This window comes from Amyelois transitella, chromosome W, assembly GCF_032362555.1.
Source record: "Amyelois transitella isolate CPQ chromosome W, ilAmyTran1.1, whole genome shotgun sequence".
Lineage (NCBI taxonomy): Eukaryota > Metazoa > Arthropoda > Insecta > Lepidoptera > Pyralidae > Amyelois > Amyelois transitella.
The window spans coordinates 1,680,824-1,752,912 of NC_083536.1; the positions used below are offsets into that span (position 1 = coordinate 1,680,824).

The window sequence follows — 72,089 nt, forward strand, 5'->3', positions numbered from 1 at the left end:
CACAGTCTACATGACCAACTCTCCTCCCTTTTTTCCATTTACCCTCGTAATCTCAATCTCGCACATATCAACGCCCAAAGTGTTCCTGGACATTATTCTGATCTCATCGCCTCTATTGATTGTGCTCATCTTGACGCCTTGTTGATTTCCGAATCCTTTCTTAAGCCTTCTCTCCCTTCTTCTCACTTCGTCATACCAGGTTTTATTCTGTTGCGCAATGATAGAGTGGGTAAGCAATGTGGCGGTGTTGCGATCTATCTACGTGATAATATTCCTTATCAACTGCTTAGCGCCTCTCCTGCTCACTCTGAATCTGCTGAACACCTTTTTATTGAAATAAATCTTCATCATACAAAAATACTTTTAGCAGTTTACTACAGTCCAAGCTTTCGCATTGATTATTTTGATTCCTTTGACAATCTCCTCAATGAATTTTGCCCTAATTATAAGCATGTAATTCTGACGGGTGACCTTAATACATGCCTCGTCAAAAATGACATGCATAACTGGAATAGCGAAAAACGAAGTTTATACCGAAGGAATATTTGTAGCTAATATACAGATTGATCAATACTTTACAGACATCAAGTTTCACGTGGTCAAGGATAATGATATACCAGTAAACATAATAATTGGAAACCCTATTTTACATGATTTTAAAGTCTGCTTTACCCCAGAAGGAATTTTCATGGAAAAGATAACCCACCTTACGCTTTTAACAGAAGAAAAACACACTGACCGGATTTACGACATAGAAGATTCTAAATATAAAGAAAAAGTTCATAAGATGTGCGATGAATATAGACCAAATGAAATGAAGATAGAAAGTAAAGTTGAATTAAAAATAATATAACAAATGAAGATCCAGTATATCAAAATCCTCGACGACTATCACCTTTGGAGATGACTGCTGATAACGCGCAAGTGAAAGAATGGCTAGATGGTGGCATAATCAAACCTAGCAAATCTGATTTTGCCATTCCCGTGGTTTTGGCTGATAAGAAAGATGGTTCTCGACGAATGTGTATTGATTACCAAAGATTAAATAAGAAAGTGATTAAAGAACGATTTTCACTACCAATAATAGAAGATCAGATTGATAAGTTAAAGGAAGCAAAGGTTTTCACTTCCCTCGACCTCAAAAACGGCTTCCTACACGTAAAGGACTTACCTCCGAGAGTTGCTCGCTGGGCGCTCCTCTTAGAAGAATATGACTACAAGATTGAACACCGACCAGGAACAAGGATGAAACATGCAGATGCCCTAAGCAGAAATTCTGTTTGCCTTATACTCACTGAAACTACAGCCCGTATTAGAAAAGCTCAGAATGAAGATGCCCACATAAGACTAATAAAAAATATCTTAGAGACACAGAATTACGAAGACTATATTTTACAAAACGAAATTTTATATAAGATTAAAGATGGAAACAGACTGATTGTTGTGCCAAAGAAAATGCAATATGAAATAATAAGGAAGAATCATGAAAGAGGACACTTTGGAACTGTAAAAACAGAAGAATTGATTAAAAGAGAATATTTTATAGATAACTTAACAGAAAAGGTTAAAAAGACAATAAAAAATTGCGTTGAATGCATTATTCTATCACATAAAGCTGGTAAAAAGGAAGGGTATTTACATCCGATCGACAAAGGATTCCCATTGTCGACGTATCACGTAGATCATTTGGGGCCAATGACATCCACTTCCAAAAATTATAAATACATCCTAACTGTCGTAGATGCGTATACGAAGTTCACGTGGATCTATCCTGTCAAGACGCTGACTACTGAAGAGACTCTAGAGAAACTAAGGCTGCAACAACAAACGTTTGGTGCTCCTGAAAGAATTATTACGAATCGAAACGCTGCTTTTACATCAAAAGATTTCCAAGAATATTGCAGAAGGGAGAATATTGCACTTTATACGATTACTACTGGACAACCCAGAGGAAACGGTCAAGTTGAGCGCATACACCAAATCATAATAGCGGTATTAAGCAAACTAAGTGTTGATGATCCTAATAAATGGTATCGCCATGTCTCCAATGTTCAAAGATGTCTAAATGGAACATATAAGGATAAAGATATAGAACTGCAAAAATTAATAGATGAAGAAGATATAGAAATATTTAACGAGAAAAGACAAGAGCTCAGACAGAAGGCAAAAGAATCCATTGGAAAAACGCAGGAAGAAAATGTGAAATCATTTAATAAGAAGCGAAAGAAAGCCAATACCTATAAACCAGGCGATTTGGTCGCGATTAAGAGGACCCAATTCGCACAATAGAGCAAGAGCCCGTGAACGCCAGACATACCTTATTTTGTAAAAGCTGAAAGTTTCTGTAAATATGCCTCTAGTACAGGTAGGAACGATCCCCACCTATGGTACTCAGGCAGTGGTTGCTTTGGCAGGTAGCAGGTAATAAAGGTATACTTTTTTCAACCTGAAATTCGTTAATTTGTAAAGCTCAATTTTTTGATATTTTATCCGTAATAATACACAAACTCGCGTTACTCATTGCCAGACACGTACTATGGTTGCAACCCCTTGCCAGACACCCCTAAACTATAATATTATGTAACTCTACTTACGTCATTTTGTAAAATCTGAATTTAATACATATTTTTTGGGGAATTATTCAAACAAAGTTTCTGAAGTAGCCAGACATTTTTGAAGGTTCTAGTATCCTGCCAGACGCATTGGAGTGAGCAAAAGATGCAAGAGTGCGGAGTATATGTAGTAACTGGAGCGAGTGGGACAGTTTACTATGCGTATATAACCGTCCGTTGAACAATACAAAATAAACTAGGGATGGCGATCTAAGATCGATTAATCGAAAAATCGATTATTTGGAGCGAAAAAATCGATCTTTTTAATCGATCGTATACATTGAATCGATCTCGTGAATCGATCTCAGACATTCTAAAATCGAGATACGATTTTTTCTGTTTTGGTTTAAACCATACAATTAATTGAAGGCCCGTATTACAAGAGTGCTGCCGGTTGATTACTCAAAACCTCGCAAGATGGCTGTATGTGTAGTCTCCTTTGCCTCACTTCTCATCAATAAACTTGTTACGTTTATAAATTATAATCATATTCTTTAACCTACATATATGCGCCACCACTGTAATCTGCTGTGGCGCACATGTGGGCCGACCGTCCGAGACAACTTAAAACTCGATTTTAAGCTTAACACACATATCGTTATGGTTTAAAATTGTTTAATTTACATCCCAAACATACTTAGCAACCACAGACAACAGAAATTAATCTATTACTTTGAATAAAGGAATATGGGATTTCCACAAGTTGCTTGTCAAAAAGCAACTTTCTATGTATAATGCACTTGCACAGGAAACTTAGGGTTTAAATGACGAACTTAAACATTATTTATCGCAGGCAGTCGTGGACCTGAAATATGATCCTATACATTACTGGCAAGAGCTAAAAAACCATCAATAGCCATGACGTATATGACTATTGTGGCATCATCCGTTCCTTGTGAGCGCCTGTTTTCAGTTGCTGGAAACATAGCAAATGATGAGCGGAACCGCTTGGATCCCGGTAGACTTGACAGATTGTTGTTTTTAAAAAGGTAAGGTATTAATCATTGGGAACTTTAAGTCAAATTATCTTATTGTTTTTGATTAAAAAAGATTTGAAAATAAATGTTTTGTTTTCTACCTGATCTGATACATTGATGATAATAGTAATAAAAATAATTGTTAAAAGAATTTGATAAAAAGATCGTTAATTCTCACATTTGTCTTGTTTTTTATGAATTTGATTTATACTTACAGTGAAAAAAACATTTTGGAAAAATATCGAATTTTTGAGGATTGATCACAGGTCACATCCCTAAAATAAACGACAGCTGATGCGCAATGAAACGTCGCAAGAAACCGAACACTCTGTCCCACTCGCTCCAGTTACTACATATACTCCGCACTCTTGCATCTTTTGCTCACTCCAATGCGTCTGGCAGGATAATAGAACCTTCAAAACTGTCTGGCTACTTCAGAAACTTTGTTTGAATAATTCCCCAAAAAATATGTATTAAATTCAGATTTTACAAAATGACATAAGTAGAGTTACAAAATATTATAGTTTAGGGGTGCCTGGCAAGGGGTTGCAACCATAGTACGTGTGGTGGCAATGAGTAACGCGAGTTTGTGTATTATTACGGATAAAATATCAAAAAATTGAGCTTTACAAATTAACGAATTTCAGGTTGAAAAAAGTATACCTTTATTACCTGCTACCTGCCAAAGCAACCACTGCCTGAGCACCATAGGTGGGGATCGTTCCTACCTGTACTAGAGGCATATTTACAGAAACTTTCAGCTTTTACAAAATAAGGTATGTCTGGCGTTCACGGGCTCTTGGGCTACAAAGAAGTAAACTATATCCAAAATACTTAGGACCGTATGAGATTGTTAAAAGCAATCAAAACGATCGCTATTCTGTGAGGAAGATTGGCAACAGTGAAGGTCCGTTTAATACAACTTCCTCAGCAGATTACATGAAGCCCTGGATCTCACTGGAAGATGATTCATCTGAGTCAGATGAATAACAGGATGACCGTGTGGGAATAATTATGATTTATTTTTGTTATTTTTTGTAGTAATTCTTAAGTAGTTTGTATAGCAACACTAAAGTTAATTGTCAATGTCGGACATGACTATGTCTATTGACATCTGACTAGATGTCAATGTCAAAAGAGGATCTAAAAAGAAAGATTTGTCGTTGTTGGTTTGTCAAGAAGAAAAAATAAAGATTGTGAGTGTTTGAAAAGTGTTTGCATCAAGTTGAGCCCCATTCCCACATATATATATTTTATGGATTGCCAATTTTAAAAATAATTATGTACAAAGTGTACTGAAATTTTGATTTAAGTTCAAATTAAACTACAAATAATTACGAGGTTCCTGTGCCAAGCTCGAGCTAGATGTTTTTATCATTAAGGTAATCATCAGTCCTATAATAAGCCTTCTCACAAAGTGCTTTCTTTACATACTCTTTGAATTTTCGGTTGGGCATATCAAGAACAGACTCCGGCAACCTATTATAAAATCGTATACAGTTCCCCATAAATGATTTACTGACTTTGCTAAGCCTATGAAACGGCATGACAAATTTATGTTTATTACGTAAATTTCTATCAGTTGTGGCACTAACTTTTTGAAAAAAAGAGGTATTTTTCCTAACATACATTATAAGATCAAAAATGTACTGGGACGCTACTGTAGGTATGTTTATTTTCTTAAAGAGTTGTCTTAACGAGTCTCTTGGTCCTAAGCCGTAAATTGCGCGAACGGCCCTTTTCTGAATTATAAAAATAGTTTGTATATCAGCCGCGCTACCCCATAAAAGTAAACCATAAGATAACAAGCTATGAAAATAGCTGAAATAAACAAGCCTAGCTGTAGCTACATCTGTCAATTGTCGGATCCTCCTAACAGCATAAGCGGCAGAGCTAAGTCTATTGGATAGTTTAGAAATATGAGCACCCCACTGTAGCTTTGCATCAATTATGATTCCTAAAAACTTTGTATTTTCAACAAATTCTAATTTCTGGCCTTTCAGTATTATGTCAGTATTGGCCTGCCTTACGTTTGGAAGGGTAAATTTAATGCATTGGGTCTTATTAGCATTTAAAAGAAGATTGTTGGTTGAGAACCAGATAGATATGGCCGACAGTATATTATTAACCGAACTTACATTTTCGCTATGGCGATCTAATTTAAATATTAAAGAAGTGTCATCGGCAAACAGCACTATACCCGCCTGTTTTTCCACCATAAAAGGCAGGTCATTGACATATACCAAGAAGAGGAATGGTCCTAAAATTGAGCCCTGAGGAACACCCATTGAGACGCTTGATCCGCTTGACTTTACTCCTGTGGTGAACAGTTAACGAAATAAAATTCAGTCATTCAACTTCACTCAGCTAACACGGTTGTTTTACTTACTACCTATAAATGACTCATAACTCGATAGCCACCTAAACACTTACATTGGTGACCCCGACGTGATTGGAAGCAACCTTCTCCATCATCATTAACTCCAATCCTCAGCATCACTCCTCACTCTGCAAGCAGTCTCACAGCAAGCCAGCAACTGGGTATCGCAGCAGGTCCATCGCAGCCAATTCAACGAGCTTCCTGGTCCTGTCTCCACCCGCACTCACTCTCATCGACTTCAGCGACCGACGCATCTACCGCAGCCCACGCCTGGATCTTTTCGACGGCCGCTCTTCTCTCCAGCGTGGCAGCTCTGCACGACTTCTACCGGCGCCAACAAGTCGACTTCGCTCTCTACTGTCTCGACTCACCGCAGACTACGAGCAACGCAACGGCTCACTCCTGACTCACTAGGACTTCGAGCAACTTCCGACTCACTGGAAGACAACTGGCACTTGCAAGCTACTGAAGCACAGTTTGCACAGCAAGATCAAGACTTCAGACCTCCGGTCTTGGGGGGGAGTACTGTGGCGCCATCTCTACGCCACTCGTCAACAACATCAAATCACACAACAACTGTCAATCATCTTGAAGAAATCGACGTGCTCAGCCAATAGCAGCGAAGAACCTAAATCGCGATTTCAGAGATTTCACGGATTGGAGCTATATATACAACCTCCGACACAACATCGTCGGAGCCGCGGTTCCCCAGGCATAACACCTAGCCTGGCGGAAGATCTTCCCTTTGATGGCGGTCGAGCCGAATCATCGCTCCCGCTACATTACCCGCTACAACCAAAACACAACGTTGTTCATCAAATTATTACCGATGGACACCCAGTTTACTCAAAATCCAGGCCATTACCAGCTGATAAATACTTAAGGGTGAAAAAAGAAATTGAGCAGATGTTAGAAACTGGTATATGTAGACCCTCCAAGAGCCCGTGGGCCAGCCCCTTACACGTCACTACGAAGAAAAACGGCGAGTTGCGGCTTTGTGGCGATTATAGGAAACTAAACGCAATCACGGTACCGGATAGATACCCTATCCCGAGAGTATTAGATTTCACGTACCTATTACCAGGAACCAGCATATATTCTAAAATAGATTTAAAAAGAGCCTACAATCAAATACCAGTTCAGGATGTCGAAAAAACCGCCGTAATCACGCCATTTGGCCTATTTGAGTTCCCTAGAATGCCATTTGGTTTACGCAACGCAGGACAAACCTTCGTCAGATTCCTGAATCAAGTTTTAGCGGGATTGGACTTCATTTTCATATATATCGACGATATACTTGTGGCTTCATCGTCGACTGAAAGTCATCGACAACACCTCCGCGAAGTATTCAGAAGGTTGGATGAACATGGCATTGCAATAAATCGAGACAAATGCGTGTTGGGTCAGTCGCAAGTAGAATTTTTGGGCTATTTGATTACGCAAGATGGTATCAAGCCGTTACCTGAGAAGGTCGAAGCAATAAATAAATATCCAACTCCGAGTACCGTGCAGGAATTACGTCGATTTTTAGGTATGATCAATTTCTACCGAAATAACATACCACAAGCAGCTAAATACCAAGCTCAACTAAACAAGTATCTGGTTCGGTCCAAGAAAAACGACAAGACACAAATCCAATGGACCCCGGAGGCACTAGAAGCATTCGATCAATGTAAAGCAAGTCTAAGCGACGCGGTTACATTGACGTCACCGACGACACACTCCCCGCTATCGCTCATGACAGATGCGTCACAAACGTGCGTCGGCGCTGTTCTCCAACAATATGAAAATGACATTTGGAAACCGCTATCATTTTTTTCAAAAGGTTTAAGCGAGACTCAATCAAAGTACAGTACATACGATCGCGAATTACTGGCAATTTACATGGCAATAACACATTTTCAACCTTATGTAGAAGGAAGAGAGCTAATAATATACACAGATCACAAGCCACTATGTTATGCCTTCACTACTAAACAAAACGGTGTAAATAAAAAGGAATCCCCAAGGCGATTACGTCATCTCGAGTTCATTGCACAGTTCACAACAGACATACGTCACCTCGCCGGTAACCTGAACCCGGTAGCCGATGCATTATCACGAGTCGAACAAATAGATTGTCCTTCACCTGTGGATTGGAGTGAGATAGCAGATACTCAAAACAATGATTACGAACTCAAACAGCTGTTGCATAAAAGCAATCTTAATTGGAAGAAAATACATTTATTCGGGAATAAATACTTGTATTGTGAAAATTCTAAAAATCAATTGAGACCATATGTGCCGAATTCACTTCGAAAACAAGTATTCGACACTATGCATAACATCACTCACCCCGGAGTGCGATTATCGAAGAAAATGGTATCACAACATTACTTTTGGCCACGAATGAATACACACATCGGAAATTGGGCGAGAGCTTGCGAATCATGCCAGAAAAGTAAAATATATAGACACAACTCATCGCCAATTGGAAGTTTTTCGGCAACAGCGCGTTTAGATCACGTGCACATAGACATCGTCGGACCATTGCCGGAATCGAACGGCAATAGATATATTGTTTCAATGATAGACAGGGCTACAAGATGGCCAGAAGCTGTACCGGTAGCAGAGATAACGGCGAAGACAGTAGCGGAAGTTTTTGTCAACACCTGGATAGCAAGGTTCGGATGTCCAAACGCAATAACATCAGATCAAGGACGACAATTCGAGTCAGATTTATTCAATGTTTTGACTAAACTACTCGGCATTAAAAAAATCAGGACTACTAGTTACCATCCACAATCAAACGGTTTGGTCGAGCGTTGGCATAGGTCGATGAAAACCGCATTAGTTGCGCGAGGAAACACGACAAACTGGTCAAAAGAACTACCTTTAGTACTTTTAGGATTACGAGCAGCCTTACGGTTGAAAGAAAATATTAGCCCGGCACAAATGCTATACGGAACTAACATACGACTTCCTGGAACATTCATGAACCCTAAAACTCAAATTTCATCGCCAGAAACGTTTACACAGTCCCTACAGGATTCGATGGCAAAGATAAGCCCTTTCAATGAAAATCACCACAACACCACCCACAGAACATTTGTTCACCCCGATATGAAAAACTGTGAATATGTCTACGTTAGAACGGATGCTGTGAGGAAACCGCTCACACCACCTTATGAAGGCCCATACAAAGTCATAGAGAAAAACGAAAAATATTTCATAATTCAATTACCGAAGAAAACTTCAACAGTATCTATAGACAGATTAAAACCTGCATATATTTTTGTCGAAGAAAAGGTGAATGAACCTTTAGAGCACTTAAAAAGTGACCAGAGGCACAACGAAACTGATAAATCAGCGGAAAATAGCGAAGACAAGGTAACCAGAACGAGGTCAGGCCGCATCATACGCCCAGTCATACGATTTGCTATAGATCACAGTCAGCAAAAACGAATGAGCAAATAAGTATTACATGATTAATTGTAGCGTCATAACGAAACAATTTTTTTCACGCATTTCACACACCATTCAAGTTATCGTCCCAAAAATTGCGATCTTCGGAAATATGGGCAATTGGGGTGGCAAGGAAGAAATCGTGGTGGCCCAAACAGCCGCCGGGTCAGGTGGAACCAACAGCGCAACAAACACCGACATCGCGATTGGCGGACTCTTCATCGTCGTCGCCGTCATTGTGTTGTGGTATCTATACAAGAGGTGCAGAGGGAGGTTCTACAACAAAGTGTTCAGGCACATCGATAACAGACAAGTCCAGACTCAAGCCCCGATACCAATGGTACCCAGACAGTGCTGTAACAATGGAACACACGGACCCCAGAACGTATAAGAATGACAGCGAAAAGTGAAAAACGCAAATAGTGAAAGTGTAATAAATAATAAAATGTGAAATTCGGACAATTTATATATATATATTTTTTGTTTCTTTTTGTTGTTGTCAGTATGTATTGCATTTGTATATATTTTTGTTTTAAAAAAAAAAAAAAGGGGGGACTATTGTGGTGAACAGTTAACGAAATAAAATTCAGTCATTCAACTTCACTCAGCTAACACGGTTGTTTTACTTACTACCTATAAATGACTCATAACTCGATAGCCACCTAAACACTTACACTCCATTAATATCTACAGTTTGAAGCCTATCAGTTAAATAGGATGCCATTAGTTTAGTTGATTTATGGTCAAACCCATATTGACGAAGTTTACGCAAAAGTGTCTGATGATCTACGCAATCAAATGCTTTAGAGAGATCGCAAAAGACTCCAACTGAATCCTGTGAACTCTCCCACGCGTCATAGATTTGAGTAACAAGTGCTACTCCCGCATCAGTGGTGGACTTCCCGGCAGTGAACCCATAATGTTGGGAATGGAAAATGTTATTGATTTTAAAATATTGTTGCATTTGATTAAGCATCATCTTCTCAAACACCTTGCTCAAAACTGGCAATATAGAAATAGGTCTATAATTGCCAAGGACTGTTTTCTCCCCTTTTTTGAATAGAGGTATTAATTTGCTACATTTCATTAAATTTGGAAAAATACCCTCATCAATACATTCATTAAATATAAAAGCTAGATCAGATGCAATAATATCTATGATTTGACTTATGATACTAACAGACATACCCCAATGGTCTTCAGACTTTTTCAAATTAAGTTGTTTGAACGCCTTTAATATATTATCAGAGTTAACATATTTAAATTTAAAGACAGATTTGATGGGAGTTGTGTTATTATTAAGTAGGGTTTCAGCGCGCAATGGACAAGAGTCAATGTCAGAAGTTAGCTCCACAGGGATTTTTGCAAAGAAATTATCAAAAGCATTTACTATGTCCTGAGTTTCAGAAATACTTTTGTTACCGGATGATATTTGTTTAATACTGTCTCTATATATTTTTTTTTTTAGTTTTCCCCTGGGTGTTACACCACACCCAGGGGAAAACTAAAAAAAAAATTTATTGGAGTTTATTGCCAGTATTTCTCTAACATGGTCAGAGCCATTATCAAACAGTTTTATATACATAATATATGACCAACTAAACTCTACTTGATACCACACATAAGTCTGCTTCTTTGATTAACAATATAAATGTTATTATTTAAGATTAACTACCGTAGTATTCCAGAGATTTTCTTATAGCTATTTTAGTGTTTTATTTTTTACAACTTTAGTTTCTGTGACTTTTCCTTTTAACATTTTAATTTCTTAATACAATCCAACAAGAACTCATCTTCAATACCTATTGGTCATAATTCTTAAAGCTATATCAGTTTACAATTTAGTTCTATTTACATTATTTTGTCATATTTTGTTTAATTCAGTACTGGTCAATATCATAAAAAATCACAATATGTTTACTTCCGTTTGAAAGCACTTATTCCTTTCATTACGCATGATTTGCTTATTACTAATCAATATTTATTTATTTGTGTCATTTCGTTATTATTTTAAAATCTGTATATTTATCTATACAGTTATCACAATTTTCTACTACGCTATTCTTATATTCTAGGTTATATGTTTAAAATTTTATATAAATACTTATTATTGTCGTCATTAATACTACATGCTGATCGCAACAACCAAGTTTTTCCACATTAATTAAAAACAATTATGCGTCACTTTATAGGTATAAGTATTTTCATCTGCTTTAAATATTATATTTATTTACATGTCATTTATTTTTACTTTTTTGATTTATACCTACATCTATTTATTTATTTATTTTTAGAGTGGACCCTGACGTTATCGTTGTTTCGATTGCATAACGAGTTTACATGTTTACGCCCCAACGAATAATAATAATTCCTTGGTACGGACACATGCATGCTTCTTCGTTAACGCCAGGCACCTGACTACCGCTCGCACACTCGTGTCGCGACTTGCCCTGGATTATTGCCTCATTTAATGTCTATCTATCCATCAATACGACAATGTAGGTCAGCCACGACACGCAGAGAACACGTAATCGATGCCTATGCGTATGCAATCCTGGATCTGGCGAGAGCCTCCCACCTTTGCCTGACCTGACACGCGGAGCTAAAAGCGTTGTGATTACTCACCTCGTTTCCATCCGCGCGGCAGTTCAGGCACGATGGGACGGCTCCCGCCATCCAGCCCTGGCACGCCTCCCTGTGGTGCTCACCACCGCAGTGGCTGCACCTTTCAGCCTTTTCTTTGCAGTGTCTTCTACCGTGGCCGTAGCCCAGGCACATCGAGCACTGGACCAACGGGGAGTAATCCTCCGCTTGGACCCTCTGCATATCGATGCGCACTGAGCCGGCCACGGTCACTGCTTTCCACACCTTGGGGGAAACGCACATCACCACATGCTCCAGTAGCGGGTTTCTAGACTTCTTCCGGAACTTAACCTCCATTGTTCTCTCCTCTTCCTTTATTTCCTTGAAGAGTTTATTATTTTGGTCCTTTAATTTAGCAATTATTTGTTCGTTTGAATTTTTCAATACATTTTTGAGGACGAGGAGCGGGTTTTTATTTTGTACCTCTCTGACTTGCAGATTTTTTATCTTGTCAATTTTGTGTTTTAACTTCTCCCTACCCTCTTTTGTCGTGCAGCTTATAATAACTTTTCTGTCTCGAGTCTTCCTTACCCTTTCTATTTTGACCCAGTCTCCGCCTTCTCCTGCTGCCTCCCGTATCCTTTCCATTACCACCTCACCCGTCTCCATTCCTGTTTTGTCCTCGACAATGACGGAATGTAGGGTGAGGGGCTTTTCCTTAGGAGCAGCTACGATCTGCGAGTATGTCGGAGCCTGGGTCGACGTGCTCTGCACTGGTTCCCTCCGAAGGTCCATCAGCTCCCGTGTATTCCGGGAGTTTTCTTCGAGCTTTTCCACGAGCGGCTGCAGGAACTTTTCAATGTCTGCCAATTTAGTCTCGTTCTGAGGGACCGGAGAAGTCTGCGTCCGCACACTGGGATGTTGACCTGGCGTGAAATTTTTCAGTTCTTGATAAATGGCGAGATCACATGCCAGGTCGTCGACCTCTCTTACCTTTTTCTTTATTGAGTCTTTCAACTCCCTCTTCAATCTCAAAGCTTTCTCCACCTCATCGGTGATCTCTTCAAGGAGATTTTTGATGCGACTACAGAGATCGTCCCTTTCGTCATCCGTCAGTATCTTCCTTCTATGATTTGGTTTTAGGATAGAAGTTTTGGGGAGATACTGCAAATACCTATCCTTCCGTCTGGTGTTTGGGGTAAACAGGTCATCAGCTGACGGTATTAGGATTAGGGAATCCACGGGGGAAGAGTCACATTGCTGTTGTTGAGAGGGCGATATGGAATTGTCATGGTAGGTCAAAGTCTTTTTAAAAGCCACAGATTTGGGTGTGCGAATCATTGTCTAGGGTTTAAAATATAAGTTTGTATAAGTTGTAAAAGTGGGTAAATAAAATAAAAGAGCAAAACTGTATAAGTTAAAAGAGGGTATATAGATAAAAGATAAAATGCAGGGGGTCATCTGATTAAAACTGTAAAGCGTTTATCACAATTTACTTTGCTATCTGACCTCCAATAATGGTGCTGTAGTATTTTCTTTGTTTCGGCACTTTCCCTGAAGAAAATGACCGAAATCTGGAATATCCGCTTAATCCTGGTCCAGCTTCAGAAGTTTGATGAAGTCCAGGTATCGTCGTTTTGTCCCCAACACAGGGAGTCACTTATTACTATTTTTTAAAATATTTTTAACACTGTTTTTACACTATTTTCTTAATTTTTTCCTGGAGCGCATCGGAGCACGTCTGCACTCTACGACCGCTCGAAGCAGACTCCGGCTGCTATTTCTAAGGTTTCTTGTGCGTTGTTGCTTGATTTGCAGGGTGATTGTGCCGAGGTGTACATTTTGTTTTGACGAATTTTCTTCTTGGTCAGTTGCTTGCTGTTCGTCGGGGTCACCAATTTGCCGTGAGTCCGGCAAGGAGATGTAGTGAAACACGTAATGGTTTTAAGTGTGTCTATTTTACATATATCGGTTGCTTATATACTAATAAAGGACGTGCGTTTTGCTATCTAACTTAATCTCTAAACTTTATCTTATAGTGTGCCTTATCTGGTTATGTGCTGATTGTATGTACGACGATGTCGCTACACTTTGAATAAAAATTCGTAAATAGCGAGATTAATAGATTTATTAGGCCTAAACCCATATTGATGTTCCGAAAATATATCATTTGACTCGAAGAAGTCATAGAATTGTTTGTTTATTACTTTTTCAATAATTTTGGTAAAAATGATCTTAAAGCTAGTGGTCTATAATTGCTGATTAGATTCTTGTCATTCTTTTTAAACAGAGGTCTTACGATGGACAGTTTTATTTTTTTGGGAAATTCACCTTTTTCTAAGACCATATTTATAATGTGGCTTAATACTGCACTGATAATGTGAGAAACATCTTTGATAGCCCTTGTACAAATCTGGTCAAAACCAGTACAATTAGTATTCTTTAGTGTCATAATTATTTCATAAATCCGTGGCGCGCGGGAAGATCTTGACAACTAGACCTACATGTTTTTTTTTTTTTTTTTGATCCAAACGCTTTCTAAGCCTATTATTCACCTTGTCAAAAAAAAACAGCCAGATTGGTAGAATAATTGCGGAGATATTGCATTTGGTAGTATGTGGATAACTCGATAATTAGGGTTTTTTCTTGACAAGACTATATATCAATTTTCGAATTCTCAGAATTTTTGCGAAAATTATTACAAGTTGTTTTATCAACTTACGATCCGAAAACAAATGAGGTTCCTAATTTGATATGTGAATTTGTTCCTTTACAAATTGTACCTCCTTCCCCGATGTAAACTGATAAAACGAATTAATCGGTTATACTCGATTTATATCATACGTACGTTACTTAATATTTTGATTAATACATTTAAAATTTATTTATTTTTTTACATAGTAAATTGATATATTCAGATAATTAGTTAATCTAACGCAAGTATAATTGTTTTCTAGTTTGGTAGGTACATAACTTTGATCAATCTCACAATATTTTTATATTTTAATAAATATTGACTTTCGTACTACCTGTTGTCCAAAGCTTCGCCTGCGTAAAAAGTAACTCACATCAGGCTCCATCGAATACAATAAAAAGGTTTTTACATTTGTAAGCATTTTTGTCACTAGCTTTTATTTTTAAGGAATATAAAAAAGGAAAGATTTGGTTAAGAAAGCTGTGATTAGAAAGAAAAAAGAGTATAAACAGGAATTTGATAAAAGGCTATCAGAAGACTTTCAGTCAAATCTGAAAGTATTCTGGAAATCCGTAAGGTCAGCCCGAGGAAAAACTATAACCAGAGAGCTGACTAGGATCCGATGCCAGGATGGTAGCGTTGTGAAAGTAGAAGAATGTGTGCTAAAGATATGGAAGGAATATTTTAAAAGTTTATTTGAAAAAAAAGGACATAATAACGATTTCTGCTATAGCGAAGAAAAAGAGAATGAGATGAAAGGCCAAATTGAAATTTTCGAAATTGTGGAAGCACTTAAGAGTATGAAAGCGGGCAAGGCTGCTGGGTATGATAGTGTTGGTCGAGATGCTAAAAGCAGGAAAAGGCGTAGTAGCTAGTCAGTTGTACTGCCTTTTCAATTTGTGTTGGAGAAGCGGCCGATTGGGAATTCTGGGACACTTTTGTGTCCCAGAATTCCCAATAAACAAAATTCGATTCATTCTAACCACAAAACATTAGTCGAATGCACTCACCTGACTCCATTATAAAATTGATAAGAATCACCCGCGAGCTCGTGGAAAGATCACACACTGAACACACTTTTTACACATAACTGTTCACCGGTTGGAAGCACCGTGGTTAGTAAGTTCCTGCGAGCCCTTGGTAAGATCACGCACCGATAACACTTCCTAATTCCTAACTGATGATCGGTTGAAAGCACCGTGGTAAGTAACTTTCTGCGAGCCCGTGGTAAGATCACGCACCGACCACACTTCCTAATTCCTAACTGATGATCGGTTGAAAGCACCATGGTAAGTAACTTTCTGCGAGCCCGTGGTAAGATCACGCACCGACCATACTTCCTAATTCCTAACTGATGATTGGCTGGAAGAAACCGTGGTAAGTAAACTTCCTGCGAGCCCATGGTAAGATCACGCACCAACCACACTTCCTAATTCCTAACTGATGATTGGCTGGAAGAAACCGTGGTAAGTAAACTTCTTGCGAGCCCGTGGTAAGATCACGCACCAACCACACTTCCTAATTCCTAACTGATGATTGGCTGGAAGAAACCTTGGTAAGTAAACTTCCTGCGAGCCCGTGGTAAGATTACGCACCAACCATTCTTCCTAAGTTCACTTTGTTTAACAATAATAGCAGAAACTTTAAATTATAAATAAACAGACCGACATTATAATCTTAATAAATTATCACACACAACACAACATCACAACTTAGTTCTTAGCAACAAAATGGTCTAATGTACGAACGAGTGAAATACGCAAAGTAAGCAGATACACAGTAATTAAGGGTGTTTACACACTTACTGAGTAAACACTTTTATATCAATTGTAATTTGTTTGAAAGACAAAACCACCTTCAGGTATGTACTCATAGGTATATGTACTAGAATTAGGGCTACATTCCAGCTTTCTTATGGTAACGTACTATTGCTATATCAAGCACCGTGTTAGTTAAGTCTACGTAATCAATATTATTATTAGAGAATAACATGAATCCCTATTGAAACTTGTAGATGTAATTGGACAACCGCTACCTACTTAAGGATTTCATAGGTATGTATGTAACACAGAATATCAATACCATACTTTGAGTTTGTAAGTAAATTAAGTGTGTAGTCGTCCTAATAACAATATGCAAATATGCAAATGCAATATAATAATAATTATGTTTAAGCATTAGCGGATGTGCTTTGTAGAATGACGATGATCGAATATCAAAGTAAGTTTTGTAACAAAATACATAATTTGTTTATACCGATGTCTCATCCGCCGTTTGGTTCCTGGCACCAATGAAAAATAGGACCTCTCCATCTCTTTCCCATGGATGTCGCAAGAGGCGAGTAAGAAATAGGCTTCAGCGTGGTCTGTCAGCCTTTCAAGGTTGTTGGCTCTGTCTACCCCGTCAGGGATGTAGACGTGATTATATGGATGGATGGACTATTTCTCATTAGAGCGTGTTCCTGGTTGCATCCTCAAGGGTATGGCTTGGGAGCCCGGGGTCCGCTACATTTTGTTTATACCAATATTAAATGTTTCTCAAAGCTTTCAAAGCATACATTTTACATTAAAACCTTATTCTTGAATTTCTTCATTTTAATCTAATTAATATTGATTTTGAACGGGGTATGGTAATGATTATAAATCCTATGTCTCCATCGTTCTCATAAATTATATAATCTATATTTTGAAAAAAATGTGGGCTCTGTCTACCCCAAAAGAGATATGGGTGTGATTATACATATTATTATGTATGTTTATCCTATATAAATCGGTTGAATAGTTTATGCGATAAAAATATTTTCTATTCATAACAAACAATATTATTTATGATGACTTGCTTTAGGAAAGAATTAGGCTAATAAAGTTAGAATTCTCTTTGTATATGATGGGCTATCAACTTGCCACTATTTGAATCTCAATTCTATCATAACTTTTACAGTTAAATGTGACCTACAGTCTTTTCAAAACTGTTAGCTCTGTCTACCCCTGATTAATGGTTACTAACATAGTTTATCCATTGTCAAAGACAACGACCAGGGTTGAAGACTTTTTTATATTCAACCCACAATGTCTATCCTAATGGATGTCGTAAAAGGCGACGAAGGGATAGGCTTACAAACTTGGGATTCTTTTTTAGGCGATGGGCTAGCAACCTGTCACTATTTGAATCTCAATTCTATCATTAAGCCAAATAGTTGAACGTGGCCATTCAGTCTTTTCAAAACTGTTGGCTCTGTCTGTCCCGCAAGGGATATAGACGTGACCATATGTATGTATGTGTATGTACCTACAATGTCTCATACAAGAAGAACAACATCCAATGACCTCCCCCTTAATCACCTCTTACAATGCCTGCAGGCAGATATTGGGTGGTGTTATTCTACTCTGTCAGCACCACACGATTCCTGATATAAAATATTATTCTTGTACAGTAAATTATGTAGTCATCATATTCGAATGCAATGATGACCCTCGTGACATAGTGGTTAACAAGTCTGACCATAACTTTTGGTCTCGGGTTCGATCACAACTGAATTAAGATATAATTTTTTTTTTCACATTTAAGTTTCTGGATTTGGAATTTATATATTCTGTTTACATTATGATTCGATTTTATCTTCAAACCAAATTTTTGAGATAAGTATTTTAAAAAATAGATTGATAGTTGACTCTGTTATCATCTTTACTTAGTACTTGAATTATAAAAATTAAAATATTATTCCATGTATCGGTTTGAACTACGTATTTTTATTTAATGTAAATCTAACTTTTTTATCAAGTATTTAAAAAAATATATACCTTCACCGTTAGTTGTTAAGGTTCACATTAGTCTAAGATATTGATTATCAATAATTAAATTCAGAATCAACCTACGCTTGACCAATTTTTTTGATGAGCAAGTGATATTTTCTGTTTAAATAGTCAGGCAATGAAGAAAATTAAATTATTATTTGTGAGCGAACGATTATGACACAAAACATTTTGTGAAAGCCAAAATCGCGCTGCGCATGCATTTTTGCTTGTAATATTAGTTGTGCAGCGCGCAAACTGTATGACATTTTGTACCATCTAGCGCAAAGTCTACACCACAGGATGTTGATTCCTATAAATATAATTATTTAAACAATGGTAAGCTGTTTTATATATTTAATTGTTTATTATAGATATAAGATTGATTTGATGTTATTCTAAACTTGTGTTTTTTTTACAGACGCCGCAATACGTAGATGATGTGACTGCGAATTCAAATAATGAAACATTTATTCCAGATTCTTTTGAACATGCTCAACGTCTATCAGATGGATTGTGTGAGAAATTATTTAAAATACAAGCTTTCGAAAAATCAAAATCAAAGCAAAGCATGAACAGAAGGTATCTGAAAATTTCTTTCTTTATTATTGATTTAAATAAGAAGGGATAAACCATACAGATTGAGCTAGCCCCATAGTAAGTGGTAAACTTGTGTCGCAGGATAAGTACTAACCAAACGATACTATAATTTTTAATAAATCCCACCCAGGTCAACCTGAAAAACACTATTTTTCCATGTTAGCCTGGTCGGGGATCAAACCCGTTTTATTAAAATTATTGTTATGTGTATTTTTATTTTTTGTTACAGACAACAGGATGCGATAGATCTTTCCAGATAGTGAAACATTAATACCAGAGTCATTTCAATGTCTTCGAGATTCGTTTGATATCTCCGAAGAACTTTTCAAGATACAGTCGTCCCACTGAACCATAAAAATTAAGTACTCATACACGGAAAATGAAGTTAGAGGTGGGTCGCAGTAAGGTAGATTTTTCCAAAAAGATTGTCACATCACATGTTCCCCGCCAATCGTTTGTGATAAAAAGTGCTCCCCACAAAGGTCTTAAGACTGATCAAGATTCAAGTGCTTGACTTAGAGTGTAATCAAGTAATAAGAGACGGTATTCAGGACGATAGGGTCTTATTGAGCTCTCAATATGTGGTAAAAGATGTTGGTGATGAAATTATGGACCAGACTGAAAAAAATATTAGAAATATTAAAAAAAATTGTATCTATAGTTATACTAATTGGTTTTAAAATTATATATTAAAATGTATGTACAATTAATGTAATTTCCTTTATCAGTTTTTATGTCATTGTGTTATTTTTTTACAGATTTGTGTTATTTGCCTAGTATCAATAAACGTAAAATTTAAAAGATATGTGCCTTTATTTTATAGTTTAATTAGGAACCATAACCTAAATAATAATAATAAGAACACAGTATATTTTTTTCAGTAAATATTTTTATTATTCTAAAAATGTTATTATAATTGAAATAAAGAATTAAACACAAAATTGTCTTGACACCACTTTTTTAAACAGAGTGCATTTCTCAAAGCACACGTTTTTTTATGATGAACACAATTTAACACCTGATTATTCTCCTCACAATAATCCTCATATAATTTAAGTAATTTAGGACAACCCTTTTCACCCAGTTCTATAATTTCACAATCGTTGCATAACTCTTGAATCCATACAATCTTCTCATTTCCTTTAACTAAGACATTTTTACTTTTTAAATATGGAATTATTACTCGCCGGAATTCTCGATAATCGATAAACCCTTCATACCAATGTAGTCCTCGATTATTTTCTAACCATCGAACTCGCTTTTTTTCTTCATCAGAAAGAGTTTTAAAAGAATAAGGTGCTTTAACCAAGAAAGTTTGTGTGTATTCCATAGTTGCAATCGAAAATTCCTTAACAATAAAATTATTTTTCAAATCCTTAAACCCTTGCAAATCTATGATTATTGTATTAGCATTCATGATAACTTCTTTACAATATTGCTCAATGGCTTGTATTCAAATATGCAATCGTTCAGTATCAGACAATATGCAGCCGTTTGATCGGGTATGTCTTGGTCAGATTCGAATTCAACTCTCACATCAATTGATCCCTTTAACATTTCATGCTGTCGTGAACAGTCTATAACAAATAACGGAGCTATGTCTCTAAATTCTTTTAATCCCATCAACGGCTCCGCTCGGCGACTATGATAAGACTGATGAAATCTTGCGTATTGTTCATATATTAATGAATATCTGTTGTCTGAGAAACTAATATTTAAACCTTCATACGGATAATATGAAGAATTTAGAAATACTCTTACGTCTCGAATATGACAATGGTCGAACTCTGCCATCGACATTGTTGCATTACTTTTACGGTTTGTTTGTAAAGCAATAATAACAAATCTTGGTTTCTCCAACTGTGATGAAGTTTTAATGGACCAAGTATGTTTCCTGGTTTTGGGTAACAATGGGTACTCATACAAATCCCAGTTACGAAACGCTAAGGTTATCGCTCGATCTTTTTCTAAATGTTTAAGTAAATTGATTCTTTCACGGTCCGACACTCGAACATGAGGAACTCGCCTATCTATTTTATTTATAATTATATCTTCGACAATTTCTCCAGAACTTAGTAATAAGGAATTGAGATTTGTATTACTTCTCAATAGTACTAATTCATGTTTACAGTTCATTATGATTTTTTCATAATCTTCTGCAAAACCTAATATTTTATTTAACGGTATATACACAGAAAATCCTCCATCGGTGGTAATGCCTGAAGGAGACCAACCCCAAACTTTTGCGCTTTTGGATTCATTTTCATTCAATGATAGATAAGATTTAATTGTTGTGGTAATACCTGCATTTTTAACCTTATCTATTTCTATCCCATTTAGTTCATATCTTATATCTTGAAATAGAAATAGTACAGGGTTGTTTACGAAATGCACACTCGGCACTTTTTCTTTGCTAGCGTTATTTTGTTTATACACATCGACTCTGCCCTCAATATACAAACAGCTGAGTGCAGGCAACACATACAAGTCTTGTTAACTAATCGGTATCCGTATTTCATCATTTTTGTTAAAACTTGATACATAAGGCTTGTACGAATGATATTCAAAACTTTCTATGCTATTGTCGTAAGACGCTGGTTGGCATATATTTAAAATGTTCATATTAACAAACCTAGTAGCCTTAAAAAGTCTTTATTTTTCTTTGTTAGTTTTTTTTTAATTCGCAGCGATGTTTCTTTGTGAGGTGATCCTTTAGGACTGAGTCTTTTTATAGGAGTGAAGGTGTTTTTATGAAAATTTAACATTTTGGTTTAAAGTGCAAATACAACTGTACTTCTTCACCGCGTAAGTTAATTTGCTTGTTTTCTGCGTCTAACAACCTTATATTGAGTGAATTTATTGAGCTCTGATTGACAGGAAAGTAAATTAAATTCTTAGGTATTTCAATAATTCTGTAACCAGGGGGTACGTTAGGCACAAATTCATAAATAATATGGCTCGCTTTTCCGTTTACAAATGATCCGCTGATAACATCACATTCGATGCGTACGATAGTTGTAGCTAAAATGCTGACAGGATGCTGAGATTCTGCACTTATATTAGCTTTGATTGATTCTCTATTAAATCCTAATATTTTTCCGATTGAATTATTTTTATTAAAGTGTACATCTTTGGAACAAACAATTCTTGTTTTTAACGTATTATTATTACAACTCAATTTCAACGCTGCATTCTTTATATTACTTTTCAGATAATCACAAATATCTTGAAACTCATACGATCCTTCAGGAATTTCAATAACTTCATCTTTTCCATAGTAAAATTTGTTATTTTTTGCGTCTATGTTAGGTATAGAATTAAATGTAGAAAAATACAAAAGCCCACATTCGTACTCTCCATTCAGTTGTAATGTAGGGGAATAGTTAGTTGTTAAAAATTCTCCTCTGCCTGTTATTGACACAGTGAAAGACATTATTATACTGATACAAATATATTTTTATTATATTATTTATACAAATGATGTTTCCAAAATTCTTTTAAAAACTTTAAACAAAGGTGTCCACAGTTTATAGTACCATAAGATTGATATTGCAAATAATTATAATTTATAGTTAATGGACTTAAATAATTTACTAGTTCCAATGGTGGTTTTAAATCACCAAAACTATCAAAATATTCACAGTAATTAATATATTTAACGTAGGCTACCCAATGTGTTCCAGGATTGTCAGAACTATCTAAATTTAATATAGCACACTCAATTTTTTTTGGTTTCCGAGGAAGAGTATCTCTCATATACACTCCGCGAAAGTAAGGAATATCAATAGCATGTTCCATTATATCTAAATTGGTTAGTGCTCGTCTGGGTAGCCGCTTTTTCAGTTTTTTGAAGGACTTAGATATAATCCTTCTCCCTTTTTATATGGTTTTATATACAAAGCCTTTCCTAAAGCAACAGATTCCATCATCTTGTTATGTCGTTTAGACTCTTCAAAGTTTTTCTGAGCTACTTTGTAATCATTAACAGCCTTTGCTATACCTGCCGCGCCACCAGCAAGAGAACCTAAAGCTGACAGACCGGCAAAGATGGGAATGAGCGGTAAAAAGCCTCTGCATTTAGGAATGGGTATACATCGTGGTAAACGTGTACGTGATCCGTTATTTTTAGAAAATAGTTTTTTTGCGGTTGCATATGCATAGTTTATAGTTGAACGCTTGTCCTTTGATTTAATATTTTTAAGCTTAGATTGTATATTTTTCACTACTTTCATAAATGAACGAACTCCAGCGCCAGCTTTGAGTTTTGCTTTCATTGCATTTTTTACAATCCATGAAGCCAATTTTTCTCCTTTTCCAGCACTCTTTGATTTTATTCTCTTCTTAGCCATATTCATAAGGTCTAAATCTGCTTTATGTCGAATGTTTAAATCCTTATTATTGTATGCAATATCGTGGTACATACAAGCTTCATCCAATTTATTTATACCTCGGTCACCTCTCAATAATCGTTTTTGAAGTTTAGTACCTGGTCCACAAAACTGATATCCAGGAATATGTAGTTCGAAAGGTAAATTATTGATGACGTTATTTAAAATACCTCTTCCCTTCTTCATAGATATTCTTAAAATGAAGACATTTATTATGACGCTCACTTTATATTACAATAGTAATGCATTCTTGTCCACCCAACTATTTTCTTTTTCACTTAAACCTAACCACTTTACATAAAGTTTATTACCTTTTCGTTTAATAACTTTTTCAATAAGATAAAGTTCTGGAAATTTCGTTTTTTGTAATTCATATTCATAAAAAGCTCCCAAAATTTTCTGTTTATGTTTGTCTTCTAATAGGTATGTTGGTGGATTCGTATCATTTACCTTGACAATAACGAATATTTCTGTCGACCAGTTGGGAGTGTATCCTTTATAAAAATCACCTTTGAATTTACTTATCCGAACACTATCACCAACGTGGAACTTAGGTTTGCGATATAAAACTCGTTTTTGTGCACGCAATATGTTACATCTAACATCTATCTGGTTTACTTTATTTACGTCGACAGGTTTAAATTTAGTAGTACGGTGAGTAGTATTGTTATATTTTTCTACAACGGAATTTAAATTTGGTCCTAACCATTTATAACAACCATACAAACTAAAAATTTTGTAAAGATTATATTTTATTGTACGAATAACTCTTTCCACAATAGAAGCTTTTTTAGTGGAGTAAGTGGAATAATGATTAATGTCATATTTCTTACACAATTTATTAAAAGCATCATTATAAAATTATTTGCCTAAATCAGTTTGTAAATTTATAGGTATTCGTTTTGAACGAGATAAAATTTCAAACATTGCTTTTGTCACACATTTTTTGTTTTTTGATTTTATAGGATATGTCCACACATATTTTGTAAAAGTATCTATTACAACTAAAACATATTTATATCCTTTGTTAAAATAAGAATATTTCTGAAAATCCATAAGATCAGCTTGCCATAAGTCGTCTATTCCTTTTATAATTGTAAATCGACGAGGAAAATTTCTTCTTGCTGCTTTATGAATTTCATCCACTATGTTTTTTTTGCTCATTGTGTTGGTTCAATTTAAGTTTAATCAAATTATCTATTTCTTGTTTTGTATAAAACGATTTTGACAAACGGTCTGATGTAGCTTTTTCCAATTTTTTTAAATATACTTGTATACGAGTATTATCATTAACCACTCTTATTTCTTTTCTTAACTCTTGTAGTATATTATCGACGTATGCTTTGTTCACTGCTTCATCGGCTTCATTTGGAGATGAAAGACCTTTTAATTTAGATGTTTTCAAATCATAGTGTCCAGCATCAGTTTTCACCAATGTATCGTTTAAAGTGTCGATAAATTCCAATAATCGCAAACGTTTATGGACGTGATGACCGAACTTATCTACATTCATTGCTGTCTAGATGATTAGAGATCTCGAATTATACTGGTCATTTTCTGTGGCGATAGCTGTTTATGTTCTATATTTATAATTCCAGCTTCTCGTAATTCTTCTATGACTGCAATAATTTCATTATCTACACCACTATTGCCAGCCGCTCGTGATCCTAACAACAATTTTAATCGTTCTACCAGTTCGTTGGGATCATCCCAATAAACATAATCAGTATATTTTTTTACTTTTTTCAGAAGTGGAATACCTTTTCCTTGAGGGAGACTTTCTACACTTGAAGTCATATTTTTTGAAAATTTAAATAAAGGCTTAATGACATTAATGTATTTAAAACCTTTGTTACTGTTTATAGGTTTAGATGACTTATAATTACGTCGATGTGCATTAGTATCAATTAGTAACAATTTATAATTTTGCAAGTCCTCCTCTCTGACTTTTTCTAGATCAGGTTTCCTTTTAAATAGTAACTCTCTTAAACCATCTGTCTTCTTTAAAATTCGAGTTCCTATTTTCAGAATGTTATCATTATCGAAAACACGAATATTGCCAAGCATTAGTTTTCCCCGCTCATGCCTAACTCCAAAAGGTATAGCATCCATTACTTCTGATGATGTAGACCACGACAAAGTTTGACGATTATCTGGAGAAGACGCAATAGATTTGAACGAACCTTCACTGACATTATGATCTTCAGAAGGTGTGGAAATTAAAGTTTTGTTGTAATTATTAGGAAAGTCGCTTTCAGAAACAGTGTCATTCGATTCTTCATTGGATGAATAAGACGATGTACTTTCATTTTTACATTTTTTCCCAACAGAGGTGATGTAATTATTTTCATTCTCAACCCACTTTTCATTATTTTTATTGGCTATCAAATTAAGGGGATCAACAATAGGTTTGAAAATTTTCTCCAGTGCCATATTATTTACGTTTTTTGTATCGTTAATCATTCCCACTTTTCTTTTAACAACTGCTGCTGACTTAACTATTTGTTTTTTAAATGTTTTTTTCCATTTTACTGCTTGATATTGTGTTCAGTCGCAGATCACACTTTAAAGTGACCCTACATTATCACTACATTGTATTAAGTATGTTAATCTAAAACTATAAAAGTGTCAAATGCTGACCTATAACATCCTTTGTTTTTATCACAATCCTTATTAATAACAAGATAACTAAAAGGCTTTTTCCAAACTTTTGAACACATTTCACGAAATTGATTCCATGACATATCAGACCCAACATGCTCATCATAAACATGTTTCAAATTAATGTCATCTTGTTTAAATAATACAATCAAATTGGAATTGTCTCTCACTAGTTGTTTAGGTATTTTTGTATATGTTTGATTAATATAAAAACAATCAATTTTCTTATGTCGACCCATAGCAAAATAATCTCTAATGCTGTTCTGATTTTCGCAAGCTACATCATCAAATATTATAATAGAATCAGGTAGCGCTTCGTGAGGACTCAAAATTTCACAATTGTGATTGTATTTATGAAAGGTTGTACCAGAAACCATGTTCATAACTTTCTCTAAAAATAAGTATTTTGCTTGATATAAAGATTTTGAATAAACATATAAGTTACAAAATCGCGGAATCGCATCTGTATGTAACAATAAACTTATTACTAAGTTGGTTTTTCCACAATTTGATGGACCACAAACGATACAACGTATTGTGTTCGGCAGAAGGTTTCCGTGTCGTTTTGGTTCTTGTGATGAAGCAGGACAAATACAATCTAATTTTAGTGAGTCTTTTTGTTTCATAAATTTCATTTCAAATTATTAGCATATGCTTAAACTCGTCTGCAGTACTCAACGAATTTGAGCGAAATGAATTTAGGTTTAACGAATAAACACGTTTTATAATTTAACATGTAAAATCTTGTTGGTAGAATAGGAATCAGGAAAGTACAACAAAATAATGTTTGATGGTTAGAATGAATCATGTGTAAAAAGTGTGTTCGGTGTGTGATCTTTCCACGAGCTCGCGGGTGGTGATTCTTATCAATTTTATAGTGGAGTCAGGTGAGTGCATTCGACGAATGTTTCGTGTTTAGAATGAATCGAATTTTGTTTATTGGGAATTCTGGGACACAGAAGTGTCCCAGAATTCCCAATAAACATCTACTGCCTGCTTAGCGTCGTCGGCAAATTGTATGCTAAGGTATGGATTAATAGAGTCAGGAATGAAACTGATGATAAAATATGGGATGCTCAAGCGGGATTTCGAACGGGAATGGGATGTACTGATCAGGTCTTTTTTTTTGCGGTGCATAGCCGAAAAGTTTTTGGCTAAGAGTCAAAAAGTCTATTGCACATTCGTAGATCTGGAAAAGTCCTATGACAGAGTTGTGAGGAATGAATTGTGGTCAGCACTTTCTATGCATGGGGTGAGCAGTCTCTCAATACGAGCACTGAAATTCTTATATGAGGATTCGAGTGCTTGTTTTAGGATAAACGGAGCGCACACTGAGTGGTTAAGATTGAGAAAGACGTTAGGCAAGGATGTGTTGCGTCACCGTGGCTGTTCCACCTATTTATGGATAGTTGTTTGACAGATTTGAAAGAGTCTGAAAGTGGATTAAGGATGAATTAGTTACTCGTCAAATGTCTGCTCTATGCCGACGATCAGGTTATACTGGCGTCATCAGCAGAAGAGTTAGTGCAGATGGTAAACTGTATGCATGAAGCTTTAAAAGAGAAAGGAATGAAAGTGAACGTAAGTAAAACTAAAACACTGGTTTTCGAAATGGAGAAAGAAATGACAGCATATAATATTTTGATTGGAGGAGAAAAAGTTGAGCAAGTGAAAGAGTTTGTATATCTAGGATCAAAGTTTACATCAGATGGCAAGTGTGATAGTGATATTGAAAGGAGAGTGAACACGGGGAACATGGTAAATGGAGCTTTGCATGCCTTTATGAGCAGTCAGAAACTATCCAAAAAGGTTCGACTGGCTTTGCATGGCGTGTTGGTCCCGACATTAATGTATGGGAGTGAAAGTTGGGTATGGCAAAAGAAGCACGAAAGCAGAATAAATGCAGTGGAAATGAGAGCGTTAAGGAGTATGATGGGTGTGAAATTGAGTGACCGGATAAGGAACAGCGTGATAAGGGAATGTTGTGATGTGAAAGATGTAGTTACAGGAATAGAAAAGGGTATGTTAAGATGGTTCGGTTATGTGGAGAGGATGAATTAAAGCAGGTTGACTAAGCAGATATACAAGGAGAGTGTGGAGGGATAGGTCGGAGTGGGAAGACCTAGACGAACGTATCTTGATCAAATTAAGGACGTCCTGGTAAAGGGCCAGGTCAAAAGTACCCGAAACCGCCGAGCTTGCATGAAGAGAGTTATGAATGTGGATGAAGCGATGGAAGTATGCGGAGATCGTGGCAAATGGAAAGAGGTAGTCTATGCCTACCCCTCCGGGAAAGAGGCGTGATTTTATGTATGTACATTATATAGTAATAGAAATATGATGATAGTAATAGAAAATAATGTTCTGGGGGTACATTTTTAATAACAGCGGCCCAGTTTTCGCAAGCAAGTCAAGGTCGCAATGTATGCAGATGAAGTTGCTACCCATCCACCAAGGATTTTAATAACAGTTTTGGTTTAAAATTGTTGTTTACTACATAAAAGACGAAATATAATAGGTGAAAAACTTGATAACTCAACTTTACATTCTGCAAAATATATTGATAAGTGGATAAGTCACTTGATAAGTCGTCGGTACGCATATTGACATGTCGATTATTTCAAAAACTAAGAAAAATTATGCAAATTACTGTACGTTATTCGAATCATCGTAAAAAGTTTACCTTAGATAAAGTATAAGTTATAAATGTAACAAACATATGCATTTTCCAGAGGAAGCCAAAGTTTAAAATGGCCGCCCTGTAAAATTGCTTTTTTCAACATGTCAAATTCTTCCCGCGGGGCACGGAAATATCAGTTGGAATTGTCGGAGTCAAAAAAATTGTATTCAAATTATTGTATTTTATACTTGAATTATTATTATTACCAATGTCATCATCTGCCTTTGTTATATTAATAAAGTAATCGTTGAATGCATTAGCTATCATTGTAGAATCTGTAATAATTTTGTTCTTTAAGTGTAATTTATCAATATTCTCCTTCGGAAAGTTAGTTTTGTTCTGATTTATAATATACCAAGTGGCTTTGCTCTTATTTTTTGATTGTTTTATGTAATAGTCATTTTGAGATTTTTGTGTCAACATAATTATACGTTTAAAACGCTTTGTGTAGGCTCGTAAAATGGTTGCATTCTTTTTTGTTGGATTATTTCTATATTTCCACAATAAACTTCGCTTACGTTTGCTACAAATCTTAATACCTTTACTTATCCACTTTGGTCGCTTTTGTGTAGAGTGTTTTACTTTAATCATTGGGAAACAAAGGTCGTATATTAATTGAAATAATTCATAAAATTCGTTGAACGCTATATTTGGGTCGTCTGATTCATATGTGCTGGAAAAGCTTAATTGACTAATATATTGTATGAAAATTGACCTATTATGTTTTGAAAAGTCACGCTTTACACTATACCAGTACTTAAAACAGCAACTTTTTTTGATAGAGAATTTTAATATCTGCGCTGTATGGTCTGATAATGCAAAATCACGTAACTCACTCTTAGAGCGATTTGTATTGTGTACAATATTATCCAGACACTTTCCACTAGATAAACGAGTAGCTTCTTCAAATTCGATTTTGAGATCATAAGAATATATTAAATTCCGAAAGGTATTTGTCTGTTTATTTCTTTGGAATATGTCTATGTTAAAGTCACCACATATAATGACCTTGCATTTTTGTTTGCGTTTTGTCAGAATTAAATTTAATTTGTTAAAATAAGTGTCTAGAATATGGTTTTTGTTATCTGGGCTTCTGTAGACACAGATTATGATTGTATTGAGATCTAACAATTCTATTGCGGAACACTCAAATACGTTTGGAATTGATAAATCTGTAAATTCTTTGATTTCGGAAAATTTTAACGAGCTCCTGACAAGTATACATGAACCACCATCTCGAGAATTTCTCATAAAACTTGATGCCAATTTAAAATCACTTAACGCTAGATTCTGTTCATCCCCTTTAATCATATTATGTTCAGTTATACATAGTATATCAATATATTTGCCTTCATTCGCTAACTCGTCTAAGCAAACTAATAATAAATCGGATTTACTAATTAATCCATTTAAATTTTGGTGCATAATATGTAAAAAATTAGTCACGAAATAAATTGTTATTATTGCAATTAGATTTATCATTAGAAGTTACATCATTTATTATATCATTACCATTAACATTATTATTATTTAAAATTATGTCATTATTGTCATTCTTATTAGTATTGGAATCTAAATTGTAATAAATGTCAATATTATTATCTAAGTCAGTCTGAGTCATTTGATCTTTATACAATTTCCTGTGGCAATTACAATTATTATTCTTTGAAGTATTATTCTTTTTATACATTTCCATGTTAGTCTTATAACCTATGCGTAAAATTTCTCTTAGTAAAGATCTAGCAAGATTTAATGTAAAATGCTTTTTACGAGGTAAAATCCTGCTATAGTCCATATCTATAAATGTTACATTTTTATCATTTTTACATATAAATTGCAAGGTATAGTTAATTTTCTTTTCGTTTAAATGGAAATTATAAGGAATTTCAGTTATTATTACATTAGTGTCAGACAAAGAATTTATTTTTGTCATTAATTCCGCCTGCAAGTATAACAACATCATTTTTTGTAAGTTGGCTCAGGTCGGCCTTTAAATAATTGTTCAAAATACTACCTATTGACGCTCCTGGCTTAGAATAACAAGATACTAAATATTCAGTCCCTAATAAATTTTGAAGTTTTTCTCGCAGGCCGCGCCCTTGCTCATCCGATAGAATGATGACTTTTTTTGTTTACTCTGTTCCATTTTGTTAAATTCTGTACAATATTCAGTAGGCGTATTATAGGGTTCCTTCTCGGTAGCATTTAAGTTAATTGTGGGTTGCTTTACATGTGCGCTTAAATTAATTTTGCTTGGGGAATCATTTTCAAATCTGACTGTTACGTCTTTATTTTTAATTCCTGGGTTATGCGTATTGGCCAAAATGCTTCTGTCCTTATGTAATGGTGATATTCTTGGCGTACGCATTTTAATATTTAAAATTTTCCTTCTGATTGGCGTAGACATAATTTTATTTTCAGTTATACTATTAGTTGTAAGCTTTTTTAGTAATTCCATTTTTTATCCTGTTCATGTATTTTTTGTTTCATTTTAATATTTTCTGTGTTTAAATTTTCTATTTCCAAATCAGCAATTATTAGCTTCTCTTTCACATTTTCTAATTCTGTTTTTAAGTCTTCAATATAAGATGTATCATTTGTAGTTACATTCTGCAGGCTATATATAGTAGTGTCCATAATAGTAGAATTTAAAATATTGTTATTACATTCCATCGTCAGTTTTGTTAAGTCCGTTTCTGATATAGATCTTTGTAATTTTTTTCTAATTGTTATGTTATCCATTTTAAAAGACAAAACTGTAATTATACTTATAAATTATTCTTTTTGTCAATTAAATTATATATTGCACTTGGCTGTATAATTTTATTCTGTCATCTATATCTATATATATAATATAATGTCAATTCTTATGTCAAACTTCTTATGTGAATTTCATCCAAATGTCAAAGTCACTTCACTTGTTTGACAGACAGAAAGCCGGTTGTGACGAAAATGTTGTGGGTTGTGGTTTCTACGCTTAATCTGCTCTAATTGGTTTATTTCCAATAAACAAAATGATTCAATTTTTAAAATAATTCCGTTTATTGCCTTCGCCGAAATTGTTCAAGTGTTTTTATTGCGATATTTACGTTGTGAGATGGTATATAATGTCGTACCTTGATCCAGTGATGTTGAGGTTACAATACAAGATCCTTCCGTATGTAAATATTTGGTAAGTCGACACGAAACTCAATTTAATCTTAGGAACACCAATAACAGCTCTTACTCATCCGAGAACCGGAAGTACCTAGTTTGCGTAATTTACATATACCAAGACTAACTTTGAGTGATGATGCTGTAGAAATTGAAATGCATTCATTCAGCGATGCCTCACAACATGCTTACGGTGCATGCGTGTATATGCGATCTATAAGCACCAGCGGTACAGTCACTGTAAGATTGTTGTGCGCAAAATCTAGAGTAGCCCCAGTGAAACCCACGACGATGCCGCGTCTCGAATTGTGTGCTGCTTTGTTGTCTGCGCGACTGTGTAAATCAGTAACAGATGCACTCAAATACTCACCGTCACGGATCGTTCACTGGTGTGACTCAAGCATCGTTCTAGCATGGATTCGTAATGATCCTAACAAATTAAAAACTTTCGTTGCTAATCGAATAATTGAAATAACGGAACTTACTATACCTTCGTCCTGGCGCTATGTTCCGACTGATCAAAATCCGGCTGACTTGATCTCCCGTGTCGTAAATGGGAATCAGCTAATGTCAATGAATTTATGGTGGCAAGGCCCAGAGTTTTTATCTAAACCTGAATCACAATGGCCTTTGTTAAAAGGTTACAAAAATTGTGAATTGCCAGACATTGAGGTCAGGTGTAATACAATTATTAATATTTCTGATCCAATAATCAAATTTGAGAATTTTTCTAAATTGAATAAATTAGTACGAACATTTGCATTCGTAAAACGTTTTATCAACAATGTCCAGCATCCCCAAAATAAATTTATTGGTAGCTTAAGTGTAGAAGAATTACTTAAATAATTCATTTTATATATTATGTGCCCTAGCACGTGAGTCATTTGAACATGAATATGATACATTGGTAAAAAATAAACCATTGCCCAATAAATGTAAGATTTTGTCACTATCGCCATTTCTTGACCATAATCACTGCATAATCCGCGTTGGTGGTAGACTGGATGCATCTGACTATTCTTATGAGAAAAAACACCCAGTTCTGCTCCACTCCTCTCATCATTTCACAAAATTATTCTTTGAACAGGAACATATTCGTAACATGCATGCTGGTCCACAGCTATTGTTGGCTGTGGTAAGAGAAAGAGTTTGGCCAATAAATGGTAGACGCTTAGCCAGACGAGTGGTTAATAATTGTGTGCGTTGTGAACGTATTGCAGGCAAAACTTTGAGTCCTAAAATGGGAAACCTTCCTATTCAAAGAATTACTCCAGATCATCCTTTCGTAAATTATATAATATAATTATAATTATCCTTTCGTAAATTGTATAATTATGTTCTTTCTTCTCTATGACTAGTCTGCTGGCGGGTGGCTCAAAATTGGTTATTGCTAATTTAGCAAATAACTATATATTATATTCAGCACTTTATCATTATTTTATTTTCATATATATAGGTATATATACAAATAATTTATTATGTGTAGTACAAATGATAGTATTAATTCTATCCCACTTCCACTTAACGAGACTATTGATGGGTATTTTTCTGATGTGCCTAAAAACTTTAACGTAATTCATATTAACGCACAAAGCATACCAGGTCATTATCCTGATCTGTTGACCTGTTTTGACAGCAAACATGTACATGCCATATTAGTTTCTGAATCTTGGTTTAAATCTTGTCATCCTTCCACCTCTTACTCCTTACCGGGATTCCAACTCATTCGCAATGATCGCCCTGATAAGGGTGGTGGTGGTGTTGCCATCTACTTAAGATCCTATATCCCTTTTAATATTATTCGTGCGTCTCAAGTTACTGACTCCTCTCTTGAAGCCGAGTATCTCTTTGTTGAAATCACTCTTTCACACACTCCTGTTCTTCTTGGTGTTTTCTATAGTTCTTCTTCAAATATTAATTATTTCTCAAGTCTTGAAACTACCTTAGAAGACATCATGCCCTCCTATATGCACACAATTATACTGGGTGACTTCAACACATGCTTAGTCAAAGGTGATAACCGTGCAAATTCCTTATCATCCATTACTGATGCTTGTAATTTGACCATTCTTCCACTCCTTCCTACGCATCATTTTCCCGGTCGCGTTCCTTCTCTTCTCGATCTCATTCTTGTGTCCTCTCCTGATCTTGTATCCAAACATGGTCAATGCAATGCGGATATTTTCTCCTACCATGACCTTTTATATCTTTCTATCAAAATTAAACCTCCGAAACCAAAATCCAAAATTCTTCTGCAGCGTAATTTTAATGCTATTGACCTTGATATGTTGCGTCATGATGCCATAGAAAGTAATTGGGATTCAGTGTTTGAAACTGACTCCGTCAATGATCAAGTCAATAAATTTAATGACCTAGTTATAGGCATTTACAACAAACATGCTCCTATTCGACCTGTTAGGGTCAAGCACTTTCCAGCTCCATGGTTGACAGATAGCATTAGGGCTTGTATTGCTAAAAAACACGCTGCTAAGACTAGGTTTAAGTCTGATCCAGTCAGATATCGTGACAAATATATAGAAGTTCGTAACGTTTGTAACAAGATGTGTAGGGAGGCCCAACGCCGTCACATTCACAAGTCTGTTCAAAATGGTGATCCAGGCAGAGTCTGGAGGTTTTTAAAATCTCTGGGAGTAGGAAAGAGAAACCACAGTGTTTCCAAATCTCTTAATATTAATGGCCTCAATAGGCATTTCTCTTCTTCTTGTGATTTTGGTGGCAATGATAAAAGTTCTATATTAAACCACCTCAATTCTTTTCCAGCTCCCGATTATCCTCCTTTTTCGTTTAACCTAATTACCGAATGTGATGTTCAAAAGTGCGTCCTTGCTGTAACCTCAAATGCTGTTGGGGCTTATGAGATGAGTCGTAAAATGGTTCTGCCCATACTTGACATTATCCTCCCCACTTTAACACAAATCTTCAATAACTCCCTTTCAACTGGTTGCTTTCCCTCTATTTGGAAAAATGCGTTTATTACTCCTTTACCCAAAAAACCTAACCCATCGTCCTTTTCCGATTACCGTCCTATATCTGTTCTACCATTTTTGTCAAAAATCCTTGAACGTTTAGTTCAGTCACAACTAAATTATTTTCTTAGACAAAATCACATCCTTAATCCCTCCCAATCAGGATTTCGTGCAGGGCACAGTACCACCTCTGCACTTATAACTATCGGTGATGACATACGACTTGCCATGGACAATTCGCAGTTGACCATCCTCACGTTGCTTGATTTTACAAATGCATTCAATACTGTCGATCATGATGTTCTACTCAGTTTGATGCGCACTGTGAACATATCTCCATCGGTAATTATTTGGTTCAGTTCGTACCTCAGCGGCCGTCAGCAGTGCATCCGTATTGATGATAATCTATCATCATGGTGTCACATCTCGGCTGGGGTACCTCAAGGCGGTGTGCTCTCTCCTTTGTTGTTCGCACTTTTTATTAACCGTATCACTGATAACCTTCTGTCTTCCTACCATCTTTATGCGGATGATCTGCAAATTTATTGTCACTCTCCTTTAGCTGATTTACCTTCCGCGATTTCCTCTATTAATGGTGATTTGATGCGAATATCTGACTGGAGCAGATCTTTTGGAATTAAGGTGAATCCGTCTAAAACGCAGGCAATCATAATCGGTAGCTCTTATTTTGTTTCTCGTATTGATTGGAGATTAGTGCCTCCTCTTAATTTTGATAATGTGGTAATTCCTTTTAGTGACAAGGTAAAAAATTTGGGTTTAATATTCGACAAAACTTTGTCATGGTCGCATCATATTAATGACGTGAGCAGGAAAATGTTCTTAGCATTCAGTTCGCTTAGAAGGTTACGTAATTTCCTACCTGTTGATACTAAAATTGCGCTGACACAATCTCTTCTTCTCCCTCTCCTTGATTACGCTGATACTGCTTATCTCGACGTCACTGAGGAACAGTTAAACAAACTCGAGCGTCTTCAAAATCTTTCTATTCGTTTCATATTTGGGCTTCGCAAATATGATCACGTTTCTTCTTTCCGTTCGCAGCTGAAGTGGCTTCCTATCCGACTCCGTCGCAATTTGCATATTGTGACAATGCTCTATTCGGTCTTATTTAATCCTTTTTCTCCATCTTATTTAAAGGAGCGCTTCAATTTTTATAGCGATGCCCAAGGCGTCACCCGCAGTCTGCGTAGCACGGTTACCCTACGACTAAGACTACCGACATCCAGCACCAATTTTTACTCCCACTCTTTTACTGTACAAGCTGTCCGTCTATGGAATGCTCTCCCTGTCGATATCAGGAAAGCCCAGACTATTAATAGTTTCAAAAATCTCGTTAAGTCTCATTATCTTTCTACTCTATCCTAAGTATATGTTATTATTATATGTATTTATCTGTATACTACTCTGTCAAGAAAGTAGCAGGAAAAGATCAATAATACACAAACTGTTTGTTATTCATCCAAATTTATTTTATCACCTTCAAAATATGCTCCTTTAGAAACGATACACTTACGCCAACGAATAATCCAATCATCAAAACATTTTTTAAACGCTGTTTCCGGAATTGAGGTCAGTTCTCGCCGCGAATTCTCTTTTATGTCTTCTACCGATTGAAAACGGGTGCCACGAAGTGGTAATTTGAGTTTAGGAAAAAGAAAAAAGTCGGCTGGAGCCATATCTGGTGAATATGGTGGTTGCTCGATGGTATTTGTTGAGTGTTTGGTTAAAAATTCGTTCACAATGATGGCCTTGTGCGAAGGTGCATTATCATGGTGCAAAATCCAAGAATTTTCTTTCCACAAATCTGGCCTTTTTCGTCGGATTTGCTCTCTTAAACGCCGCATAACACTCAAATAATATTCCTTATTTACCGTTTGACCTTCCGGCAAGAATTCCGAGTGCACAACACCGCGATAGTCAAAGAAAACAGTCAACATGACTTTGACTTTTGAACGACTTTGGCGTGGTTTTTTCGGTTTCGGTTCAGTTGGAAGGCGCCACTCCGAAGCTTGTTGACTAGTTTGCATGTCAAACTCGTAAACCCACGTCTCGTCACCAGTAACAATGCGTTTCATGAATGTTGGGTCGGAATTGACTCGTTCTAGCATGTCCTCAGCGACTCTCATGCGATTGAGTTTTTGAAAAAAATTCAGGTCTTTTGGGACTAGCCGAGCGGCAACATGTTTCATACCCAAATTATTAGTTAAAATGGTACGGGTCGACTCGTGAGATACAGAAAGTTCGGTGGCTATCTCTCTCAAAGTTGAATGAGGATTTTCAGTCACTATTTCCTTCACTTTTGCGATGTTAACTTCAGTTGCAGACGTTGATGGCCTACCAGAGCGAGGCAAATCTTCCATCACATCTCGACCGCTTTTGAACGCTTTGTACCACTCGTAAGCACGAGTTTTTGATAAAGTCGATTCTACGTAAGCCTTCTGTAACATTTTCAGTGACTCCGAACACGATATTCCATTGGCAATGCAAAATTTAAGACAAACTCTTTGTTCGATGTTTTTATCCATTATGAAATTAGCAATACACACTAGATATGATATAACTAAAAATAGCACTGTATTTAATGTAAACAACAGATGCAACTCAAACTCCGCGCCAAAATGGAAAACAGTTGTGCCAATCTAACAACAACAAAAAAAACAAAAATTTGAATTTGGAACCATAAATAAATAATCCATTCCCGATACTTTTCTGACTGAATGTACATACATACATACATAAACTCACGCCTCTTTCCCGGAAGGGTAGGCAGAGACTACCTCTTTCCACTTGCCACGATCCCTGCATACTTCCTTTGCTTCATCCACATTCATAACTCTCTTCATGCAAGCTCGGCGGTTTCGGGCACTTAATTTGATCAAGATATGTTCGTATAGTTCTATGTCTTCCCACCCCGACTTTTCCCTCCACACTCTCCTTGTATATCTGCTTAGTCAACCTGTTTTCATTCATCCTCTCCACATGACCGAACCATCTCAACATACCCTTTTCTATTCCTGTAACTACATCTTCTTTCACATCACAACATTCCCTTATCACGCTGTTCCTTATCCGGTCACTCAATTTCACACCCAACATACTCCTTAACGCTCTCATTTCCACTGCATTTATTCTGCTTTCGTGCTTCTTTTGCCATACCCAACTTTCACTCCCATACATTAATGTCGGGACCAACACGCCCCTGTGCACAGCCAGTCGAGCCTTTTTGGATAGTTTCTGACTGCTCATAAAGGCATGCAAAGCTCCATTCACCATGTTCCCCGCGTTCACTCTCCTTTCAATATCACTATCACACTTGCCATCTGATGTAAACTTTGATCCTAGATATACAAACTTTGATTGGAGGAGAAAAAGTTGAGCAAGTGAAAGACTTGCTCAACTTTTTCTCCTCCAATCAAAATATTACATGCTGTCATTTCTTTCTCCATTTCAAAAACCAGTGTTTTAGTTTTACTTACGTTCACTTTCATTCCTTTCTCTTTTAAAGCTTCATGCATACAGTTTACCATCTCCTGTTACTCCTCCGCTGATGACGCCAGTATAACCTGATCGTCGGCATAGAGCAGACATTTGACGAGTAATTCATTCATCCTTAATCCACTTTCAGACTCTTTCAAATCTGTCAAACAACTATCCATAAATAGGTTGAACAGCCACGGTGACGCAACACATCCCTGCCTAACACCTTTCTCAATCTTAAACCACTCAGTGTGCGCTCCGTTTATCCTGACACAAGCACTCGAATCCTCATATAAGGATTTCAGTGCTCGTATCAAGAGACTGCTCACCCCATGCATAGAAAGTGCTGACCACAATTCATTCCTCTCAACTCTGTCATAGGCCTTTTCCAAATCCACGAATGTGCAATAGACTTTTTGACTCTTGGCCAAAAACTTTTCGGCTATGCACCGCAAGGAAAAGACCTGATCAGTACATCCCATTCCCTTTCGAAATCCCGCTTGAGCATCCCATATTTTGTCATCAGTTTCATTCCTGACCTTCCTGACTGATTCCTGACTCTATTAATCAATACCTTAGCATACAATTTGCCGACGACGCTAAGCAGGCACCACGATAATTTTTGCAGTCCAGTTGTGACCCTTTTCCTTTGTAAAGTGGCACAATAACAGCCTTACACCAATCTTTTGGTACTCGGCCGCTTCTCCAACACAAATTGAAAAGGCAGTACAACTGTCTAGCTACGACGCCTTTTCCTGCTTTAAGCATCTCGACCGACACTCTATCATACCCGGCAGCCTTACCCGCTTTCATACTCTTAAGTGCTTCCACAATTTCAAACATTTCAATTTCGCCTTCCATCTCATTCTCTTTTTCTTCGATATAGCAGAACTCTTTCTTATTTTCTTCCTTTTTTTCAAATAAACTCTCAAAATAGTCCTTCCATATCTTTAGCACACATTCTTCTCCTTTCACAACGCTACCATCCTGGCATCTGATCCTAGTCAGCTCTCTGGTTATAGTTTTTCCTCGGGCTGACCTTACGGATTTCCAGAATACTTTCAGATTTGACTGAAAGTCTTCTGATAGCCTTTTATCAAAATCCTCTTTATACTCTTCTTTCTTTCTAATCACAGCTTTCTTAACCAAATCTTTCATTTTTTTATATTCCTTACGTGCTTCATTCACATCCTCATCTATAACCTCTTGCATTCTTAAGTTAGCTTTTGCTGCTAACAAATCCAGCCATGCTTTCTTCTTTAATCGCACAAGTTCTTGCACATCTTTACTCATCCACGCATTTTTGTGATTTTTCCCTTTCTTTCTTCTACTTACACCACACACTTCAACAGCTACTTTCACAATTCTTTCTTTAAATTCCTTCCATCCATCTTCAATATTGCTCCTCTCATCTAAATCTTCAATTTCATCCTTCAGTCTATTAATATACTTCTTACCTACATCCATATCTTGCAAATTTTCTACTTTCACTCTTTCCAAAGCGCTGGTTTGCTCCCTTACCCTGTGCCGCCAGCGATTGAAGATACCCCTTATCCGGGATATCACCAGTAAATGGTCCGAGTCAATGCCAGCACCGCGATATGCACGGGTATCCAGCACTTTGTTCTTCAATCTTTCATCTACAATCACAAAGTCTATCATACTTTTTAAAATACCTTCCACTCTTGTATAGGTGTGGATCTCTTTATGTTGAAACATTGAGTTCGACACAAAAAGATCCCACTCTAGACAAATTTCTAATACACTTCTTCCATTATCATTCACCTTTTCGTCACCAAACGCACCAAGCACCTTTTCATATCCATCACGCTTTACACCCACCCATCCATTAAAATCACCTAACATAATAATCTTCTCATTTGGCTTGGTAACTTTCAATACTACTCTTACACTATTCCAGAACTCCTCGTTTTCGCTTTTTGCTGATGTTGTACCCCTCGAACCCACTTCCCACGGTGCATAAACACCTAAAACGAAGATCCGAGTGATTCCAACTTTCAGCCTAATCCATAGAAGACGAGGGCTGACACACTCATACTCATTCTCACACTCAGCCATTCGTGCAGAAAGGATTAGACCGACCCCTTGACAGCCTCGGCTGGTACTGGAAATTCCAGACCAATACGCCGTGTAAGGGCCGTGCTGCGTCGCGTCGCATCCTTTCCGCTTCGTTTCATTCACGCACAACACATCCAACCGTCTTTCACCCATCATCTGACATACTTCCTCAATTTTATCCTTCATTCCTCCTCTTACATTCATCGTCGCAAAGCGGCTTTCAGCAGACCGCATACCGCTCCCGCCGGGAACGAGACGTGATGGGGTGCGGACACCATCGCCGCCATTTAGGTGCTCTTTCAAAAAATTTGCATCCATGCGATTCCCACGAGACGCAAGGGAACAATTTTGTCCGCCCCAGCAGAGCCCCGCATGCCAGGGTAAGGCTAGCCATTACCTGGGGGTCGCCCAACCCCATGGCGGAAGTGGCACGCTCGAGACTAGGCTCGCCCCTAGCCATGCATCCATCGGCGCGGCAGACCTTAGATTGGCATATATCTGTATTTATGCGTATTTGTATGTATTTATATGAATTATATATAGATATATATTCTGTTTGTATTTTATTATATTCAAACATTTATTTATCATGCTCTGCGCCAACGCCGATCTCCTGTTTGGTTTCCTTCCACCCAAAGGTTGACTGGAAGAGATTGCTTTAGCGATAAGTCCGCCTTTGTACCATCTATATCTGCTTTGTGTTGTTTTGTATGTTTTACTCTTATGGTGCAATAAAGAGTTTTATCTATCTATCTATCCTTTTTTATTTGTGGGCATTGATCTAGCTGGACCCTTCTTAATTTTAAATCGACGAGGTCACGGTAGTAAGCTCATTAAATGCTACCTTTGCCTATTTGTGTGCTTACGTGTCAGTGACTTATCGAAAGACGCCTTTCTAATGGCTTTTCGTAGATTCATAGCTCGTAGAGGAAGGCCGGTGGAAGTATTTTCCGATAACGGACGAAATTTCGTTGCTGCGGCCAAGGAAATCGGTCAATTTTTAAAGCGGAACCAATTGTTGAGTTTGCAAGTCAAGAAAATATTAAGTTCATTTTTAGTCCGCTTAGAGGCATACGCTCCTCACTTCGGTGGTATTTTTGAAGCCGGGATAAAATCCGCAAAACACCATATAAACGTATACTAGGTAACAGCCACCTAACATTTGAGGAGATAACAACATTGTTTGCGCGAGTTGAAGCCATACTAAATAGCCGTCCCTTGTATCCTCTATCATCCTCTCCTAACGATTTCCTCCCACTTTCTTCTGGACACTTTCTTATTGGAAGACCGTTGGTATCGCTGCCCTCTCCAAATTTGCTTGATTGCAAGGAGATCACATTAAGAAGTTATGAACGCTTAGAGAAACTCCGCCAGCACTTTTGGAACAAATGGCAACGGAAGTATATTTCTGAATTACAACAAAGAAGCAAGCGGAAAACTAACTGCGGTAAACTACTAATCGGTGACATGGTACTCATACAAGAAGACAACATACCACCTATGAACTGGAGACTTGGTAGAGTCTCCCGACTATTTCCTGGGAATGATGGAGTCTGCAGAGTAGCGGACATTGACACCACAAGAGGATCCGTACGAAGAGCATTAGTTCGGCTGTGCCCGCTGGTGGCACCTGAAGCAGATGACTAACTCTGTTTAAAGAACTCTTTCAACGGGCGGGAAGATGTTTAGGCCCAATGATGTCCAAAGACAAAAATGCATAACCACTTTATTGTAAAAAAAAATTTTTTTCGACTTTTGGTGGCTTCACCGGCATTACGCGCTCTTTCTAAAAACTTGTAAAACTAAATTTATCTGAATACACAAAATTGCAAGAAAATTGAGTTTTTATTGGCTCCAGTGTGTCAAGCGAAGACATGTAGTATGGTGCTCCCGAAAGGGTACCCCCTAAGCATAATGCTGGCTGTAAACAATATGCTACACAGTCAGCGCTGATCTTCCGGGGGTGCCCGGGTAGGCATCACGGACATACGTACAATGAAAACAAAAAAAAAGAAATATATATATGTACAATACACAAATAATACAAGAACAATATATATTTATATATTGCTCTTGTACTACTGTATTTATAATTATTCATATATACATATATATAAGGTTATTCAATAACACCGTCAATAAAACACAATTGAGTTTCTCTGAAATTAAAGAAGTTGTTTATTTTACATTGTAAATCTGTACATATTCACATTGAATATCATATTTAAATTATTCCTTACATACCTGAAATTAAAGAAACGACATTTAATGTTTATAACTGAACAAGTCAAAACATTCTGCTCATATTGCGGTTCTAAACACCTCGGTGACAGACCACTCCTTAATATTTTTAAAACTTTCCAAAGTTAATATAGTTAATACATGTGCAAAAACTAGAGTCGTAACTGACTTCAACAAAGCATTACAATTATTAATGGATAATAACCTTAATGATTTACTTTTTCTGGATGATCCAAATATTCTAGTGCAAAAGTTAACCAGGAAAATTCAAGACGCCTTAAAAGAGAACACATCCATACAAACTATACCTAAAAGGAATAGAACGATAAAACCATGGGTCACTCCGGGTATTCTCAAATGTATAAGACATCGCAATAAACTACAAAATAAATTAAAAAAAGACCCACATAATGAAATTTTGGTAATTAGTTATAAGAGATATCGAAATTATTGTACAAAACTACTTAAAAATCTAAAACGGAAGTATGAAAGGGAACTTTTGGCAGAATCTCTTACAAATAATAAATCTCTTTGGAATAACATCAAAAATATAACTCATACAAATGTAAGGAAAACTGAAAATGCAAAATTATTAGAAGTGAGGCCTACATCAACGGAATCAATAAATTATGTCAATGATTATTTCGTTCAAACGGGTAAATTGCTTGCGGAGGACATTTTATCTAAAAATAAACCAAATACCCCTTTACTTAATGCTTATAACACGCAGCTAAACTCCTTTGTTCTATTAGAGACAAGCTCAGAAGAGGTTCACGATATCCTAGTTAATTTAAAATCAAATAGTGCCCCTGGTTGGGATGAAATTCCAACCAAATTTCTTAAACTGGCTAAGCCTATAATTATTCCCGTCATTGTTCACTTAGTCAACGTCTGCTTTAGTAGTGGAACATTTCCGACACTTCTAAAAAAGTCTATTGTAACTCCAGTATACAAGAGTGGAGACAGAGGCTGTGTCGGCAATTACAGATTTAATTAATAACTTTAATGATTTACTTTTTCTGGATGATCCAAATATTCTAGTGCAAAAGTTAACCAGGAAAATTCAAGACGCCTTAAAAGAGAACACATCCATACAAACTATACCTAAAAGGAATAGAACTATAAAACCATGGGTCACTCCGGGTATTCTCAAATGTATAAGACATCGCAATAAACTACAAAATAAATTAAAAAAAGACCCACATAATGAAATTTTGGTAATTAGTTATAAGAGATATCGAAATTATTGTACAAAACTACTTAAAAATCTAAAACGGAAGTATGAAAGGGAACTTTTGGCAGAATCTCTTACAAATAATAAATCTCTTTGGAATAACATCAAAAATATAACTCATACAAATGTAAGGAAAACTGAAAATGCAAAATTATTAGAAGTGAGGCCTACATCAACGGAATCAATAAATTATGTCAATGATTATTTCGTTCAAACGGGTAAATTGCTTGCGGAGGACATTTTATCTAAAAATAAACCAAATACCCCTTTACTTAATGCTTATAACACGCAGCTAAACTCCTTTGTTCTATTAGAGACAAGCTCAGAAGAGGTTCACGATATCCTAGTTAATTTAAAATCAAATAGTGCCCCTGGTTGGGATGAAATTCCAACCAAATTTCTTAAACTGGCTAAGCCTATAATTATTCCCGTCATTGTTCACTTAGTCAACGTCTGCTTTAGTAGTGGAACATTTCCGACACTTCTAAAAAAGTCTATTGTAACTCCAGTATACAAGAGTGGAGACAGAGGCTGTGTCGGCAATTACAGGCCGATCTCGGTTCTCCCTGCTATATCAAAAATAATAGAAAAAATTCTAAACAAACGCTTAATAAATTACTTCAATAAATTTAATATACTATCGGACTCTCAATATGGTTTCAGATCAAATATTTCAACAGAAAATGCCGTAACTGATATAACAACTTATATAACAGAACAAATTGATAAAGGTAAAAAATGCTTAACAGTTTTTCTCGACCTGAAAAAGGCTTTTGACACAGTCTCTGTCCCCATTCTTATCCAGAAACTGGAACAAATTGGAATAAGAGGCACATCACTAGACCTTTTTAAGAGCTACCTTACTGATCGCTCCCAAAAAGTTAAAATCGGCCAGGAAACTAGTGACGAGTATGATGTAACCTTTGGCGTGCCTCAAGGTAGTGTGCTAGGGCCAACCCTATTTCTAATTTACATAAACGACCTTTGTAAGTTGGAAGGCGGGGGTGGTAAAATCTTCTGTTACGCAGATGATACTGCAGTTGTTTTTTCTGGACCTGATTGGGAAAATGTTCGCAAGTGTACCGAGATGGGAATGTATAGTATTAGGAACTGGTTAAATGCAAATCTACTTACCCTTAATACACTGAAAACAAACTATATTTGTTTCTCTCCAAGCAATAGAACCCAACCTGATACTTCCTTTAGTATTAAAATACACATTTGCACTAACGATAATGACTCAACTTGCGACTGTCCACTTATTGAAAAAGTATCCAAAACAAAGTTGGCCAAGTTACCTGTAGCACAGGTCCACCTGGACCTTTTTCAGGAACTTGGCTCTTCGCAGGACTTCAATGTCATTTAAAGATTAAACACATTATTGTTAACTAGTTAATAAGAACATTTTTGTGAAGAGCAAATAAACGTTATTATTATTAAAAAAAAAAAAAAAAAAAAGTACCTAGGAGTAATACTTGATCAACGCCTCTCGTGGCACGACCACATCGAACTAGTCAATAGTCGCATTAGAAAACTGATATGGATTTTCAAAGCACTCCGATATGTAGCTGATAAAGTCCTGCTAAAACAAATTTACATCGCACTAGCGCAATCAATTATAACTTATTGTATCCCTGTATGGGGAGGTGCAATAAAAACTAAGTTAATACAATTAGAAAGAACACAACGATCATTGATTAAGACTATGTATTTAAAAAAATTTAGATTCCCTACGAATTTATTATACCAGCAATGTGACCTTCTATCCATTAGGAAAATATATATACTAAACTCAATTTTAAAATTACATAAATCTTTAATATTTGACCCACATAACTTATCTAGAAGAAACAATCCCACATTCAAAAATAACATAGTAAAAACAGCTACTGCAAGACGACAATACAACTCACAAAGTACTTACCTTTATAATATTATTAATAAAAAAATTTCAATTTATTCTAAAACAACACACAATTGTAAATTATTAGTGAAAAATTGGCTAAAAACATTAACATATGATGAGGTTGAAAATCTATTCCATCGCTTAAAATAGAGTGATTTATATATGTTGGTATATACTCGTACCACATACACACTTTCACATACAAATACAGTTTGCATATATTTTTTTTATTTTTATTTTTGTATTCATTTTGTCTTATTTTAGTACTCAGTAATAGTTACGTAACGAGGGAGCGAGGTCCTCTGACACGAGTATTCTATACTTACTAGAGGGCCTCAACAACTGGCTTTGTAAAACTGTTTTACTGAATAAACGAATTTTGAATTTTGAATTTTGAATTGAATAATACGGTGTCAGTTTCTGTTTTTCCAAATTATTTAAAAGTGCAAAATATCGAGTCGGTTATGAATGTATTTTCTTCAAATAGACAACGAGATAACTTTGAGATGTGGCAGAAGTTTGACTCAGATTTCTTATAGTCAGTATCTATCTTGTAAATTGAGTCTGATATTTTTTCTATGATCTTGTAGGGTCCAATCTTCAATTCATCAAGTTTTTTCCTATTTAGTTTGTTACCATTTTCCACAAAAACAATATCACCAACTTTGAAGTCTTTATATCTTCGATTTTTGTCATAAATTCTCTTGTTGTAGTTATGTGATCGGATTGTATTTTCCAGAGCTTTATTCCTGTCTTGAATTAAATCACATTTAGTTTTCTTCTGTTTCAATTTATTTGGCAGAATTGTAACATCTGTGCCATGAAGTAGGTACTTAGGGGCATATCCAGTGACTGTGTGCTCTGTTTCATTGTATTTCTTTACACAGGTTTGTGCTATAGTTGACCATGCTACTTTCCTGTCTTGATCATTTATGTTACATCTGATTTTGTTTACCAATGTTTGGTTTAGCCTCTCGTTTAGGCCATTTGAAAAAGGCGAGTTTACTGCTGTAAATATTATTAGAATTTTCTTTTCTTTTAAAAAAATCTTTAAATTCCTTAGAATTGATTCCCGGGTATTGATCTGATAGTATCATTTCAATGTCATCAGCTTCTGAACATTTTTTTATGAGTTTGATGAAATCATTTGCATTTTGAGTACTGGATGTCAATATATATGCATATCTAGTAAATTGATCTGATAGTAGATGTAAGTATCTCTTTGTCGATCTGGATCCTCCGAAACCTCCACTGGTGTCAATGGAGCATATTTGAAAAGGTTTTGTTGCAGGACCTAAGTGAGACATCAATCCATATTTATTTTTTCCTCTCGATTTGTTCTTTAAGCATACTATATAATTTTCACATATGTTTTTTATATTATTTGTCATGTTTTCTCCTGTATATATGGAGCTAATCATTCTCTGCATTTGTTTAATTCCAATATGACCCAGTTCTATATGTACATTATGTATTAGTTGTATGCTGAATTTCTCTGATATTATTATTTTGTCTTTTTTCTTGACTGTCTTATAGTACACATTGTTTTTCGAGTTTTTTGTAACTTGACTTTTCTACACTGTATATATTCATTTTCCACTTGATCTTGTAGGATATCTTCTAGTGTTATTGTGTTTACTACTTTTAACTGTTCCTCTATATTGTCTTCTGGTTCAAGGACTGGATTCCTGCTTAGGCAATCGGCTTCAATGTTAAATTTACCTGGACAATATTTTACTTGGAAATCATATTGTGATAAGTAATGTGTAAGATCACCTAATTCTTCATCAGTTCTAGATTTTATGTTCATATTCTCCAGTGGCTTATGGTCTGAAAATACAATGGTTTTTTTACCTATTAACAAATGCTGCCAATACTGTATACATTCTTTGATTGCAAGACATTCCAAATATATTGCTTTCTTCCTTTTTTGTACTTCATTTAATTTTTTTGAGAAGTATGCCACTGGCTTTTCTTCATTGTTTTGTTGTGGTTGTTTCAAAACTGCTTCTTCTCCTAATATACTAGCATCTGTGTATATGTGGATAGGTAAATTTGGATCATAGATTGTTCATATTGGCTGAGAGCATAATATTTGTTTCATTTCTTCAAATGATTCTTGACATGCTTCAGTCCAGTTAAATATTTGCTCTTTTCTCAATAGGCTATGTAATGGTTCTAATTTTATTGCTATAGTATATTTGGCACATATTTATGATAAAAGTTTATTTTTCCCAAAAACTGTCTCGCATTTTTCTGAGTTTGAGGTGTGGGGAAATTTTTTTTGATATCAAGTTATCTTTCAGCGATCTGACTGAATTATTCTGTATTAAATGACTCAAATATTTGACTGAGTCTTTTGCAAATGTGCATTTAGAGAATTTGAGTTTCATGCCCTCACTTTTAATTGCTTGAAATAGTTGTCTCAGTTGTTCGATATGTTCTGTGAATGTTTTTGAATATAATAAAATACCATCGATGAAACAAACTGTGAACTCACTGAGCTTGTGCTTCCGTTTAATATTACACATTATCCTTTGGAATATGGCTGGAGATGTCTTCAAACCGCAAGTCAAACAAGTCCATTGGTAATGGTCTTCCTGAGTCACAAATGCAGTCTTGTATTTATCTGTAACACGTAAAGGTATAGACCAGAACGCTGAATTTAGATTTAGTGTTGAGAAAAACTTGCAATCTCTTGTTTTTAATATGAGATTTTCAATAAGGGGGAATGGCTGTGACTGAGGCACAACTATTCTATTCAAGTCTCTGAAATCTATGCATAACCTTGATTTTTTATTTTCATCTCTTTTATAAGCCAATGCAACTGGTGCTGCAAATGGGCTGTAAGATTCTTCTATTATATTTTTTTCTAGTAATTTCGCAACCTGGTTCTCAATTTCCTTCTTGTCTTCCATAGTGCAACGATATGGTCTTTTACTGCAATATTTTTCTATTTGAAGATCAATGTGTGTTTCATAGTCACTGACCTTTCCTATATCATATTTATCCTTTGCAAACACAGATTTGTTACATGATATTAAATTTTCAATCACTGCTTGTTTAGTATAATCTAGATGGTTAATGTAAATTGCAAATTTTTCTCCTCTGATATCTTCATTATAGTTTACAGAATTTTCAGATTTTGTTTCCTTATTATCAATATCTGTTTTTCTTGTTTCCTTAGAAACTATTTCACATTCTTGTTGAGGTATTTTTTGACAAATGTTTAACTTTTCATCTTGAACTAGGGAGAATTCTTTAATAAAGTCTAGTCCCACTAGGAAGTCGAAATCGAAATTTTCCTCATCTATTACAAAAACCTTCATTTTTTTTCCATATCACAAATAGCTATGTCTAGTTCTACCATTCCTTTTGCTTTTTTAACGCCATTAATTGTTTTTAAATTAGTATTATTGTAACATATGCCTTTCATTGTTTTTATCTTTAGCAATTTTGAATTGATCAATGATACATTAGACCCTGAGTCATAGATCCCAAATACTTCAACATTTTTATTAAGTACTAATTTAAGCTTAATCTTAAATAATAGTTAGACACTAAGCCAAATAAAGAAAAATGTACAATTTGCGAAAAATTTAATAAAGGTGCACGATATCATCCAGAAGATTTCTGTTGGTTAGTGTCTAACTAAGCCAAATAAAGAAAAATGTACAATTTGCGAAAAATTTAATAAAGGTGCACGATATCATCCAGAAGATTTCTGTTGGTTAAAGCAAAGAATAAATATTGAAAAAGCTAAGAGGCAAATAAAACTTGTCAACAATTCTGAACTAGAATGTGAATTGCAGTGTGAAGACCAAAAAAACGAATAGTGCCGCCATTGATTAAGCTTAAATTAGTACTTAATAAAAATGTTGAAGTATTTGGGATCTATGACTCAGGGTCTAATGTATCATTGATCAATTCAAAATTGCTAAAGATAAAAACAATGAAAGGCATATGTTACAATAATACTAATTTAAAAACAATTAATGGCGTTAAAAATGCAAAAGGAATGGTAGAACTAGACATAGCTATTTTTGATATGGAAAAAAAATGAAGGTTTTTGTAATAGATGAGGAAAATTTCGATTTCGACTTCCTAGTGGGACTAGACTTTATTAAAGAATTCTCCCTAGTTCAAGATGAAAAGTTAAACATTTGTCAAAAAATACCTCAACAAGAATGTGAAATAGTTTCTAAGGAAACAAGAAAAACAGATATTGATAATAAGGAAACAAAATCTGAAAATTCTGTAAACTATAATGAAGATATCAGAGGAGAAAAATTTGCAATTTACATTAACCATCTAGATTATACTAAACAAGCAGTGATTGAAAATTTAATATCATGTAACAAATCTGTGTTTGCAAAGGATAAATATGATATAGGAAAGGTCAGTGACTATGAAACACACATTGATCTTCAAATAGAAAAATATTGCAGTAAAAGACCATATCGTTGCACTATGGAAGACAAGAAGGAAATTGAGAACCAGGTTGCGAAATTACTAGAAAAAAATATAATAGAAGAATCTTACAGCCCATTTGCAGCACCAGTTGCATTGGCTTATAAAAGAGATGAAAATAAAAAATCAAGGTTATGCATAGATTTCAGAGACTTGAATAGAATAGTTGTGCCTCAGTCACAGCCATTCCCCCTTATTGAAAATCTCATATTAAAAACAAGAGATTGCAAGTTTTTCTCAACACTAAATCTAAATTCAGCGTTCTGGTCTATACCTTTACGTGTTACAGATAAATACAAGACTGCATTTGTGACTCAGGAAGACCATTACCAATGGACTTGTTTGACTTGCGGTTTGAAGACATCTCCAGCCATATTCCAGAGGATAATGTGTAATATTAAACGGAAGCACAAGCTCAGTGAGTTCACAGTTTGTTTCATCGATGGTATTTTATTATATTCAAAAACATTCACAGAACATATCGAACAACTGAGACAACTATTTCAAGCAATTAAAAGTGAGGGCATGAAACTCAAATTCTCTAAATGCACATTTGCAAAAGACTCAGTCAAATATTTGAGTCATTTAATACAGAATAATTCAGTCAGATCGCTGAAAGATAACTTGATATCAAAAAAAATTTCCCCACACCTCAAACTCAGAAAAATGCGAGACAGTTTTTGGGAAAAATAAACTTTTATCATAAATATGTGCCAAATATACTATAGCAATAAAATTAGAACCATTACATAGCCTATTGAGAAAAGAGCAAATATTTAACTGGACTGAAGCATGTCAAGAATCATTTGAAGAAATGAAACAAATATTATGCTCTCAGCCAATATGAACAATCTATGATCCAAATTTACCTATCCACATATACACAGATGCTAGTATATTAGGAGAAGAAGCAGTTTTGAAACAACCACAACAAAACAATGAAGAAAAGCCAGTGGCATACTTCTCAAAAAAATTAAATGAAGTACAAAAAAGGAAGAAAGCAATATATTTGGAATGTCTTGCAATCAAAGAATGTATACAGTATTGGCAGCATTTGTTAATAGGTAAAAAAACCATTGTATTTTCAGACCATAAGCCACTGGAGAATATGAACATAAAATCTAGAACTGATGAAGAATTAGGTGATCTTACACATTACTTATCACAATATGATTTCCAAGTAAAATATTGTCCAGGTAAATTTAACATTGAAGCCGATTGCCTAAGCAGGAATCCAGTCCTTGAACCAGAAGACAATATAGAGGAACAGTTAAAAGTAGTAAACACAATAACACTAGAAGATATCCTACAAGATCAAGTGGAAAATGAATATATACAGTGTAGAAAAGTCAAGTTACAAAAAACTCGAAAAACAATGTGTACTATAAGACAGTCAAGAAAAAAGACAAAATAATAATATCAGAGAAATTCAGCATACAACTAATACATAATGTACATATAGAACTGGGTCATATTGGAATTAATCAAATGCAGAGAATGATTAGCTCCATATATACAGGAGAAAACATTTTTTTTTTTTTTTTTTATTTTATTTATTAAAGACCAACAGCTTACAATATTAATAACAAGTTAACAGTTATACAAAACGAAAAGCCAATTTACAGGTCTTACTGTTAGAATTTGATTAGTTATTACAAAGGACGAACATATTTTATACACGCTATTTATAACTTAATTAATACAGTTGCAAGTGATAGTTATTATTAAGTAAGGTATGGTAGTTAGATAAGAGCATTTTACATACAAATTAATAAAGAGTATAAAAAACAGTGCATTTATTGGAGCATATGTTCATAAAGCAACCGCTTTGCAGACACTATGCTTGTAGTAAACAAGTCAATGTCGACTGTTCTGGAGATACTATTAAAGTTATTACCCACACGCAAGATAAACGAATTTTTGCGATATTTGGTAGATACCACGGGAACAAATATGAGGGGACTGGATCTGAATAACCTCGAGGGAGCAAAAAGTTGAACCTTTGCTAGAAGTTCAGATGAGTCGACGGTACCTGAAGCTATCTTAAGTAAATAGACTAAGTCAGCGACGTCTCGCCGAACCTTTAACGGGATCAGATGATGCCTTTTACACATGTCTAAATAGCTGTCAGAGTTAAAGATAACTTTTTGGCGGAAGCATAGATACCGAATAAACTTCCTCTGGATACTCTCAATGCGATCTATGTATTGATTGTATCTGGGATTCCAGACTTGAGAGGCATACTCCAGGTGAGGACGAACGTAGGTACAAAACAGTACTTTTATTGTTTTGAGGTCCTGAAATGACGATGCACATCTCAGAACGAAGCCAAGCGCTTTGTATGCTTTCAATACTATCTTGTCAATGTGTGTGTCAAATAACAATTTCGAATCGTGATGTACACCAAGATCACGTACAGTTGATGAACGCTGTAGGGGTTGTTGTTTGAGCATGTAATATGTGGATATTACGTTAAGTTTTCTAGTGAATGTTACTACGCAACACTTCGACGGATTTAGGTCAAGTCCATTGCGACAGCAATACTGTTCAAGCCGGGAGATATCAGCTTGAAGCGCATTGGCATCATCCTGAGATGATATGGTACAGAATATCTTCATATCATCGGCAAAACAAAGTAGTTGAGATGTGTGTAGGCATTTTTGAATATCGTTAACCATAATATTAAAGAGGAGGGGCCCAAGTAGAGAGCCCTGTGGAACACCGCTTGGAATGTCTACCCAACCAGAAATATAGTTTTTGACTACTACAGCCTGGGACCTATGGTCTATGTATGAAGAAAACCACCTAAGGAGATCCCCATTGATTCCCACCGAAGCAAGCCTCTCCATAAGCACCTTATGATCAATGCGGTCGAAACATTTAGAGTAGTCGGTATACACTACATCAACTTGTTTTCCAGCCTCCATAGCTTGTGTAAGATAATCGTTAAAAAGCACTAAATTGGATACGGTAGACCTTCCTCTAAGAAACCCATGCTGAAAGGAAGCAAAAGAACTTTTCAGTGCAGAGTATACTTGATTGTATATAATACGCTCAAAAACCTTAGCTATTATACAAAGCTTGGAGATCTGTCTATAATTAGATACATCAGTTTTTGGTCCCTTTTTATGAACTGGAGTTATAAATGCCGATTTCCACATACCTGGAACAACTCCCTCATTCAGCGACTTTCTAAATAGTAAGGTGATTGGGATTGAAATCGATTCAGCAGTGGCTTTGAGGAAATGCGCTGGTAAGTAGTCAGGTCCGGCTGATTTAGCTGTGTCGAGCTCTAATAAAATTTTCTTCACTTCATCCAATTCAATACTAATGGTCGAGATATACGAGACGGGGAGATCAGACAGCGAACTGGGATTAGTATTGCTATTTTGAGACGGTGGCGTTGCCTGAGTGAAGTTGGAAAGAAAGTAAGATGAAAACATGTTACATATTTCATTACCAGTCGATACTTGAACATCATTATACTTTAGACTGCTGGGAATGGTACTAGATTTGGAGTTGCTTTTTGATTTGATATATGTCCAGAAATACTTAGGGTTTTTTATAATTGATTTTTCGACGTTATTAAGATATGTTTGATGACATTCCCCCTCCATGCGCCTTACTCTGTCTCGTAGTAGCAAGAATGTCTCGAGATCGGCACGGTTGCCGTAAATGTTAAATTTACGTAGGAATTTGTTCTTTTCTCTTATTACTTTGATCAAAGCTTTAGAGTACCAGATAGGGTATGTTTTATTGGTGGACTTAACAGAAGGAATGTATTTATGGATAAGATTATTTATATAATTATAAAAGTATTGTAAAGAATATTCCATAGGTTTATTAGAGAACTCAGTGTACCAATCAACCCTCTGAATTTCCGAATTAATTGAATTATAGTCACCTTTATAAAATAGACTCTTCGTAGTGGTAGCCGGTTTTAAATAATCGATAGTGATAAAATCTACGTTAATTGATAAAGCACTATGGAGGGGGTCAATCTGCACTAGGGGGTCATGACACTCCACCACTTTTACTATGTCGTTCGAAATTACTAGGTCTAAAACTCGACCCTGGGTATTTAGTACACCATTATATTGAGAAAAGCCATGCATGTTCAATTCGTCAACAAGCAGACATTCGGTTAACGATTGGTAGTCAGATGGACTGTAACTCAAATCGTTATTTAAGTTCCAGTTAATTTTACTCATATTGAAATCGCCAACTATTAAATATTTGTCTAGAGGGTTCTGAAAAACAATGTCATTAAGCTTATCAAAGTAATTATATAATTGTTGAGAGAATGAGTTGCCTAAGTTTTGTGTGCACAAATAAAGGACACATACGTTTAATTTAATACAAGACTGTTTACCAGAATCAAATATTAATGTTAACCAGAGATCTTCGGCAGATGAGCTGTAGGTAGGTTGCGTGTCAACTCGTAAATCTTTACGAGTTGCAATAAGAACCCTGCCACCCTTTTTCTGCTTTGTGAAAGAATAATCGCGATCGCGACGCCAAACAACATAGCGGTCATCAAATATCTCGCTGTCGGCGATCCCGTCTAACAACCAAGTTTCTGTCAAAATTACAACGTCATAATTAGCCGAGCATATATTTCGTTTGAATATATCTGTTTTAGTTCGCAATCCCCTCACATTTTGATAATAAATATTCAACGATGAACTGTAATCCATAAATAAATGGACGAATAAATATAAGAAATAGAATAGTTACAAAATATATAAAGTGTACGGTAGCAAGGAAATAAATATAAGTTAGCCAAGTTAATAGCAAAAACTCGCCTGCGAATAGAGCGGATAGGTAAATAAAGATGATAATTAAAATGAACAAGTAGAAGTGAGACGGGTATATTATTGAATGTGTGTACTACAAGCATAGCAGCGCGATAAGCAATACAAAAGACGCTCGGGAGCGAACAAAAGAAGTCATTAGCTATGGAATGTGTGCCAGCGGTGCTAAACAGTTGAGTTAGAAAGATGATACAATAAAAATAAATGTGTGACATGCACTGTAAATAAAGTTTTGTGTATCTGAAATATTGCTCCAATAATAAAAAAATATTGGTTACAATGAAATATAATAGGAAACAGTCTAAGACAATCTTTTTAAATCATTTTCCGTTTGAATTATGTGGATTTTGGAGGTATCATTTTGCCGAACATGTATTTTACCGTATTTTACCCACACATATCGGTATCCTAGCTTGTCTTTGAGAGCGAGCTTAGTCTTCGTCAGCAAGTTTTTCATGTCCGACGTGAGATGATCATTCACGTAGACGCGCTGCGCACTGTCCCGAAAACCAATATCGCTGGCCGCCAGGTGCTTGATAGATCGCGCCGCAGCCACAAAATCTTCCTTCATGTATCTATTGGTGAAGTTAACCACAATGGATTTATCTTTGCTATTATGCAGTGGTACCCTAGCAACATAGTTTATAGATGTCTTGGGAATTGGACACTTGATGTGCTTCCCAACTGAGTCTACTATTTCGAATAGATTTTCGTCTTTTTTCAGGGGTACTCCCTTTATTTCCACATTGTTAAGTCGAGACCATTGCTCCTTAGCAGCGAGGGATTGCTTACATCTAGCAAGATCCTCTTGAGTGGACTTTAGTTCATTCCTAAGGAGATCCACATCTTGTAATTTTTCCTCAACAGCATCGACTCTGCCGTTGCATTCATCTAATTTGCTGCTGTTAAATTCACATGAGGCTCGAAGATCTTGGAGATCATTCTTAATAGTTTTTACATCATCCCTCAGCGTATCGAGACTTGAAAGGTGTTTCTTTAGATCCACGATCTCTTTGAAGATTTTGTCGAGAGACATCGGTTCTTCACAAGCACCACTACCACTGACAGTGCTCTTACAAGTAGTGCATTTCCAAACGGCTCTTCTGTCTGGCCCAAGTTTTCGGTACCCTGCTTCAGTGATTCCGGCACAAGCGAAGTCATAAAACTTTTTACATGAAGAGCATTGCACACCATCGTTGAACGATTCATTGCATCTCCTGCATGTATTCATGGCTATGGATTATAAAAACTACCTTTGATAACTTTGGAACTTGACTTGAAAAATGTTGACGACTACTGATTTTTAAGTTAACTCAAATAGCGTGTGGCTTTTACCAAGGTTCGACCGAGACTGACATGACAAATAATATAAAAAACATATGTGAAAATTATATAGTATGCTTAAAGAACAAATCGAGAGGAAAAAATAAATATGGATTGATGTCTCACTTAGGTCCTGCAACGAAGGAGCGAGGTCCTCTGACACGAGTATTCTATACTTACTAGAGGGCCTCAACAACTGGCTTTGTAAAACTGTTTTACTGAATAAACGAATTTTGAATTTTGAATTTTAGAGTATATACCAACATATATAAATCACTCTATTCTAAGCGATGGAATAGATTTTCAACCTCATCATATGTTAATGTTTTTAGCCAATTTTTCACTAATAATTTACAATTGTGTGTTGTTTTAGAATAAATTGAAATTTTTTTATTAATAATATTATAAAGGTAAGTACTTTGTGAGTTGTATTGTCGTCTTGCAGTAGCTGTTTTTACTATGTTATTTTTGAATGTGGGATTACATCTGATTTTGTTTACCAATGTTTGGTTTAGCCTCTCGTTTAGGCCATTTGAAAAAGGCGAGTTTACTGCTGTAAATATTATTAGAATTTTCTTTTCTTTTAAAAAAATCTTTAAATTCCTTAGAATTGATTCCCGGGTATTGATCTGATAGTATCATTTCAATGTCATCAGCTTCTGAACATTTTTTTATGAGTTTGATGAAATCATTTGCATTTTGAGTACTGGATGTCAATATATATGCATATCTAGTAAATTGATCTGATAGTAGATGTAAGTATCTCTTTGTCGATCTGGATCCTCCGAAACCTCCACTGGTGTCAATGGAGCATATTTGAAAAGGTTGTGGTGGCCAACATGATCTCGGAGTCAGACGCCGATGTGGAGGAGGTGCCGGTGCCGGCTCCGGCAAGCCGTACCACCGTATGGCGGAAGGCACCCCCCCTACCGACCCCTGAACCTAAGCCCAGAAAGGGCATAGGCAAACGGGGTAGGAAGGGAAAGGGCAAGAAAGGGAACTCTGCCCCTACGGCGCCTGAGCCGGTACCGTTGGCGACTCCACCACTGTCGTCACCGAGGTCGGCCAACTCTCCATCCTACGCAGCCGTAACGGCTGCGCCGGCGTCACGGCCACCCGCCCCGCCACCGGCTCCTGGGCCATCAGAAGTGCCCTGGAAGAAGGTGCCGGAGAAGGGCTCCAGGAGGAAGGCCGCCGCTGCCGCTGCCCCACCCCGGGGTAACCAGGCTGCAGCCAAAAAAGAGAAGGGTCCACAACCGCTCAAACCCTTCTCCGGCACCTTCTTCCAGGGCACTTCTGATGGCCCAGGAGCCGGTGGCGGGGCGGGTGGCCGTGACGCCGGCGCAGCCGTTACGGCTGCGTAGGATGGAGAGTTGGCCGACCTCGGTGACGACAGTGGTGGAGTCGCCAACGGTACCGGCTCAGGCGCCGTAGGGGCAGAGTTCCCTTTCTTGCCCTTTCCCTTCCTACCCCGTTTGCCTATGCCCTTTCTGGGCTTAGGTTCAGGGGTCGGTAGGGGGGGCGCCTTCCGCCATACGGTGGTACGGCTTGCCGGAGCCGGCACCGGCACCTCCTCCACATCGGCGTCTGACTCCGAGATCATGTCGGCCACCGAGGCAGCCAACCTCTCATCCGTCGTCTGGTTTGCCGGCGTACGGCGTTTATCGGCCGCCAGTGCGGGCCGCATACGTTTCTCCGGCAGGAGACGGTCCTGGAGGCCCTCAAAACGGGCGTCCAGCACAGGACCCATTGTGGTGAGAATGAGGCGCTGCAGCACCTCAGTCTTCTCCTGCCGGAATTCCGTCCGACGCTCCCTTTCTACGGTGGCTCTGAGCTCCGCCATTTCCTTCTCAAGTGAGGAGATCTTATTTTCCATGCGCTCGCAGATTTCGCGCAGGCGCTCAGTCTCCTCACCTGTCGACCCGGAGCTCAGAGCCGACATGACCTTCTCTAGGGACGCTGCAGCGTCCTTCAGGCCCTTTTGAAACGTACCCTTGAGGTTCCCTGAATGGGCCGCAATTTCCCGAATAATTTTTATATTCGTTGCGGCCTGGTCCCCAAGGGTGCCCTTGTCTGCGGGCGATGTCGCCTGCAGCGTCTCCGCCTTTTTGGCCATCTCGGCCACGACCTTTTCGGCCTCGTCGCGCTTTGCCGCCACTAACTCCCGACGGGCGTCAGCGGACAAAGTCGACTTCGGCCGACCACCTTTTTTGGCCGCTTTCACGGCCTTCATAGTTGGCGCCTTGGGCGCTTTCGGTGCCGGCATTTCTGCACTGGCACAATCATCCCCCTCACGGCCCCTTTTTGGAGCCCGCTGCCGGGGTTGCTCCTCGAACAGACTCTCTACGCTCACCCATTCCGCATCGGAAAGTGAGCCAGCCTCTGGCTGCGGCGTCAGAATTAAGGGACTTACGTCGGTCTTTATGTCGGTGTTGCACAAGAAAATATAAAATGATTGTAAATTTACTGAGCACAACTTTAATAAGTACTGATTTAAGTGTTATTAAAGATCAAGTCTATTTACTGGTTTTATTATTCTACCATATCTTGATGATCTAGGTGCTGTTGATGGTTGAGTGAGTGTTGACTCCAGCATGTGATTAGAACTACTTGGTGATGAACTTGTTGATGTCGGTTGAGACTCCAGGGCAGCAGGTGATTGTGGTGATTGTTCTGGAACCTGTTGTGTTGTTGGTTCTTCTGTATATTTAATATCAGGAACTACCACTCTGTTTCTGGTTATGTCTGCTTGAGTCTTGTGCAAATGACTGAAGTTTCTGCGTAGTATTTGTCCTTGATCAGTTTGGATGATAACGGATCTTGGTAAACCTTCAGGCCTTTCTAACACCCTTGCCCCCTCCCATTGACGGTGAGCAACTTTGTGTCTGACCTTCTCATTAATTTCAAAAGAATCTGGTTTTTTAGTGTACCTATTACCATATTTGGCTTGTACTTCTCTTAGTCGTTTAAGCTCAGTGGTCACTCCTGTTATTATTTTTGGTTTTAAGTTGTTGTCGTTTATAGGTAATGGAGATCTGGTAATTCTGCTGTATAGACGTTGATTGGGTGAACCTAAAATATCATTTCTTGGGGTATTTCTCCAGTTTAATAAAGCAAGTTGGACATCAGACTTGTCCATACTGCATTTTTTCAATATGTTCTTGACTACTTGAACTGCTTTTTCAGCAAGCCCATTGCCCTGAGGGTGATGTGGACTGGAGGTGACATGGTTAAATTTCCACTCTTTTTGAAAGGCCTTGAATTCTCTGGACATGTATTGTGGTCCATTGTCAGTTTGTAGCTCTTCTGGTACTCCATGCACGGCAAACCATTGTTTCAATTGTTCTATAACTTCATACGATGACTGACCTTTTAGCTGTTGAAAATCCACATATCCGGAGTAGCTGTCACAGATTACTATGTAAGTTTTACCTTTTAGTTCAAACAGATCAGATGCAACTATTTGCCATGGAAGTGTAGGAAATTTTTTAACTAGCACTATATCTTTTATGTTATCTCTTTGTGTTTGTTCACAGATGGAGCAGGTTTTGACTAGTTTTATAATGTCGTGGTACTGTCCTTTCCAATAGAAAAGTTGTCGTGCTCTTCTTAAACAGCTGTTTATACCTAGATGTCCTTGATGAATATTCTTTAGCATTTTGGGGATCTGTGATTTAGGTACCACAATTTTATTTCCTTTAAAAATTATACCGTTCAGATAGCTTAGTTCTTCTTTAAAATTAAAGTAGTGTTGTAGTTCTGTAGGAAGGTCCCTGACTTTGTCTGGAAATCCTTGTATTATTGTCTTAAGTAGTAACTGTAAATGTTGGTCTTCTTTTGTAGCTGTAATTAACTCTTGTTTAGCATTTACTGACATAGGTAATATAACTGCAACTTTCAGATTTTCTTCTTGTTCATATTTTAGATTAGAGGCATCACAGTCTCGACTAAGGAAGTCTGCCAGTGGTATCTCTGTACCTTTTTTAAATATAACTTTTGGTGAGTATGGTGTAAGATTAAATAATATCCGTTGCAATCTTGCTGGAGCAGATTGTATGTTTTTCTTGAAGATAGACTCAAGTGGCTTATGGTCCGATTCTACTGTCAGTTCTTTGCCGTAAACATATTCGTGAAATTTCTTACATCCAAACAGTATAGCGAGTGCTTCCTTTTCGATCTGTGGATAGTTCTGTTCACATTTGGTCAACGCCCTTGCTCCGTATGCTATTGGTTGTCCTTCTTGGAGGAGTGCAGCACCAAGATTTTTTGAACTTGCGTCTACACTTAATGTTACAGGTTTATTTACATCATATAGTCTTAATACTGGAGGCCTCTGGAGAACTTGTTTTATTTTGTTCCATGCTTCTTCGTGATGAACTTCCCATATAAAGTTTGTATTTTTGTGTAGCAAGTCTCTCAGTGGATTTGTTAGGTCTGACATATTCGGGATGAATTTATTTAGGTATGTGATCATTCCTAGTAGTCTCTGTAGCTCCGTTTTATTTGTTGGCGTCTTCATTGCTTGTATGGCTTCAACTTTTTCTGGGTCTGCTTCTAGTCCATTAGCTGAAACAATGTGCCCCAGGAATTTAATTCTTTCTGATTCAAAAATGCACTTATTTTTATTTAGTTTGAACCCTGAATTCTTCAGTGTTTCTATAACTTTGCTAACAGTTTTATTAAGTTCTTCTCTACTTTTTGCATAGATAAAGATGTCATCGATTGAAACTCTTACGTTTTTAAATTTACTGAGCAAATTTGTTAAAATTTCTTGGAATATTTCAGGAGCCGATGATACTCCGAAAGGAAGTCTTTTGAAAGAATATCTTCCCCATGGCGTAGCAAAAGTTAATATCTTTTGTGTTCTTTCAGAAAGTCTAATCTGCCAAAATCCTTTTGTACAATCTAACAATGCAAAGAATTTAGAACCTTTAATGTCTGCTGAAATTTCTTCTATAGTAGTAAGTGGAAAATGACGTCTAAGAATGTTTTTATTTACATCTGACGGATCAATACAGATTCTTATTTTACCTTTTTGTCTCACAATTACCATAGGACTCACGGCAGGGGTAGGCTCTGTTTCTGGTTTAATAACATCTAACTTAACCATTCTATCAAGTTCTTGCCTTACCTCGTCTCTTATAGCATGTGGAATTCTTCTTGACGGTCTAATTTCCAGTCTCGGGTTCTCAATAAGGTCAATATCGTATTCAAAGTTTTTATAACATCCTAAGCCTTCGAAGATATCATTTTTACATTCACTTTCCTTCAGTGTTTTCACTCGTGCAATAAGTTCTAATTTTTCACATGTATCAAGTCCTAGAATTGGTGTAACTTTTTCTTTAACTATCTTGAATATTATGTTTCTTTTTTCATTTTTTATTTTACAAAGTAACTCTGCTTCGCCTAGAACTGCCATTTTATCTTCTGTATAACTTATTAAATTTTTTGTTCGGCTTGGTTTCAGACTTGCCTTTAGTTTGTTCATTAAGTGTCTCGGTAACACATTGCATTGTGCTCCTGTGTCTAATTTGGCATCAAATTTTATTTTATCAACTTGTATTGTTTCTGTCCAGTCTTTCTTATCTCCACCACTTACAGCTGATATATATACCTCGTCTTCTGAACAATCTGACATTTCTTCTACAGTGTTCACTTTATTTTTTAATTTAGGATTATAGTTCTTTGTGCGGCACATTTTGGCAAAGTGGCCATTTTTGTTGCACTTGGTACAGGGTTTGTTAAATGCTGGACATTCTCTGCGTTTGTGATTTGTACCACACCTTTTGCAGTCAAAATTTTCATTTTCTTTGTTTTTGACACTCTTGTTTTTGACTACTAGTACTTTATCTGTTTTATTTTTGCTTTCAAACTCATCTAATTGTTTGGACGCTTGTTCACTAGTTTTACAGATATTGATAGCTTTGGTTAAGTCTAATTTATCCTCTGTCAACAATTTCTCTCTGACTTGATTGGATCGGATACCAAAAACTATTTTGTCCTTTAACATTTCGTCCAGTAAATTGTCAAATTCGCATTTGATTGCCTGAGTTTTTATTCGGGTTAAAAATTCGTTAAAATGTTCATCATCATTTTGTTCAATCTTAAAAAATATATATCTTTCGAATGATATATTTGTTTTTGGTGCAAAATACTCTTTGAACCTGTTTTTAATGGCGGCCAGGTTTTTTTTTCTGCATCGCTCAGATTGAAACTATTGTATATTTCGATCGCTTCTGGGCCTATTACTGCCATAAATGTTGCTGCCTGGACATCGGCTGGCTTTTTATCTAGCTGAACAGCAATTGCATACCACTCAAACTGTTGTAACCAGTTTTTCCAACACGTTGATTTGTCCGAGTCAATTTGTAGGTTGGCCGGCGGCTTTATTCCAGATACTGCGTCGTTCGTAGTCATTTTACAACTTTCTCACGAATTTCTTCGTTTCCTTTTTTTAACACGTTTTTAAATAGTTCTGACACCATGTAACGTAGTATTTAATTAAAATAATAGGAAAGCAAATAAAACAATGAGCGGTTTAGATGACATATATGAAAATTGTCTATTCTCTCAAACTGATGACACAGACTATAGACTAACATTTATAATTGGTTTATGGCTTAGGACAGATGCCTATAGATACTTTACAGGAACCGGAACGCCGCGCGAAGAGTTGCGCCACATCCACTCTCGTCTGAAAGCAGACAAGAGGGAGCGGCGCCCGACACGCGAGGGTCTATAGACCTCGCCCACCAATACACACGCGAAGGCCCCACAGGGGACCCCGCTTTTGCGGGACATTGGCCAGCAACAAACAAGACCCCGTCAATCGGGGAGTTATTTGCTGTCGCCCGGGGTGCACCGTCCCGTGTCCCTTGTCAGCCCATCGCTGTCACCGGATTCATTGGAATCAAGCAACAGAAGCAAGACCTTCAAGAGACAGGGCACTCGAGGAGGTTTCCCGCACTTAGCACCCCGGATGACAAGTCCCCTTTTTTTTTTTTTTTTTTTTTTTTTTAACGTGTGGAAAGACCTTTGTCTACCCGGCCGGCTACGGGAAGTCGGTCGGGTTATGTGGGGCTTGAACCCACTAAAACCACACGGTGCCATCGCCTACCGCTTCGTTGCCAGGAGTGTGAGCTGCCCTCGCTCATACTCCTGACGCGGCGGCCGCTTCCACGGCGGCCTCGGCTCGGCCGCTCTCCACGGAGCGGCCAGCGGGGTGACCCGTCGGCCTTCAATTCTACCCGCTAGGGGAGGGCGCGCCTGGCACAAGCGCGCCTTCGACCCAGGGCCGTTTCGCCAGGCAGCGGAATCCCGTTTCCGCCGCCCGACCGGCCCTTATTGTGGGGGCAGCAGGTGCAGGGCGTATGCCCGCCTCCTGCGCCCAGTGCGCCGGCGGCGTATGGGGAGGTCGGTCGTGTCCTCTCTCACCCTTTCCGCCGCCTCTTTGCGGAGCATGACGCTCTCCGCAAAGGTCTGCACTGCTGTCCACGACCTCTCGCTGTCGACCATCTGTCTCACGACAGCCGGCAGAGAAAGGTCGTCCCCCACGACCGCGCGAAGCTCCGCGCGGTCTTGGTCCCAGGCTGGGCAAACCTCCAAGGTGTGCTGGGCGTCCTCGTCAGCACATCCGTCACAGTGGTGGCAGACAGCAGACGGCTCCCGACCGATCAGACACAGATACCCTCCGAAACAACCATGTCCGGAGAGCATCTGGGTCAGACGGTAAGTCAGGCTACCGTGCTGCCTCGCCAACCACTGTCCCAACACCGGACGGACCGCCTCGACGGTTCTACGCCCAGCAGTCGGCTGCTCCAGCCTTTGGGACCACTCTTCAATGGAGCGCTGACACAGCTCATTGCGGCGTCCTGCGATCTCCCTCGGTGCCAACCGGTGACCCTGGGCCACGGCCTCCTCGCGCCAGAAGAACAGCGACGCGAGGGTTTTCGCCTCTAGGTCCCAGGGAATGGAACCGGCCAGCACAGACGCTGCCTCAAAGGAGATCGTGCGATATCCCCTTGCGGCTCTCGTCGCCATCAGCCTCTGTGGCCTCCGCAGGGAAGCGAGGTTTTGGCGAGAGAGCGCATCCGCCCATACGGGGGCCCCGTAAAGGGCTATCGATCGCACGACCCCCATGTACAAGCGCCTGCAGGACGCTTCTGGACCTCCCAGATTCGGCATGAGCCGAGTCAGCGCTCCGGCCGCCGTCGTCACGCGCGGCGCTAATTCCGCGAAGTGGGCGCCGAAGTTCCATCTGCCATCAAGAACGATGCCCAGGTAGCGCATCGATTGCTTGATGGCAATTGAAACACCTCCAACCGTCAGACTGGCGTCTGCAGGCGGCTTCCTCCGAGGGCCATGGAAGCACAGCGCCTCGGATTTGTGGAGAGCCACCTCCAGACCCAGTCGACGGATCCGGCGCACCACTTCAGCGACTCCCGCAGTGGCGAGCAATGACGCCTCCCTATATGTGGCGCCGCGGGCGGTCACGAGTGTGTCGTCCGCGTAGCAGACGACCTCCACCCAGGGCAGAGTGACCGTCCGCAGCACCCAATCGTAACCGATGTTCCACAGGAGCGGTCCTAAGACAGAACCCTGTGGAACACCGCGCGTCATTGAACTCTTCGTCCAACCGTTTCGGTCAGGGAAGATTATCCATCTCTCTGAGAGGTAGTCCTGGATGACCCGACGCAGGTAGGTCGGCACCCCATGGTATCGGAGTGCCTCCACAATGCAAGACCAGGGGAGGGAGTTAAAGGCGTTGGCGATGTCCAAAGACACCGCCACGACCACCTCACCCTGGGCAACCGCATCCTGCGCCAAGGACTTCACCCTCAGCACGGCGTGAATCGTCGACCGCCTCCGGCGGAACCCGTATTGGCGATCCGCCAGGTCCGGCCCGACTCTCTCCAGGTGCTCGACGAGGCGGTCAGCAACGACCCTTTCCAGCAATTTGCCGGCCTCATCGAGCACGACGAGGGGACGGAACCCGGTCGGAGAATCCGCCGGACGTCCCTCCTTCTGCAGTAGGACTAGTCGGCCCACTTTCCACGCCGCGGGAAACCTTCCCTGCTCGAAACAGGCTGTGAAAAGCCCCCTCAGCCGTTCCCCCAGAACGTCCAGAGCGAGGACGAGGGCACGACCTGGAACTCCATCAGGACCCGGGGCGACGTTCTTCGCACGCAGCCGTGTAACGGCTGCAGCAAACTCATCCCGGGTCACCTCCGGGATCGCCTCCACGCCCTCGCTTCTTTCCGCCAGTGGCGGTGCCATACTGGGGGGCTGAAAGGCCGCTCCCTGCGGGAACAGAGCGGCCACCACCTCACCGAGGAACTGCGGATCCAAGGTCCGCGTCAGGGGGGCCGCATACGGCCGGAGCTTATTCCGGACCAGCCGATATGGGCGCCCCCAAGGATCGCGGTCCAAGGTACCCAGCAGCTCCTCGCGTGCTGCCTCCTTGGCGGATGCTATCGCGGTCCTCAGCGATCTCTTCGCCTCCACTAGTGTCGCGCACAAGGCGGCCTCTTCGGACTCGTCCCTGCGCCTTCTCCTCCGGTATCGAGCGTACTGGCGTCTAGCCCTGAAACAGGCTTCTCGCAGACGCGAGAGCTCGGGCGACCACCAGTACACCCACCTTCTGGGAGGACGAGTACTGGCCCGGGGCATCGAGGCGTCGCAGATTTCTGCTAACGCGCCCCGGAACCACTCGGTCTCGTCCTCTACCACCACATTCACCGGCGCACGGGACCAACCTTTTACAATGGCCGCCTCGCGGAGAAACTCCTTGTCGAGGCGCTTCAGCTGCCACCTCGGGCCAGCCTCGTTCGGAGTTCGGCTTGGGCCGCTCGGAGCGACCGAGGACGCGGAGAGATCAAACCGTATGTAACGGTGATCAGAGAGCGTCTCCACGTCCTCCAAGACGCTCCAGCCCTCGACACGGCGCGCTAGGTCTGGGCTCGCGAACGTAACGTCCGGTCGCGAGCTACCATTCCATCGCACGCACGTGGGTGCCGTCCCCCGATTCACTACCGCTAGCCCGTTAGTGATGAGCCACTCCTCGATAAGTGCACCCCGCGCATCTGTTGCGGGGGATCCCCATGCCGTTGATTTGGCATTGAGATCTCCAGCAACCAGCACGGGGAGAGGGTGACTCCTCAGGACCAGCGCCTCGACCTGGGTCAGGAATGACTCGAACTCGTTGAGCGGACGGTTGGGCGAGAAATAAACTCCAACCACAACCAAGTCACCCAGACGAGCCGAGACCACTCCATGACCTCGCACGACACATGTAGGAGGCGAAGAGCTCGCCGATGACACGATCGCCACCGCACTGTCTTCGTCCCGCACCCAGTTTTCCCGGGGCGGGACAAAGTACGGCTCAGAGACCACCGCCACGTCTATCAACCACTGCGCCATGCTCTGACACAACAGGTCCTGTGCACTAGTGCAGTGGTTGATATTCGCCTGGAGAACTTTGAGGGCCATAATTATTCAGAGGCCCCCGTTTCCATCGCCTCGGCGCTCTGAGCCGCACGAGCAGGCTGCGTCTGGGCCGTAGCCGCGGACGCACCCCGCTTCCCACCTCTCCTTCTTTTTTGGTTTTGGCGCGTGCTGGAGCACGCCTTGCTCCCCACGCGGTGCCCCGTCGGTTTGCCTGCCCCCGCGCACAAGATGCACTTGGGGGCGGCGTTGCACGCCGCGGCCTTGTGACCCGGCTCGCCGCACCTGTAGCACAGCAGGCTCCTGTCGGACTCGGCAGTGCACCGCTGCGAGACATGACCCGTCTCTAGGCAGCGGAAGCACTGCATGGGCCTAGCCGGCAGCAGTTTTACCTGCGCCGAAACCCATCCGACTAGAAGCCTGGTGCCGTTGGCGGTCAGCCGTTTTGCCGCCGCGATGGGACACCTGACGAAGGCGGTACGAACGCCCGTGCGGTCCTCCCGAATGTCCCCGACCCGGGTTTCGGATTCGGGGCATTGACCAGCCCGGGCGATCGCACCACACACCACAGCTGGGGTGGCAGAGTCGCACAGCTCCAGCACGCGCAAATCTGCATACTTCTGAGGCCTGGATACTTCCGCTACCTGGGGATCCAGGACCTCCTTTAATTTGGACGCCAGGAGGTTGGCCTTTGCGTCCTTCTCGGTACCCGCGATTTCTAAAATGCGGGCACCGGTAGCCGCCTTTTTAAACTTGACCCCGGGTATACCCAGGGCGCCGAGGTCCACTTTACCCATGGCCAGATCCATGATCTGACCATAGGTGGCTCCACGCTTTTCCGCGTCCGGCTGCAGCTTGATCACAACCGCAGCCGACCGCGGAGGGCGGAGTTTGGACGGTTGTGGTCCCTTCTCTATTTTGGCCGCAGCCTGGTTATCCCGGGGTGGGGCAGCGGCAGCGGCGGACTTCTTCCTGGCGCCCTTCTCCGGCACCTTCTTCCAGGGCACTGGCCCAGGAGTCGGTGGCGGAGCGGGTGGCCGAGACGCCGGCGCAGCCGTTACAGCTGCGTATGATGGCGAGCTGGCCGACCTCGGTGACGACACCGGTGGGGACGCCGACGGTATCGGCTCGGGCTCAGGCGCCGTAGAGGCAGGGTTCTTGCCCTTTCCCTTCCTGCCCCGTTTGCCTTTGCCCTTTTTGGGCTTAGGTTCAGGGGTCGGTTGGGGGGGGCGCCTTCCGCCACACGGCCGTACGGCTTGCCGGAGCCGGCACCGGCACCTCCTCCACATCGGTGTCTGGCTCTGAGAGCATGTCGGCCACCGAGGCAGCCAACCTCTCATCCGACGTCTGGTTTGCCGGCGTACGGCGTTTATCGGCCGCCAGTGCGGGCCGTATGCGTTTCTCCGGCAGGAGACGGTCCTGGAGGCCCTCGAAACGGGCGTCTAGCACAGGACCCATTGTGGTGAGAATGAGGCGCTGCAGCACCTCAGTCTCCTCCTGCCGGAATTCCGTCGACGAAGTTGACCCTAAGGCCACTCGTTCAGGACGTTCCCTTGCTACAGCGGCTCTGAGCTCCGCCATTTCCTTCTCAAGGGAGGAGATCTTGCTTTCCATGCGCTCGCAAATTTCGCGCAGGCGTTCAGTCTCCTCACCTGTCGACCCGGAGCTCAGAGCCGACATTACTTTCTCCAGGGACGCTGCAGCGTCCTTAAGGCCCTTCTGAAAGGTACCCTTGAGGTTGCCTGAATGGGCCGCAATTTCACGGATTATTTTAATGCTCGTTGCGGCCTGGTCCTCAAGGGCACCCTTGTCTGCGGGCGATGTCGCCTGCAGCGTCTCCGCCTTTTTCGCCATCTCAGCCACCGACTTTTCGGCCTCGTCGCGCTTTGCCGCCACTAACTCCCGACGGGCGTCAGCGGACAAAGTCGACTTCGGCCGACCACCTTTTTTGGCCGCTTTCACGGCCTTCATAGTTGGCGCCTTGGGCGCCTTCGGTGCCGGTACCTCAGTACTGGCACAATCCTCCCCCTCACGGCCCCTTTTTGGAGCCCGCTGCCGGGGTTGCTCCTCCAACAAACTCTCTACGCTCACCCATTCCGCCTCGGAAAGTGAGCCAGCCTCTGGCTGCGACGTCAGAATTGAGGGACTTACGTCCCTATGTCGGTTCTTGCCCCCCCCAGATACGGTGGGGCAGCCCGCGCCCGAGGACGCGGGGAGGGATTCTCCGACCGCGGTGCGGCCGGTACCCTCCTGGAGTAATGTAGTCTTGAGAAGCGACATTTTCATTTTTGTCCTTTTTTACTAGGGTTTGGTCCCTGAAAGTGATGTTGGGCGCTCGAGACGGGGTTCCCCCCCCGCCATTCATCCCCTAGGCACGCCCGACCGTGGGATTGGGGTTATTTTTTATTGAGGTTTTCTTCCTCGCGGCGCTGGCCATGACAGCACAGCACCCTCGGCCCCATCAGTTGGGGTAACGAGTTGCCCGACGCCGGCCGAAACCGGAACGCCGCGCGAAGAGTTGCGCCACATCCACTCTCGTCTGAAAGCAGACAAGAGGGAGCGGCGCCCGACACGCGAGGGTCTAAAAAAATAGACCTCGCCCACCAATACACACGCGAAGGCCCCACAGGGACCCCGCTTTTGCGGGACATTGGCCAACAACAAACAAGACCCCGTCAATCGGGGAGTTATTTGCTGTCACCCGGGGTGCACCGTCCCGTGTCCCTTGTCAGCCCACCGCTGTCACCGGATTCATTGGAATCAAGCAACAGAAGCAAGACCTTCAAGAGACAGGGCACTCGAGGAGGTTTCCCGCACTTAGCACCCCGGATGACAAGTCCCCTGCGCCAACCTATAGGCGTAGGCGGGGATAGCCGCGCGCAAATCAAGTGAATCCCAGACCGCGAAGGCGAGTTTTCTCTTTCCCCCACTACCCGGCCTCCCACCAGCGGGTCTCACCGGGGAAGAGAGGAGGGGGGGGGCTGCTCGCCCCGCGCCGCTGCCCGACGGGCTGCGCACGGCAACTCCCCGCCCGCGCGTTGTTGGACTCCGAAATGGAGAGAGAATGCTCTCCTCACCCCGCCACCACCATCGACTCTGCAACCAGCCGTCCGGAATCACCGCAGGACGACAATTACCGGACACCGGAGGAATCGTCCGACGACCATGCTCTCGCCTTCTGGGCGGCGAGCAAGCTCGGGCTGAGGCGGCGCCCTCGCGGCGATGAGCTGTCTCCTAAGGCAGGTGTGGAGCGTGATTACATTACGCTCTCATCGCCGGCCACCGCGCCGCCAGCGGCAGCCCCCGCAAGGGTTCAGCCGCGGCAGGTCGCCGCTCGGCCAATCGCAGCGCCACCTGCGCCCTCTGTCTGGGGCCGCTCTTACGCAGCGGCCAGCTCAAGCGCGCCCAGCACCGCCACCGCCACCACAGCACCCAGCACCACCGCTCCAGCACCCGCTGCCGCCCCTCCGAGGAACAACGGCGCAAGCACAACTGCGCCCCCCTCCCAGGCCCCCCGGACGCCCAAGACAAAGTACCCACCCATCATAGTGGAGAGGCTCCCTGATTGGATGGTGCATTTCAGGGAGCTCACTGTGAAGTTGGGCCACCCACCTTCAGCCCGCCCCTTCGGCGCTGGTGTTACAGGTGCGGCGAGCCGGGTCACAAGGCCGCGGCGTGCAACGCCGCCCCCAAGTGCATCTTGTGCTTCTGTTCTCCAGGCGAATATCAACCACTGCACTAGTGCACAGGACCTGTTGTGTCAGAGCATGGCGCAGTGGTTGATAGACGTGGCGGTGGTCTCTGAGCCGTACTTTGTCCCGCCCCGGGATAACTGGGTTCAGGACGAAGACAGCGCGGTGGCGATCGTGTCTTCGGCGAGCTCTTCGCCTCCTACATGTGTCGTGCGAGGTCATAGAGTGGTCTCAGCTCGTTTGGGTGACTTGGTTGTGGTTGGAGTTTATTTCTCGCCCAACCGTCCGCTCAACGAGTTCGAGTCATTCCTGACCCAGGTCGAGGCGCTGGTCCTGAGGAGTCACCCTCTCCCCATGCTGGTTGCTGGAGATCTCAATGCCAAATCAACGGCATGGGGATCCCCCGCAACAGATGCGCGGGGTGCACTTATCGAGGAGTGGCTCATCACTAACGGGCTAGCGGTAGTGAATCGGGGGACGGCACCCACGTGCGTGCGATGGAACGGTAAAAACCTCGCCTCCCTACGGAGGCCACAGAGGCTGATGGCGACGAGAGCCGCAAGGGGATATAGCACGATCTCCTTTGAGGCAGCGTCTGTGCTGGCCGGTTCCATTCCCTGGGACCTAGAGGCGAAAACCCTCGCGTCGCTGTTCTTCTGGCGCGAGGAGGCCGTGGCCCAGGGTCACCGGTTGGCACCGAGGGAGATCGCAAGACGCCGCAATGAGCTGTGTCAGCGCTCCATTGAAGAGTGGTCCCAAAGTCTGGAGCAGCCGACTGCTGGGCGTAGAACCGTCGAGGCGGTCCGTCCGGTGTTGGGACAGTGGTTGGCGAGGCAGCACGGTAGCCTGACTTACCGTCTGACCCAGATGCTCTCCGGACATGGTTGTTTCGGAGGGTATCTGTGTCTGATCGGTCGGGAGCCGTCTGCTATCTGCCACCACTGTGACGGATGTGCTGACGAGGACGCCCAGCACACCTTGGAGGTTTGCTCAGCCTGGGACCAAGACCGCGCGGAGCTTCGCGCGGTCGTGGGGGACGACCTTTCCCTGCCGGCTGTCGTGAGACAGATGGTCGACAGCGAGAGGTCGTGGACAGCAGTGCAGACCTTTGCGGAGAGCGTCATGCTCCGCAAAGAGGCGGCGGAAAGGGTGAGAGAGGACACGTCCGACCTCCCCATACGCCGCCGGCGCACTGGGCGCAGGAGGCGGGCATACGCCCTGCACCTGCTGCCCCCACAATAAGGGCCGGTCGGGCGGCGGAAACGGGATTCCGCTGCCTGGCGAAACGGCCCTGGGTTGAAGGCGCGCTTGTGCCAGGCGCGCCCTCCCCTAGCGGGTAGAATTGAAGGCCGACGGGTCACCCCGCTGGCCGCTCCGTGGAGAGCGGCCGAGCCGAGGCCGCCGTGGAAGCGGCCGCCGCGTCAGGAGTATGGGCGAG

The 72,089-nt window shown here is 39.7% G+C and overlaps 5 protein-coding genes across 5 annotated transcripts; all 5 read right to left on the minus strand.

The window, feature by feature from the left end:
- Positions 1-24,997: 24,997 nt before the first annotated feature.
- LOC132904024 (uncharacterized) lies at positions 24,998-34,126 on the minus strand. Its single transcript, XM_060953949.1, has 2 exons — positions 34,012-34,126; positions 24,998-26,001 (listed from the first exon to the last, which is right to left on the minus strand). Exons 1-2 carry the CDS (start codon positions 34,124-34,126, stop codon positions 24,998-25,000), a joined length of 1,119 nt encoding a protein of 372 aa, XP_060809932.1.
- Positions 34,127-36,375: 2,249 nt separating this feature from the next.
- On the minus strand, positions 36,376-37,344 carry LOC132904282 (uncharacterized). Its single transcript, XM_060954211.1, has 2 exons — positions 36,852-37,344; positions 36,376-36,467 (listed from the first exon to the last, which is right to left on the minus strand). Exons 1-2 carry the CDS (start codon positions 37,330-37,332, stop codon positions 36,424-36,426), a joined length of 525 nt encoding a protein of 174 aa, XP_060810194.1. The 5' UTR covers positions 37,333-37,344; the 3' UTR covers positions 36,376-36,423.
- An 18,150-nt stretch (positions 37,345-55,494) lies between these two features.
- Positions 55,495-56,424, minus strand: LOC132904025 (uncharacterized). The gene has a single exon (XM_060953950.1). The coding sequence runs from the start codon at positions 56,422-56,424 to the stop codon at positions 55,495-55,497; it is 930 nt and encodes a 309-aa protein (XP_060809933.1).
- A 1,170-nt stretch (positions 56,425-57,594) lies between these two features.
- Positions 57,595-58,782, minus strand: LOC132904026 (mitogen-activated protein kinase 7-like). The gene has a single exon (XM_060953951.1). The coding sequence runs from the start codon at positions 58,780-58,782 to the stop codon at positions 57,595-57,597; it is 1,188 nt and encodes a 395-aa protein (XP_060809934.1).
- An 8,224-nt stretch (positions 58,783-67,006) lies between these two features.
- On the minus strand, positions 67,007-69,239 carry LOC132904027 (uncharacterized). The gene is made up of 2 exons (XM_060953953.1): positions 68,236-69,239; positions 67,007-68,132 (listed from the first exon to the last, which is right to left on the minus strand). The coding sequence occupies exons 1-2, from the start codon at positions 69,237-69,239 to the stop codon at positions 67,007-67,009; spliced, it is 2,130 nt and encodes a 709-aa protein (XP_060809936.1).
- Positions 69,240-72,089: the final 2,850 nt, after the last annotated feature.

Excerpts from the sequence above, each read along its gene's own strand:
- LOC132904024 (XM_060953949.1), bottom strand. The coding sequence starts at position 34,126 with ATGTTTGGATACAAGATCAGGAGAGGACACAAGAATGAGATCGAGAAG. Across the intron at positions 26,002-34,011 it reads TGGTCAAATTACAAGCATCA|TAAAATGGAAAAAAACATTT; the intron begins GTAATGGATGAT and ends AATATCAAGCAG.
- LOC132904282 (XM_060954211.1), bottom strand. The coding sequence starts at position 37,332 with ATGGAAGATTTGCCTCGCTCTGGTAGGCCATCAACGTCTGCAACTGAA. Across the intron at positions 36,468-36,851 it reads CTCGGAATTCTTGCCGGAAG|AAGGAGCATATTTTGAAGGT; the intron begins GTCAAACGGTAA and ends GTATCGTTTCTA.
- LOC132904025 (XM_060953950.1), bottom strand. The coding sequence starts at position 56,424 with ATGAATACATGCAGGAGATGCAATGAATCGTTCAACGATGGTGTGCAA.
- LOC132904026 (XM_060953951.1), bottom strand. The coding sequence starts at position 58,782 with ATGCCGGCACCGAAAGCGCCCAAGGCGCCAACTATGAAGGCCGTGAAA.
- LOC132904027 (XM_060953953.1), bottom strand. The coding sequence starts at position 69,239 with ATGTCGCTTCTCAAGACTACATTACTCCAGGAGGGTACCGGCCGCACC. Across the intron at positions 68,133-68,235 it reads GACACCGATGTGGAGGAGGT|GAAGGGAAAGGGCAAGAACC; the intron begins GCCGGTGCCGGC and ends CAAACGGGGCAG.